This window comes from Trachemys scripta, chromosome 1 (genome assembly GCF_013100865.1).
Source record: "Trachemys scripta elegans isolate TJP31775 chromosome 1, CAS_Tse_1.0, whole genome shotgun sequence".
Lineage (NCBI taxonomy): Eukaryota > Metazoa > Chordata > Testudines > Emydidae > Trachemys > Trachemys scripta.
Genome location: NC_048298.1, coordinates 114,813,002 through 114,885,090, shown reverse-complemented (window position 1 = coordinate 114,885,090; position 72,089 = coordinate 114,813,002). Strand labels below are relative to the sequence as shown.

At 42.3% G+C, this 72,089-nt stretch overlaps 3 protein-coding genes across 3 annotated transcripts in view; 2 read left to right on the top strand and 1 right to left on the bottom strand.

Annotated features, from left to right (window-relative positions):
* The window catches only part of IAPP (islet amyloid polypeptide), a 23,399-nt gene extending 5,285 nt beyond the window's left edge, over nucleotides 1–18,114 (bottom strand). The window contains exons 1-2 of the mRNA XM_034758089.1: nucleotides 18,079–18,114; nucleotides 1–14 (exon numbers count right to left, since the gene is read on the bottom strand). The exon at nucleotides 1–14 is cut by the window's left edge and continues 201 nt beyond it. The gene's annotated coding sequence lies outside the window, so the exon portion shown is untranslated. The remainder of the gene's footprint in view (nucleotides 15–18,078) is intronic.
* Nucleotides 18,115–28,722: 10,608 nt separating this feature from the next.
* Nucleotides 28,723–54,614, top strand: LOC117883193 (solute carrier organic anion transporter family member 1A2-like). Its single transcript, XM_034782285.1, has 14 exons — nucleotides 28,723–28,829; nucleotides 30,124–30,265; nucleotides 37,371–37,503; nucleotides 38,997–39,106; nucleotides 41,390–41,536; nucleotides 42,835–42,933; nucleotides 43,389–43,622; nucleotides 45,961–46,125; nucleotides 46,238–46,433; nucleotides 47,461–47,626; nucleotides 48,544–48,728; nucleotides 49,278–49,342; nucleotides 49,974–50,091; nucleotides 51,064–54,614. Exons 1-14 carry the CDS (start codon nucleotides 28,770–28,772, stop codon nucleotides 51,221–51,223), a joined length of 1,980 nt encoding a protein of 659 aa, XP_034638176.1. The 5' UTR covers nucleotides 28,723–28,769; the 3' UTR covers nucleotides 51,224–54,614.
* Nucleotides 54,615–69,409: 14,795 nt separating this feature from the next.
* LOC117883183 (solute carrier organic anion transporter family member 1C1-like) overlaps nucleotides 69,410–72,089 on the top strand; it is a 39,317-nt gene continuing 36,637 nt past the window's right edge. The window contains exon 1 of the mRNA XM_034782273.1: nucleotides 69,410–69,851. The gene's annotated coding sequence lies outside the window, so the exon portion shown is untranslated. The remainder of the gene's footprint in view (nucleotides 69,852–72,089) is intronic.

The following is a 72,089-nucleotide window of genomic DNA, read 5'->3' as shown; positions in this document are numbered from 1 at the left end:
ATTCATTTCCATCCCTATAGATAGAAAGTGCCCCAGAGATGAGAAGCAGTAGATGGGTCATTATTATAATAACACATCAGTAAATATTAACCTAGTCTATGCAATATGCCCTAATGAAACTACTGTAATACTATATTGCATACAGAACTAAAGCCACAATTTTACAGTTCTAATAAGATGCTGAGGTCATATTTCCTGGGGGCGTTTTCAAGGGCTAAATAAGGTAAGAAAAAATGATAAAGGAAGCAAAATGAAACACCAGATCAAAAGTAAATGAAACACAATAGACAGAAGTACTGGAAATCATGGAAAAGAGAAAAAATGATAGAGATTTGTAATAAATACACAAATATAAAAACCAAAATCAGAGCAAATGACAGGAAAGGATGAAACTTAGATGAGGACTGAGAGGAAAGAGGATGTGATTAAAACTGACCAGTAGGAATAGCTTGAACATCCAGAGAATAAGAGAATGGATAACACTTTCAGTTGAGTATAAGTTTTCCTGTTGCTAGTATGTTCTCTCTAGATATAGAATATTTCATACATGAAAACTAAAATAAATTAATGTTGTTAAGGATGTAAAGTCAGGCATATAAAAGTTAAGAAATTACAGAATAGAGGTTGCCCGTGCAATCTTCTTTCTGCCTCCTTGTGAGTATGCATTATGCTACAGAGTAAAATTTTCAGAAGCACCTAAGTGGGTAGGAGACACAGTCCTGTTTTCAAAAGTGACATGCGGCCAGATTTACAAAGGTATTTAGGTGCATAAAAATGCACATAGGCACCTATTGGGATTTTCAAAAGTGACTAAACAGATAAAGCACCTAACTTCCATTTAAATCAATTGGATTTAGTAGCCTAATCTGTTTAGGTACTTTACAAAATCCTTCTAAGTGCCTATGTACATCTTTTGGCACTCCCCCCCGCCCCTCCCCCAAAAAAAGACACTGTAAATCTGAGCCCTTAAGCTTATGAACGTTTGTTTTGAAATGGGGACTTAGCTCCTAAATCACTGTGGATACATCTACACTGCAATTAAAAACCCACAACTGGCTCATGCTAGCTGACTAGTGTGTGGGCTAGGGCAGTGGTTCTCAAAGCCAGTCTGCTGCTTGTTCAGGGAAAGCCCCTGGCGGGCCGGGCCGGTTTGTTTACCTGCCACGTCTACAGGTTCGGCCGATCGCGGCTCCCACTGGCCGCGGCTCGCTGCTCCAGGCCAATGGGGGCTGCGGGAAGCGGCGTGGGCCGAGGGATGTGCTGGTCGCCCTTCCCGCAGCCCTCGTTGGCCTGGAGCAGCAAACCACGGCCAGTGGGAGCCATGATTGGCCAAACATGCGGATGCAGCAGGTAAATAAACCAGCCCGGCCTGCCAGGGTGCTTACCCTGAATAAGCGGCGGACCGGCTTTGAGAATGACTGGGCTAGGGAACTCTTTAACTGTGATGTAGATATTTGGACTCAGGCTGCAGCCCGGGCTCTGGGACCCTGCAAGGTGGGAGGGTCTAACTGAGGTGTAGACATATCCTCAGGGCCGGCACAATCCATTAGGCGACCTAGGCGGTTGCCTAGGGCACTAACATTTGGGGGGCAGCGACTTTACCCACAGCCTTTAATCACATTTTTCCTACAGGTTCTCTGCCCATTCAGGGTACTGAATGGTTCTCAGTGAATGAAGCAACAATTTAATATTTCTTTTTATGCTTATCATTCGTTATGCGGCTATGTAATATATGTAATGCAAGTCTTCCAAACTATTTTATTTCCTCATGGAATTTTCTATTGTGATCATCACTGTTGCATGTGAATGCCTTACAAATGTTAATGGATTATTAGCCCACTTTTCAGATGGGGAACTGTAGCACAGAGATGTTAAGGCCAAAATTTATGTAAGTGTCCTAACTGAAGTGCCTCAATAATTGGCATCCAACTTGAGATGCTGAGGACCTGAGCCTTCAGAGGTGGCAGGTACCAACAACTTCCACTGGCATTCAATAGACTTGTGAGTGCTCAGCAGTTGTGAAAAATCAGACCCGAGGTAGCTCAAGTTTTTCACAGAGAAAATGAGAATCACACGGTTACTAGCCACATCTGAAAATTCTGGTTTAAGTGTTTTGCCTAACACAGGGAGTCTGTGGCAGAATCGAAGATATTTCTCATTTCCCTCTGTATCCAAGCCCAGTGCCTTACTCACAAGTCCATGCTTGTTTGTTGCAGCCCCCTGCCTCATTTATTACACACTTTCCAGTTTCTCTAGTGGATAAGGCAAGGTAGCTAGAGGCAACAGCAGCATCGGTTATATAACCTTGGCTTATTTGCCATCTATGCTGAGCACTGAGCCAGAGATCCTGTGGAAAAAGTAGCATGTGATCATGTAATTGAAGACTATTATAATGCATATGGACAAGGGGCAGAGTTAAGGTTGCCTAGGCACACTTATTTCTAATTGGCAGCCTTTCCTAACTTCTGAGTGCTTGACTTTGCAACTGTAACATTCTTTTAATGTAATTTTTTTGTCTTTGTATAAAATTTACTAAGTTTTTAAAAAAGAAAACTGAAAATCTAGAAATGTATAACCAAAAAGCCCTTTCACATCAGTTGTCAGCACAGGTTTGAACTGATACTGTCAGATCTATAGCACAGACCAACACTACATGAGCTAAAGGAGTAACTATTAGCAGCAGTAGACTGTTATCCTGTATGAAGAATAGTCACTAGAGTGGGACATACACTTTGCCAGTGGGTTACACAACTACGTTATTTGTGAGACAGCACTAGAATATTGGGAATTAGTGTTCCTGGGTTCTATTTCTGGCTTTGGGGCAGGGGGATTGTGGTCTAGTCCTTAGAATGGTCATAACAGGTGGCATAGCCAAGAAGATAGATTTGGCATTCTGAAAAAGCAGCAGTTGAAGTGGGTGCAGATGGGTCTGCCATACTAAAGAACTGGACCAAAACTTCAAAAATGTGTGCTTTAAGTTAGACATCTAAATCCTGAACTAAATGGTAGCTACTGGGTTCTTAGCACTTTTGAAAAATCAGGACACTTATTTAGGTGCCATAATGTGGACTTAGCACACCGGTTTTCAAAAATGTTTGCCCTATGTTCTGTTCCCAGCCCTTTTGTAAGTGACCTTGTGCAATCTCTGTTACCTTGCAGGGAGGGGAGAAAGAATAATACTTGCCTGCCTATAGCACCGGGATATGAGGCTTTGGACAATGTCAAGGATTGTGAAATAAACAAAAATATAAAAACCAGTGAGTGAAAGAGGTGAAACTGGATCTCATGGTGTCCCAAGCCCAGTGTATATTCTTTTAGGCCAACCAATGTTTTGGCGGGGCAGGCCAGGGCAGCTCAATGAGATTTACAGAGCATTTGCAGTACAGATGCAATGTTCAGAAAATTAAGGAATAGGTGCTTACAGAATGGCTCCCATAGATGTCTGTGATTGTGATAGATGTCTGTGATTCAGGTACTGCTAGGGTTACCATATTTGAACATTGAAAAAAGAGGACACTCCAAGGGGGCCCCCAGCCCTGCCCCAACTCTGCCCCTTCCCCACCCCCATTCCAAGCTCTTCCCCAAAGTCCCCACCCCAACTCCGCCCCCTCCCTGCCCCATTGGACCCCTTCCCCAAATCTCTGCCCCAGCCCCGCCTCCTCCCCTGAGCGTGTCACATTCCCCCTCCTTCCCCCTCCCTCCCAGCTGCGTGAAACAGCTGTTTTGCTGCACAAGTGCTGGGAAAAAGTGGGCACTCTCTCGAGTAATCAACATTCACTCTTTCTCAAAGGATCAATTCTTCTATGGGGAAAAATAATAATGGCAAAATCCCGGAGGTTTTTAGATATTTAAAAATTCCTCCCGGGCGGCGATTTAAGAACCAAAAAGCCGAACATGTCCGGGAAAGTACGGACATATGGTAACCCTAGGTACTGCTGTGATGCATGATCTTGCTCCTTCCAGCAAATTACACTTTTGCTCAGTTACTCTTGGGCCATCATTGCCTTGGGGAAAGTTCTTCTGTGTTCCTAAAGACAAACCCTGTATCTGCTGTTGCACCGACTAAGCATTCTGTACTATACACTGATGCTCTCATCTTACATATTTGCTCTATTAAAAGGGCACCAAAATTTGTGCCCCCATTATTTGTGGGGGTGTATGTATGTGTGACTGTATTTTTTTTTCTGTGCCTCTGTAACACAAACAATGTATGTGCTGGGCCACCTGTTATGTTCTGTTAATAGTAACTGTGGTGGGTTACACAGCTAATGTCAAGTTATAGAGGTGCTAATTTATAAAGGGCACCAACTGCATTTGCATCATAAATGATTTTATGGGTATCGTCTCTCAAACATGCTTTTGCAATCAGAACTTTGGTATGTTGTCCTCACTTAGCATGGATCACTTCAGTGGTGATACAAATTCAGCTGTGCCTCCTGTTGACCCCAAACTGAGGACAAATCCGTTTAATAAGCGGCTGTTGGTAGGGTGACCAGATGTCCCGATTTTATAGGGACAGTCCCAATTTTTGGGTCTTTTTCTTATATAGGCTCCGATTACCTCCCACTCCCGTCCCGATTTTTCACATTTGCTGTCTGGTTACCCTAGTTGTTGGTGATAGTAGCAGCAGGCACAATAATGGGAGTGGGAGCAAAGACAATTTTTCCTCTATGAAGGCCTGTAACTTGATTGGGGGGGGGGGGGGGAAATCAGGTAGTTTGGATGGTTAGGAAAAACTGGGTACAAACTGGTATAGAATCATAGAATATCAGGGTTGGAAGGGACCTCAGGAGGTCATCTAGTCCAACCCCCTACTCAAAGCAGGACCAATCCCCAATTAAATCATCCCAGCCAGGGCTTTGTCAAGCCTGACCTTAAGCCTTTCATCTGGCCATAGTTTATAAAGTCATAATTGGCCATCAGTGCCAAGTAGTTAGAGGTCCAGAACTGTAGTCCAGCTGAGAAGACCTCTGACCCATAAGGTCCAATGTCTTACCCTCCCTGTCTGCCAAGGTGGAGCACTGGTGTTGTTTCATCTACACTGACTCAGCCTGTATCACCAAGGAGTTAGGTGGAGGGTATGAAAATATAAATTCTGCCTCCTTAGGGGGGGACGTAGTATCTTCTCTCGGCCCATCTTTTCTCGGCCCCCATTTGGGGTCAGTGTGCATATGATCAAGGTATGCCACATGGTGCATGCCACTTAAAGAATGGCCTCATTGATTGGTAGAGCCACCCTTGCCAGTACTGATGTGTGCAGAATGTCTAGTAGCTGATGCTGACTGTCCTGCACTTCTTCTAGTAGGATCAAGAGCATTGGCTATCCTCTGTATCAGCTCTTGAAACCGTCAGTCGTCTCGTGGCGAGGAAGGTGTCGATGACATGGCAACATTTGGAGACGACCAAGGGAATCTCTCCAGATCCGCCGGTACCATAAGAATCGGGCTAATCGGTGCATCCTCTAACCCCATGTCCGAACGTCTAACTGGACGAAGGTTGTAGGAGTGAGATGGGGAATCCTCCCAAGTTGAACGGGACCGCTCTCAAGGTGAATACTGAGGCCATGAGCTCCAATATGACCAACCCGGTTGATCCTGCTGCTATTGAGCCTGTGCTCAAAGAGCTGGGTACTACCTCTGTGGGTAAGGCAAAGTGGGGAACTGTCACAGTGCCATCAGAACCCTTCAGTAGTCATGCTTCTGGAACAGAAGTGATGGGCCACGCCAAACGTTTGTATCCTCAGAACTGGAGACTTCCACAAATGGCGGTGACAATGGAGCTGTCAGAATGGGGTCTGTCAGAGTGGTATGAGAAGCAGGTGGCAGAAGTTTCATGGTTCGACCACCATTCCAGAGGACATGCTTCCATGCTGATGATGCTCGTTAAACAAATGTGTTAATTAAATTTGTGACTGAACTCCTTGGGGGACAATTATATGTCTCCTGCTTTTACCCACATTCTGCCATATATTTCTCTACTTCCACAGCAGTCTCGGATGACAACCCATCATATGTTGTTCGATTTAAGAATGGTTTCATTGCATATTTGACAAAATGCAAAGAAGGTACCAGAATGAGATTTCTAAAGAGAGCTACAGTACTGGACCCAAGGTTTAAGAATGTGAAATGCCTCCCAAAAGGGATGAGGTGTGGAGCATGCTGTCAAAAGTCTTACAAGAGCTATGCTCCAATTTGGAAACTACAGAACCCAAACCACCTAAAGAGAAAATCAACCTTCTATTGGTGGCATCTGACTCAGATGATGGAAATGAATGTGCATCAGTCTGCACTGCTTTGGATCATTATTGAATAGAACCCATCATCAGCATGGAAGCATGTCCTCTAGAATGGTGGTCGAAGCATGAAGGGTCGTACAAATATTTAGCGCATCTGGCACATAAATACCTTGCAATGCCAGCTACAACAGAGCCATGTGAACACCTGTTCTCCTTTTCAAGTGACATTGTAAATAAGAAGCAGGCAGTATTATTTTCTGTAAATGTAAACAAACATATTTGTCTTGGCGACTGGCTGAACAAGAAGTAGGACTGAGTGAATCTGTAGGCTGTAAAGTTTTACCCTGTTTTATTTTTGAGTGAAGCTATGTAAAAGAAAAATTAAAAAATTCTACATTTGTAAGTCGCACTTTCATGATAAAGAGCACTACAGTACTCATCTGAGGTGAATAGAAAAATACTACTTCTTTTGTTTATCTTTTTACAGTGCAAATATTTGTAAGGAAAAATAATATAAAATGAGCACTGTACACTATGTATTCTGTGTTGTAATTGAAATCAATATATTTGAAAATGTAGAAAACACCAAAACTATTTAAACAATCAAGATTCTATTATTGTTTAACAGTGAGATTAAAACTGCAATTAATTGCAATTATTTTTTAATCTCACGATTAATCGCAATTAATTTTGTTAATCATTTGACAGCCCTAATGAAAAGCATTTTGGTGTCATAGTGGAGAAGTAACGCAACATGAGCTTCCAGTGCAATACTGTGCCAAAGAGGACCAATGAGATTTTTGGATGTATAAACAGTGAGTAGGAGCGAGGAGGTGATTTTACCTCTGTAGACGGCACTGGTGAGACAGATACTGGAAAACCGTGTTTAGTGCTGGTACCCACATTTTAAAAAGGATGCTGAAAATTTGAAGAGGGCGCAGAGATGAATCACAAATGATTCAAGGGCTGGAAAAAATGCCTTAGTGTGAGAGACTAACAGAGCTCAGTTGCTTAGCTTGTCAAAGAGAAGATCCAGAGCTGACTTAACTACAGTGTATAAGTATCTTCATGGGAAGAAAATACTGGGTACCAAAGGACCATTTAATCTACCAGGGGCAGGCATAACAAGAACAAATAGCTATAAGTTAACGCCAGCCAAATTCAAATTAGAATTAAAGCACACATTTTTAACAGAGAGTGTGATTGGAACAGACTACCAAGGAAAGTGGTGAATTCTCTATCTCTTGAAGTCTTTAGCTCACGACTGGATGACTTTCTGGAAGATATGCTTTAGTCAAACCCAAATTATAGGCAAATGAAATTTAATGTGGATAAATGTAAAGTAATGCACATTGGAAAAAATAACCCCAGCTATACATACAATATGATGGGGGCTAATTTAGCTACAACTAATCAGGAAAGAGATATTGGAGTCATGGTGGATAGTTCTCTGAAGATGTCCATGCAGTGTGCAGAGGCGGTCAAAAAAGCAAACAGGATGTTAGGAATCATTAAAAAGGGGATAGAGAATAAGACGGAGAATATCCTATTGTCCTTATATAAATCCATGGTACGCCCACATTTTGAATACTGTGTACAGATGTGGTCTCCTCATCTCAAAAAAGATATACTGGCACTAGAAAAGGTTCAGAGGACAACTAAAATGATTAGGGGTTTGGAATGGGTCCCATATGAGGAGAGATTAAAGAGGCTAGGACTTTTCAGCTTGGAAAGAGGAGACTAAGGGGGGATATGATAGAGGTATATAAAATCATGAGTGATGTGGAGAAAGTGAATAAAGAAAAGTTATTTACTTGTTACCATAATATAAGAACTAGGGGCCACCAAATGAAATTAATGGGCAGCAAGTTTAAAACAAATAAAAGGAAGTTCTTCTTCACACAGAGCACAGTCAACTTGTGGAACTCCTTGCCTGAGGAGGTTGTGAAGGCTAGGACTATAACAGCGTTTAAAAGAGAACTGGATAGCTTCTTCACTCATGTTGTAGAAGGAAGAATGGTTGGTGCTGCCACAGAAGGAAATTCTAGAAATAAGAAACATGATAATGTACAAGAGGGTGCTGATGCTGATTATTCTTATGAGGATGAGATCAGCAGCATTGGTGCTGTATGGGTTTCTTAATCTAGAAAAGCCAAACAAGGGAAATAAAACCTGCAGTTGCACCTGTTAAAATCAAAATTGACAGTACAATGACTGATGAATTCTAGGTCTGAATGCAACTGCTACCTATAGTTCATAAAATAATGATTCCTTGGCTTATTCTCCAAAAGGCTAGCATCCAGTGTGGTATTTGGGAATGGCTACTTATGAGGCATGGCTCCTTTAAGAAACCAGGAAGTGGGGCTAGGAGGAGAAAGAGGAGGGGCCCCAGTGGCGGTCAAGAGGAAGAGAAACCTAGAGGGGGTGCCAGTAAGACTCCTGGAATAAAGTTTGTTCTTGTTTGCATTTAAACCTGAGTGGTCTTCAAGTTTATTGGGATACCAAATCCAACACTACTCTCTTTTGGATCTGGATTTTTTTGAAATAGTTAAGTGTAGGAAGTGACATAAGTCCTGCCCACATCATTATATGGCCAGTGATACTTGTTACAGTATGTGCCTACTCATGTTGAGGTCCATATTGATTATGATTGTATACCAGAAGGAAAAGCACATCTAGGTGTTGCATTTTCTTGATCAGGAACAGATGATCTTTCCAATCCCTTTTGTAACAAATCTCACAAGAGTGTCTTTGTCTAAGACTGTTATGCCTTCAATGTCACTTAGAAGTGTTCATTAACGATAAACCTCTGGCAGTGAGAAAAGTTCTAGTGAAGATGCGGACAATAATAGTGAAATACAACAAATCAGCAATGCCATGCTAATTACCACCTTTGCTACCACACATTACCCTATTGCTTACTACTATGTTTTCCACCTATAGCACTGCCTATAAGAATTCATCTATAACAAGATATTCAGCTTTCAGCAATGTTGCCATAAGTGTCTCTTGCAAGCAGTTTAAAACTTTGCCAAACATTTGAGAGAATAACACTTAGAACTCAGGGACAGAACTATTGCTTTTACTCCAAAAATATCTGATGCAAGTTATAGACTTCAAGTAAAAATTCTAAAAGCGCCTAAATGCTTAGCAACCTATGACCCATTTTCAAAAATGATTTAGGCACTTAGGGCCAGATTGTTAAAGGTATTTAGGTGGCTAAAGATGCAGATAGGTACTAAGTGGAATATACAAAAGTACCTATACCAATTAGGTGTCTAACTTGGTTGGGTGCTTTTGAAAATCCCACTAGAAACCTACTTGCATTGTTCAGCACCTAAATACCTTTGAAAATCTGACCCTTAGTTGCCTAAATCCCATTTTCATTCAATAAGATTTAAATTCCTAAGTCACTTTTGAAAGCAGGCTCCTAAATCACTTAGAAACTTTTCAAAATTTTAGCCCAAACTGTGAGTCTAGCATCCAGCCTGAATAGCTGGTCAGGGACTAGGGCAGATGTGCAGGATAGCAGAGAGAAGGCTGTGGAGTAGACACCTCTTACCCCAAACTAGATCCTCACTTGCCCACAACATGCTGGTAGGCAGTGAGCTGCTATAGGGCCGAGCTCCATGCACAATTGAGCTGTTTGGAAACATTGTGACAAAACATTTTCTCATAAAAATTTGCTGATTTGTCAAAATCAAATGTTTCTCTGAGATGGTTCAATTTAGACAGAAGTTTCCATCGGAAACCTGCATGGGTTCCTGCCAGGTTGTCAGCCTGGGTCCTTAGCAGCACAACTGGCAGGGAGGTAGGAGCCTGGAAGCCTTGGCTCCCAGCTCCTTAGCAGTCTGGGCCCCCAGGCTGTGGGGCAGCCCACAATGTAGACTGCCCTGGAGCTGGAGCTTCAGTGGAGCTGGGCAGAGAACTGTTATTCTGTTACATGGAACATTTTGAAATTTTGGGGGTTTGTGCTAAATTGTAATGAACCAAATTTTGAAATCCTCTGTGAAATGAGTTTAGTGTTCCCTGCCTAGCTTGAGTGCACCCCTTCTACAGCCCTCCAAATCCTGTTCAGCCTTCACATCAGTTCCACTACCAGCAGCTCTCAGTATCCACTGAGGAGGTGACAGGATGGGCTTCTAAGTGTGCGATATATTAGTATCAAGAGGCTTGGAGTCTTCTTGTAGCTTTTTGTGATGCAGGGGGAGAAAAGGTAATGAGAGAGGAGTGACTACAGCTGTGACAGGTGTAGCAATATCATTGAAATTGGAGGGAAAAAGTCAGTTTGGGTGAAACAAATCATTTAGTTTGACCTGAAACAAAATATTTCATTTTTGAGTTTTTAATCTTTTTAAAAATAAAATTGAAGTAAATTTTGAAACAAAAAAGCATTTTGAACTGAAAAAAAATCAAAACATTTAATTTAAAAAATATCATAACAAAATGTTTCAATTTTTTCAGAATTTTTAATTTTTTGGTTTTTTATTCCTACCAAAACAATTTGGCAAGTTTTGGCAATTTGGGAATATTTCAGTTAACCCAAATTTGCATTTTTCAGCAAGAAAGAGTTTTTTGTCTAAAAAATTTCACCAGCTTTATGCAGAGATACCTGTGTTTTGAGGATGCTACAGTGAAACCAGAAAACCTCTCACGTTCTATCTATGTCTATTTAAACGCAAGTGAAACACAAATAAAAATGGAGCAAACAGGGAGCAATCCAGCATTCAGAACATAACAAAAAAGGCTTGCTTTTTTAAAATAAATCTCCACTGACCCATATCAACTCCTATTTTATACAACTAAGTTTTAGCTAAGTTTTCTTTTAAACTGTTTCACTTTCAACAATCAGGTTCCCCCTCCCTACCAGTTACAGAGAGAGTGACAATCTAGCTTTGTCTTAAAACACTCTTAGTCTTACAGATGATGTTGTCTTGACAGCTCTGCTATTAATAGTGGCATTTTCCCTTTGGTTTAAAAAGGAGAGTTGTGCTGAACTTAGAATCAGTCATGTTGGTAATAGTTTTCCACTAGGAGCAAGTGCAGTGCACTAGCTTACGTAGGTGGATTTACGTTGGCAAATGGCGTGAAACATAAATGAACTTATCTATTGTATGTCGGCATGTGCAGAGTAGGTTACTTATTGTGTTTTAAAGAGAAGTGAAATGGTGCTGCCTTAAAAGTTATTTAAAACTTAAGTTATTGCATGTGAGAGGAGAGAACCTGACCTTTTTGTTCTACCTGATGATGAGAAAGGAGTTCAAAAAGCACTAGTTACATGAATCAGTACAGGAAATTGTCCTTCTAATTTAACAAGTCATTAAAAATTCATTAGAAGATTGGCATATTTAACTGGAAAAATTCAGCAGATCTCTGCTAACAGCTATGGCAGTGCAATTTACAACAAATGCTATTATTTTGCATATGATTAGCAGCCGTACCACCTCAGGCCGCAATCTTGTCAGATCTCACAGTCCAGAACCAATGTGGAATAGTCATAAGAACATAAGAATGGCCATACTGGGTCAGACCAATGGTCCACCTAGCGCAGTATCATGTCTTCTGACAGTGGCCAGTGCCAGATGCTTCAGAGGGAACGAACAGAACAGGTCACTTTTGAATGAGCCATTCCTTGTCCCCATCCAGTCTCCGCTTCTGGCAGTTGGAGTTTAGGGATGCCCGGATCATAGGGTTGCATCCCTGATCACCTTGGCTAATAGCCATTGATGCACCTATCCTCCATGAACTCATCTATTTCTTTTTTGAACACAGTTATACTTTTGGCCTTCACAACATCCCCTGGCAATGAGCTCCACAGGTTGATTATGCATTATGTGAAGATGTACTTCCTTTTGTTTGTTTTAAAATTGCTGCTTATTAGTTTCATTGGGTGACACCTAATCCTTGTGTTACGTGAAGAGGTAAATAACACTTCCTTATTCACTTTCTCCATACTGTTCGTGATTTTATAAACTCTATCATATCCCCCCCTTAGCTGTCTCTTTTTTAAGATGAACAGTCCCAGTTTGTTTATTCTCTTCTCATGTGGACTTGGTTCCATACCCCTAATCATTTTTGTTGCCCTTCTCTGCACCTTTTCCAATTCTAATAGCTCTTTTTTGAGATGGGGTGGCCAGAACTATATGCAGTATTCAAGGTCTGGGCTTCCATGGATTTATATAGTGACATTATAATAGTTTCTGTCTAATTATCTATCCCTTTCCTAATGGTTCCTCTTTTTTGACTGTCGCTCCACATTAGGTGGATATTTTCAGACAGCTATCCATGATGACTCCAAGAGCTCTTTCTTGAGTGGTAATAGCTAATTTTAAACCCATAATTTTGTATGAATAGATGGGATTCATTTTTTGAATGTGCATTACTTTGCACTTACTAACATTGAATTTCATCAGCCATTTTGTTGCCCAGTCACCCAGTTTTATGAGATTCTACTGCAACTCTTCACAGTCAGCTTTGGACTTAACTTTCTTGACTAATTTTGTATTGTCTGCAAACTTTGCCATCTCACTGTTCACTGCCTTTTCCAGATCATTTATGAATATGTTGAATTGCACAGGTCTCAGTACAGATCCCTGGGGGAACCCCGCTATTTACTTCTCTCCATTGTGAAAACCAACCAGTTATTCCTGCCCTTTGTTTCTTATCTATTAATCAGTTACTGATCCAGGAGAATACCTTCCCTCTTATCCCAGGACTGCTTAGTTTGCGTAACAGCCTTTAGTGTGGGACCTTGTCAACTGCATTCTGAAAGTCCAACTACACTATATCCACTGCATCAACCTGGTCCACATGCTTGTTGACTCTCTCTAAGAATTCTAATAGATTGGAGAGGCATGATTTCCCTTTACAAAAGCCATGTTGACTCTTCCCCATCGTATCGTGTTTATCAATGTGTCTGATAATTGTGTTCTTTACTATAGTTTCAAACAATTTGCCTGGTTCTGAAGTTAGGCTTACTGGTCTGAAATTGTCAGGATCATCTCTGGAGCCTTTTTAGAAAATTGGCATTACATTAGCTACCCTCCAGTCATCTGGTGTGGAGGCTGATTTAAGCATAGGTTACATACCACAGTTAGTAGTTGTGCAATTTCAAATCTGAATTTCTTCAGAACTCTTGGATGAATACCATCTGGTCCTGGTGACTTATTACTGTTTAATATATCAATTTGTTCCAAAAACAACCTCCTGTTGACACTTCAATCTGGGACAGTTCCTCAGAATTGTCACCTAAAAGAATGGCTTAGGTGTGGTGATCTCCCCATATGCTCTGTAGTGAAGAATGATGGAAAGAATTAATTTAGCTTCTCCGCTACTGCCTTGTCTTTCTTGAGTGCACCTTTAATACCTTGATCATACAGTGGCCCCACTGACTGTTTGGCAGGCTTCCTTCTTCTGATGTGCATAACATTTTTTTTTTTGCTATTAGTTTTTGTATCGTTAGCTAGTTGTTCTTCAGATTCTTTCTTGGCCTGACTTATTACAGTTTGACACTTGACTTGCCAGAAGTTATGCTCCTTTCTATTTTCCTCAGTAGGATTTGACTTCCAATTTTTAAAAGTTGCCTTTTTACCTGTAACCATCTCTTGTACTCTGCTGGATAGCCATAGTGGCATTTTTTGATGCTCTTGCTGTTTTTTTTTTAAATTTGGGATATACATTTAGTTTGAGTCTCTATTATGGTGTTTTTAAATACTCTCTGTGCAGCATTACACTCATTTCAGTATTTCTGTGTGAATCTTCAGGGAAACCTCAGGGGCTGCAGAAAATTCCCTAACATTTTTCACAAGAACAATGTCCTGGACAAATTTCAGTTTGCCTATCTACATTCTACCTACAATTTCAACTGGATACAGCTCAGCATTATTTCTATCATAGGCCCTAATTCAGGAAAGCATTGGAGAAAGCACTTAACTTTAAGAACATGTTAAACAGCTACCATATTCAAATTCCTTGGTTCAAGCATTTCAGTGGTTTTGACTGGGAAAGCCAAGAACTTTGGGATGTTTTGAGGTGAAAGGTAATGCACAGATGAATTACACTTTATATTAATGGTTCCATTTGTAAATGGTTTACACAGGCTTAATAAAAGATTAATAGATTTTATAATCCGGAGTTATAGATGGTTATAAGCATCTCAGTAGGAGTGGCAGAAGATTATAAGCAATTTATTGGCCTGTTGGGTTCTATAATAATCTATAACAATTGATTCACCAGTTATTAGAACGCCTATATAAATTATTTATAAATGGAGCATTGATATAAAGTGTGACCCACAGAGGCCAGATATTTTTATTATGATAGATTTAAGATACACTATGCTACCTGAATTCAATCTTTTCATTTCCAGTGTTAAAAGAGAAAATGTGTAACTTCAACATTTATCAGCAAAAATGTCTGTTTTTGGAGATCCTATAAACATTGCCCAATATTTTAAAAACTGGAACCTAAAGTTAGGAAACTAAGTCCATATTTAGGCTCTTAAATAGGTGTCATGATTTTCAAAAGCACTAAATCCTGAGTAGCTCCCATTGGGAGATGAGGGTCTTTCAAACCTGGCAGGACTCATCAATACAAGAAGAAATCTGTATTTAAAAATATACTTAGAAATTTTGAGGGTATTACCTTTTAAACATTCTCTGTTAACCAGGAGACTAACAAGATGTATGATGATATCAGTGCACACAAAGCATGTTATCACAAGCCAAAAAATTGGGGCCTGATGGATAACGAAAGTGAAATGCTTTCAGGTTATATAAACCATTGACTGATGAATCATACTTAATGGCATTTTTCAGAGAGAAAGACTCAGGAGAGACTTTGAAGCTTTTGAACTGCCAGTCAACCTTCAGCACATTTGTTACTTTATGAAAAGTTAAAGGATGTTCACCATATAATATGCCTCGTTAGCAGAAAACTGACAAACCGGAACACACAACAAATTTCTTTGAATCTTCAGCAGAATATCTTCCTGCCCAAAACTGCATCTTTGGGTATTCACCATTTTTTTTCTATAAGTCAATTAATTTGGAAAGCTGCTTTGACAGCCGCAACATTTTATGTTTCCTAACATTTAAAAATAGAAGTTTGTGTAACAGAATGTCTTAGTAAATTTACCACATGGCTGGAAGACATCAACCTGTTTTATTTAGAAAACAATGATAATACAATACATAATGGAAATTATTATGCTAAATAGTGTTCTGATAGACTTTGGCTTCTATCTAAATTACCAGGGATAATAATTAAAATAAAATAATAGTTAATAATAGTTTGTACTTATGTCAGAGTAGTTTTCATCTGAAGAACTGAATGTGCTGAATTACTATTATTCCCATTTTACAGAGGGAGAAATTGAGGCAGGGGGAGTTTAAGTGGCTTGCCTACAGTCAGACAGTCAGTCAGTGGCAGACTGGGAAACAAAGCCGCACTAACTCCTGAAGCCATGATCTAACCACTAGGCAATGCAGTCTTTCAGATAAGAATAGACTGTCCCCTAAGCCACCTCACACTCAAAATCTAAACTCAGGGGTTAAAGTAAGAGACTGTGCATGTGTTTAGGGGAGAACACAGCTCCTCATCCTCTGCTAAATGCAGAGGGAAGCTTTGCCTCCTCTGCCTGGCTTGGGAAAGCAGTGTTCTTGAAAGTTCCCCAATGCAGTGAGATCTCCCTCTCTTGTTTCAACCTATTGTGACAACTTCCTGAACCAACACTGCTTTAAATGAAAAAACTTCAGTTAACTTGCCTACTATCTCATTATTTTTCATCCTCTCTCTGTGTTTCCCAGCTCTAACTGGGTCTGGAAGAGAAAGACCCCCAATACCACAAGGACAACAGTTTTCACTATACCTATTTCCAGTCCAATTAGAGGCCATATGTATAGGAAACTACTTGACAGAGATTGTTTTTGTGAGATTCCCAGTCTGGTTTTTGCAGATCATCCCAAAAGGCAAAGACATGCATCCACACTTTGGGTACTTAGCCAAATGAAAGCAGAACTCTGAGTGGCAGATTCTGTGCTGTGCAGCACAGAGGGAAGGATGGCTTTAAGCCACTTGAGTGTCGCTCGGATTCTAGGTCAGCAGGCAGCTGACATGGAGGCTACTGTAATTTACAGCTGCCTTACTCAGCGTGCCTATGGACTTCACTACACCCTAGGGCAGCCCACAACATGGGTGGTGTGTGACTCCTCCATTTGGGGAGGCTGTGCACACCTGGACTGTGGCCCCACCCCGAGGCCCGTCCCCACTCAGCTTCCTCCCCATGAAACTCTGCCCACACTCCACCCCCAGTCCCACTCAGCCCCCTTCTCGAGGCCCACCCTGCTGCCACTTATGCCTCTTCGCCCACTCCTCCAGCGCTCCCCCACCGGCCACTCACTACTTGTGCGCTTATTTGCTCCCTCTCCCATCCCTCCCTCACCGCTTGCGCTTCTTTGCCCCCTTCCCCAGCCCCCCACCGCCAGCTGGCCGGCCGCTCACCCGCCCCTCTTCACCCTCTCGCACAAGACCCTCATGTGGGTGGAGTGGGGATGGGAAGAGGCAAAGCCTTGGGGAAAGAGGACTCATGGGAGCCTCAGGGCCGGGCCACAGCTGGCCAGGGTGCCCACTCTTTCGGTGGCGGCACGCTCCAAAGACAGCGGGCTGGCTGTTTGGGGAGGCTTAGCTTCCCCTGGCCTCTTATACCCGCCTCCGATGGTCCACAATCTCAGTAATGCTCAGCTCTAGTATGGATGCTTCCCCTTTCCCTCCTAGTTCCACTCCAGCACATTCCCTGTGTGTAGAGTGCCTCTGCACTGCTTGTGTGCTCTACACTGCTCTTGTGCTGGAGGAAAGGCCTTTGTGGTCTTTATATGCTAGCAGAAAGGTATATAATATCCCAAGTGGCAGCCAGGATTGGCCCCTGAATCTTCTGAAGTTCATCCATGGCTATATAAAATATTGCCCTGCTTTTAGATTAGTACCAATAGGTTTCCTGGACTGAAATATAAGATGGAGACTTGGGGTCAAATTCTGCATTTCCTACTCATCACTGGAGATTTTTAAGAGCAGGTTAAACAAATACTTATCAGGGATGGTCTAGATAATACTTAGCCCTGCCATGAGTGCAGGGGACTGGAGTAGATGACCTCTCAAGGTCCCTTCCGTTCCTATGATTCTACTCAAACAAAGTCCCATTGACTTCAACAGGAGAGTTATTTGAGCAAGAGTGCATAATTTCTCCTCAAAACTTATTATTTTAATACATCCTGCAAACTATAGATTGGAAATTCTTCACAACAGGGGCCGTCTTTATTCTGTATATTGAAGAGTGTTAAACATATGTTCAGTGCCTAACAAATAACAATAATCATTAATAAAAGCATTTTTTTGGAGTGCACTGTAATTTCTTTGAATCAATACAGTCTAATCTTTATATTTTAAGTATTTCTAAGGCACCCACCCCTTGGGACTCAAAGGGCTTCTAATGCCCTTTGAAATACATTTCTTTATGTATTTGTGATCTGTGAACCTCAAAAGATTTGGAGGTTCAAGTTTAGACAACCACACAAAAGTTCAGATGCTTGTTCAATAGCACTTTGATCTAAAAATTGATGAGGAAATGTCACGACCTCGTTTTCTCTCAAGATTTTTGGCAGTTTCTGGTTTGCCCAAGTCAATGATAGTCAAAATAGGCTGGTGGTATGTCTAGAACCCTGCTCAGGACAAAATGAAGTTCAGAGGCTTGTGAAAATATATTCCTTCCTCATCCAAAGGTCAGAAAGTCTGGAATTCCCTATCCCCAGAATCATGGAGCAAAGTTAAGGACAGCAGCCCTTCTTCACCTGCAAACAATAGCCTCAAGTTGTCTTATCTTCTTACAGTTCAGTGTAGTTTTTCTATCTTCACGATGCCTTAAGAAAAATAGAACAAAAGAATCTAAATGAATCTTCCATGAAGTTAGAACCCCCTTGGGTACATTGAAAATACAGTTGTGCAAGCTGACCAAATTAGGGCAAATTAAAAATGAGTTTGGGAGTATTAAGTTTAAGCAAAGTGTACCGGAAACAAGTCTTGTATAATGAGCAATCTGAATCTCTGGAAACGTAGGCATTTGAATGTCAAATCTCAGTTCAGATAAACCGGAATATACATTAATTTGACGTCTTTCTGAAGATGCATTAGTCTTTAAAATAGAAAATGTGGGTATTTTTGTAAACAGAAAAGAGGGCAATTATTTGTTTTAAGATTCTAAAATGCAGATTGTTTATGACATGCTCAGTGTAAAAGCAGAGCTCTCTAAACTGGGGCCATGGAACCATAACTACTGTAGGCGCATGCCATAAATTACTTAAACTGCTGCCTAGATTGTTTTTCTGTGATAAGGAAATAAGTACTTTAAGGGAAATTGTCAAGTATCTGCTATCTAGTTTTTATAGATGTATTTATTTTGCTCACTACTGCTTGTAATTCCCTTATCATTTAGGGCCTGAGTCTGCTGTCTTACTCACACTAAGCAGCAATTTTTCATGAAAATAATCCTGTGGAAGTCTATGGGATTACTTGTGTGAGGAAGGACTCCTCACTTGAGTAAGGGTTGCCCTTAAAAATTACATAATAAGATGCTCTCCTTCAGATTTTATCCATGTCTATTTAGCAAAGATCAGGGCTTTTCTGCTACTGTTTTGTTTGCTTGTTTTCCAAAGCCTAACATGTTGTGGGGCATAATTTCAAAAGTTCATGTGCATTAAAATGGACAGCTGCATAAGTATGACTGGAATACAAACTTTTGAAAATATGGCCTTTTCTGACCCATTGTACAAAAACTTTGACTATTGCTTAGAATAAATAGACAAGAATTAAAAAAATAAAATACCCTATAATTAGCTAATGGTTAATGGCACAATAGTTGGGTATGTGTGTGTGGAGAGAGAGGCATACAGAAGAAGAGATTAGCACCAAGATACAATGAAAATAGTGTCTGCTAAACATGAAGTGAAGAATAAATAAAAACTGGTTTGAAGGCATGGGATCTAATTTAATTAATTAATTAAAACACCTTTTATTGGATTATTTTCCCCAATCCCTATTGTCTCCAAATTAACTTTATTAGGCTAATTAGGCCTTGCTTCTGCAATCTGATTTGCATGGATGGACTGTTGCAGTCACATGATTGACATCTCTGGAGGCAATGCTCCAAATGCATCGGGTGCCCCATGTCTTTTTAATTGTGTTGTCTTCACTCCACAGCATGCAATATGTGGGCAGGGAGCATATGGGTCATTATCTTTGTTTTTCTATTATTCTGTCATTGCTAATATTTTATTCTCCAAAGCAGTAACTGAGAAATTGGGTTGGCATTTAAAATGCAACCATCTCCAATACATACTATTCTACATCTTATATGGAAATAATGTGTAAGCATAAAGACTTTGCACAAGAAAACTAAGGGTTAATAGTGTTTCTATTTTTAATTAAATAATCTAAAAGAAAACTGACCAAATTTTCTTAGCACAGCCAGCAAATAGGAGGCCACCATGAATGTAAATTTGAAAGCAGAACAGTAGCTCTCATTAAATTACAACTTTTGTGTGAAATTTTCACATATTGGAAAATTTTCTACAGATTTTCATGCAAACTGTTTCCCTCTATCTGTGAAACTGAAAAGCTACTCTCTCTAAAATACACATTTATGAGTTCTTGACCTGAAGGCAGATGGGAGAAAAGAGACAACCTCACCATGTGCTCCAGTGGATTGACCATGCAGCTGGGGGCCAGGAATTCATGAGTTCCTTCGTCACTGATCTTAATAACACTTAGCACTTACATGGCTCTTTACACGTATTAGTAGCACACACTGTGAGGCAGGTAAATATCAATGTCCTCATCTTACATAAGGGTAAACAAACTCGGTTGACTTACCCAAGGTTATATAAGAAGACTGTGTCAGAACTAGAATTAGAATGCATTTCTCCTAATGCTCAATCTAATCCCTGATTTACTAGACCACAGTGCCCCCTGGACAAATCACATACCCTCTCCCTGTTACAGTGACTAAAGCCCCCCCAAACTGGCCAAACTACATTCCACTTTCAGTATGTGCTAGCATAGATGAGTATGTCATGCAGTATGGTAACTGTTATAACACAATTTGTAGGATTGACTCTGCTACAGATCTGCTATGTGACGTTGGGCAAGTCTCTTCATCTCTCCCTGTCTCTATTTTTCATCCGACCCTCTGTCTGTTTTGTCTGCTTACATTACATGCTTACATGTCTGCTTTGGGGGCAGGGATTGTCTCTCACTATAGGTTTGTACAATGCCTCGCTCAGTGGGGCTCTGACTTCTGTTGTGGCCTCTAGACGTTATGGTAATAAAAATAATGATAAAATAATAAGAAGCCTGAATCCACAGAACTATAATTTATTGTATAAATAACTTAAATTGTGGTCCATTCAAATACATTGATTAATCCATTATTTTCAACATGGGCATATCTGAGCTCAGTATAGAGGTCCAGAGTGTGAACCTAAGCAGAAAATTGCTCCTATCAAATCAAGCTGAATTAAAATCCTAAACTGTAAATGTTTGACTAAAACAGAACTTTGGCTACTGCACAGGGCTTAATTTTCAACAAATTAGGATTAAGAGCAAAGTCTCTTTTTTGAAGGGACATTATCAATCACTTCTTCAGACAACTCGGCAAGTTCAGTAAGTAGACGACTTGGCAAGTTCAGTAAGTAGATGACAAATTTTCTGTTATAATGCTCATAAAATTGCTCGTAAATGCTCATAAAATTTGTTTTCCCCAATATAATTTACTTGGTTAGCAGAGTTTGAATTGGTTTTATTAAAACAGGATTGGCAATTTTAAGTGGTTTTTAAGAATTTCTTAGTTATGTCTATTTTGCCAGGAAATTGCCTTCGTACACAAAAGATTTACTTAAAGTCATCACATTGTCCATACAAAATGGTTGTGCCAACTGTTTAAGGTATTGGCATTGGCTCAGTACCTCAAATAGTTGACTGCAAAGATATGTCTCTAAAAAGCTGAGAAGTCTTAAAGGTGTCCTGCAAAGAAATAAAACACAACAAAACCGGGTTTATAAAGATGACCTGAAAGATTTTGTGTTCTGCTTGGGGTTTTAATTGTTGTTGTTTAGTTTTACATTAGAAATTCAAGTCCTGTCTTCCCAGAAGACTATAATGGCTGGAAAATTAGTGAAATGATGTCATTTCAACAGTCAGGAAAGTGAAATTTGAGCATTCAAGACAAGAAGAAATCTTTAGTCAGGTTAACAAAAATCTAATTTATTTATTTATTTGTCACCACCTATTTAACTTCAATGGCCAATTAATATTTTGGATAAAGGACATCTCTGTTAAAATTCAGCACCCTAAGGCTTTCAATTTAGGTGTAAGATCACTCAATAAACCCATCTTCCTCTAAACACAGGAAAAATCATAGTTGGTATTCCTGATACTTGAAGGTAACAATCAGGCAGATGCCCCCTCCCTCCCGCTCCCTACCTTCTTTTTACATCATAAAGAAGGTAAAAAGAGCACAAGACTGATTTTAAAAAAAGGCTTAACTATTTCTTCAAACTAAATGTTTAACATCACCATTACAGCTTTTAGACTGAAAGCAGTAATCTGTTTATCACACTACCAGCCATTTTTAGGGCAAAGTTGTTACGGCAGGGAGATTGAAATGAGAGCTGAACAAATAGAAGGAAAAATTACGGGCAATCAGTCATTAGACTTCAAAAGTGAATTTCAATTCATCCATGTTCACAAAAGTGAATTTCACGTTGTGCATTGATTGTTAAATTTGTAATTCAGACTTTAGGTTAGTTACTTAAGTCACTGAATGCCTTTTGACAATGGACTTTAGGTAAGGAAGCTACAGAGAGATCTCTATAAATCTGTGTTTGCTTGAGCAGCATATAACTAAACATTTGGGACACGAAGCCACAAAAACATTTGAAAGCTAGGACTATTATCCACTGTACCCTCCACCCTGTCTCAGGAATATTGCTGGAAATGATATGGTTGGATGACAATTATGACTTTTAGGTGATCATCCCTCCCACTCAAAAACAGATTAAAAGTAACTTTACACAAATAACTTTTAAAAAATACAGATTAGAATTAACAGTTGTGCTTCAAAGGCAGGTAATAAATACTAATTAAGGGCAAAATTGACATTTTCCAGACTGCCCCATATGTAGGACAATACGTTGTGATGCCCCAAGAGGAGACCAGAAAGTTGATTGCGATTCTGAATCATAATCTGTCTCCTGGTTTCCTTCTGCTCCCACAGGGGCCAATCCCATAGCTAGCACAGCATATGTCCTCATATATGCCAGTGCAGCTGAACTGGTTGGCATGTTGGCAGAACCAAGGATCCACCCATTACCTGCCCCAGACTACCTTTTCTCCACCCAGTATCTGGGGAGGAAGGGCATAGTGGCCTCTGGGAGACTGCTGTAGCCTACATACTGCTACCCATGCTATGGCATGCTGTATGTGCCAAAATCTTCATAGGATAAGGCATACATTTTCTCGTGATCAAACTCAGCAAATAATTGTTCAGCCTAATAATCAGAATTTAATTCTTTGCACTGATGTTATAACCATGTTTGTCCAGGATATTAGAGACACAAGGGGGGTGAGGTAATCGCTTTTATTTGACCAAGTTCTGTTGGTGAAAGAGACAAGCTTTTGAGCTGCACAGTGCTCTTCTTTACCTTACCCACCTTGTCTCTTTGCAATTTAATCCTGGCAGTGGAATAAAATTTGCAAGTAGATAGGTTTGCCTTATGTAAGGGGACTGTTGCCCCCTTACTAACACTCAGTGGGGGTGTTTTGGTTGGCTAGCTCCCAGCACTAAAAGGGGAAGGGTGGATGGCAAATCAGGAGCCTGAGACTGACAGTCCCCAGGAACAATGGGGAGAGGCCAATGCTCCAGATCAGCCTGATTGACAGGGCGGGCAGGCTAATCAGGGAGTCAGGAGGCCAGAGGGGGTCCCATCCTCCGTGTGAACTGGAATGGTCTGAGTCAGACAGAGTGGGGCCGAGCTAAGGAGAGAGCAGGGACCTGAGCTGAGCTGCTGGGAGCAGAGCTGCAGCCCCAAAGCCAGAGCACAGCCCAGAGAGAGCAGCCCTGCCCTGGGAGGAGAGCTGTAGCAACCAGAGCCAGAGGGGCCAGACAAGCAGGCAGGAAGCAGGTCAGAGCTGGGAGCAGAGGCACAGAAGCAGCCTGCAGAGCAGAGCTGTCCTGGGAGCAGAGCTGCAGCAACCAGAGCCAGAGAGCCAGAGGGGGATCATAACCCCAACGGGGCGGGGGCGACGCTGGGAAGAAGGATCCTGCCACCTAGAGCCTGAGAGCGTGTGGCCACCACCAGAGCAAGTGTCCAACCCACAGCGTCCCTGCAGCACAGACAGGGCCTGAGAAGCAGGCCTGGGACCTACAAGGAACAGACTGTGAGCTGCGCTGACGTTCCAGAGACACTGTTTGTAATGTTCCCTGCCACAGAGCAGGGTGATGTGTTTTCCTTTAACCTTTCCCATTTTTCCTTATTCTTTTTTAAAATTAATTGTTAATTAAACAACTTGTATTTGCTTTAAATTGTATGAAATAATCAGTGGGTCAGGGAGGTGCCCAGTGCAAAGAGAGTACCCCGGAATGGGGACACCATAGCCCCTGTCCTGGGTGACCACAGCAGGGTTGGGGGTCGAGCCCCCCAGGAATCCTGGGCCCAGCCTTGTCTGGGATTACGAGGACACTGCCAGACAGGAGAGTGGAAGGGGAGTCCTCAAGGGCAGGGAGGCCTCTGGGTAAAGGAAGTGGGAGCGAGGACTCGGATCCTTTCGCTAGCCTACTTCACCGGGGTAGTGCAGAAGCCAGGAAAGTTCCCCACAATAGCGGGACCATTCCCCCGCTTACACTTACAAAATAAAAAACAAACAGCATTTATTCTACTATAGTAATGGTCTAAAATGCTGGAGCACTTACATTAGTTAGTGCAAATAGTTAAATGAATGTTATAATCCGAAGAAGTGGGCTGTAGTCCACGAAAGCTTATGCTCTAATACATTTGTTAGTCTCTAAGGTGCCACAAGTACTCCTGTTCTTCTTTTTGCGGATACAGACTAACACGGCTGCTACTCTGAAACCTGTTATAATACTGTATAGCTTCATTAAAGGCTGAAAATGAAGCGATGAAAGCTGGACTGTAATATGGGTTAATGCTAGCGAATCAGCCAAGAATTAAGTTAATGAAGAAATATATTTGAAAGGATTAACATTGCTGTGGAAATTACAGTTCCACGAGTTTGATCCCGTAGGATTAAAGAGAGAGACTGTGAAAGAGCAGTTGAGTGCAACTGGTAGATCTACTGGAGGATGTTTCTTTTTTTTAGTTGTGATCAGTAAGGTGAAGTAGGTTGCGAGGAGCACGGAAAGCCAGAATACATCATAAGGCAGAGTAGAAGAGATGAACTGATAAATCCACATCCATTCCTGGTGTAAGTGTAACTCACACACCTCCTGGGTGTGGTGTTTTGTCCCATCTAGTGGCACTGAGACCACTTAGAGCAGGGGTGGGCAAACTTTTTGGCCTGAGGGCCACATTGGGTATAGATATTGTATGGCGGGCCATGAATGCTCATGAAATTGGAGGTAGGGGTGGGAGGGGGTGAGGGCTCCGACTGGGGGTGCGGGCTTTGGGGTGGGGCCAGAAATGAGGGGTTCAGGGGGCGGGGGGGGGATCAGGGCTGGGGCAGGGGGTTGGGGTGTGGGGGAGGGATGTGAGGGGCTCTGTTTGGAGGTGTGGGCTCTGGGGTGGGACTGGGGATGAGCAGTTTGGGGTGAAGAAGGGTGCTCTAGGCTGGGACCAATGGGTTCAGAGGGTGGGAGGGGGATCAGCGATGGGGCAGGCTATTGGGGCACAGGTTGTGTGTGAGGGCTCTGACTGGGGGTGCAGGCTCTGGGGTGTGGCTGGGGATGAGGGGCTTGGGGTACAAGAGGGGGCTGTGGGCTGGGATCAAGGGTGGGAGGGGGGATCAAGACTGTGGCAGGGGATTGGGGCTGGGGAAGGGGCTCAGGAGTGCCCCGTCGGCTGGCACCATCCCTGCAGGGAACTGCGGCCAATGGGAGCTGCAGGGGTGGCACTGCAGACAGGGCAGTGCGCAGAGCCACCTGGCCACATCTCCGTGTACTACGTAGGAGTCGTAGGGGGGTCGTGATGACTGCTTCCTGGGAGCCACGCGGAGTGGGGCAAGCACCCGACCCCGCTCCCCAGCTGGAGCGCCGGAGCGGGGCTAACCCCCAATCCCGCTCCCTGGAGGGAGCTGAGGATCAGATTAAATGGTCTGATGGTCCGGATGTGGCTTGCGGGCCGTAGTTTGCCCACCCCTGATTTAGAGAGAGGTTAATGAGTGTGCTCTACAGTCTTAGCTAACAGCCATATGGCTTTTAGCTCTTGCAGTAGAGGCTCATGCACTAAGCTCCAGAGACCCTAGGTTCAATCCCGCCCACTGACGATCGGGGTCTGTTGGTGTTACAAGTGGGGGCTTGTCTGGGATTTCAACTGGGAAGTCTCTGAGGCTTGGGACACACTTCCTCAGCTAGGGCAAGTTTGTAACCCATAAATCTCTTGGGTGTTGTGTTCTGTTCCATTCCACCTAGTGGCACCGAGACCACTTAGAGAGAGATTAATGAGTGTGCTCTACAGCTATATGGCTCTTAGCTCATGCAGTAGAGGCTCATTTACTAAGCTCCAGAAGCCCCAGGTTCTATCCCGCCCGCTGCCGCCGGCCTTACATAAGTTAGGGCCTGGCTGAGCTCCAGCTCACTCTTATTTTGTACACATTCCCTCCCTTACAGTCAGCTGGTAACTGTATATATAACTTGAGTTAATGAAGCCCTTTCATAGACTCATAGACTTTAAGGCCAGAAGGAATCATTGTGATCGTCTAGTCTGACCTCCTGCACATTGCAGGCCATGGAACCGCACCCACCCACTCCTGTAATAGACCCCTAACCTCTGACTGAGTTATTGAAGTCCATGATTTCAAGACTTCAAGTTACAGAGAATCCACCATTTACACTAGTATAAACCTACAAGTGACCCGTGCCTCTGTCATGGAGTGTGGGGGAACTCAGGGCCCTGCACCCCCGGCTTCCTGCGATTCACCATGACTCTTAGTCAGCCAGTAAAGCAGAAGGTTTATTTAGAAGACAGGGACACAATCCAAGACAGGTCTTGCAGGCACAGACAACAGGATACCCCTCAGTTAGGTCCATCTTGGGGTCCTCGGGCACCCCAGCCCCCCTTGGGAGGTCAGAGCCCTCTCTGCCTCCCAGCCACCTCACCAGCCCGCTTCTGAGACTCTGCTTTCAGCGACCCCTCCCACAGCCTTTGTTCAGTTTCCCAGGCAAAGGTGTCACCTGGCCTCTAACCCCTTCCTGGGTTCTCATGTTACATGCTCAGGTATTCTCCATCGGTCAGTCTCCCATCCCCCAATGCAGACTATCCTAGCCACACTCCCCTGTCAGCATTCACAGACCACAGTAAGAACAGTCCCAGTTCGTCACAGCCTCATGCTGCAGAGGAAGGCGATCTTTGACAACAGTCATTAAAGGTAAATTCCTTCAATTTTGGCATTTTCTCTGCTTCACTCTGGCTTTCTGCTGTAGTTAAATCTCAAACACTCAGGGGCTTTTCCAGGTCAGTGGTGCCCCAGAAAGTATTGCCCTTTCTCCTCTCACATTTTGGAGAAGTCCCAGAAGGCATGAGATTTGAAGACAGCAGCTGGCTTAGCAGAGCTGCTAGATCTACTAAAATACCAGGAAGAATCAGTAAAGGTAGGAGGCTCTTTGAGCAAACGAATCAAGTAGAGTGGAATACTTATCAAAAGTTTTATGGGAATACTGTTTCTGGTTCAGTTCAGTTCCATATTTTAGGCCAGTCCAGGGGTTTTTGTTCTCCCCTTCCCCCCATACAACTTGAAACCAAGAGATTAGGTCCCAGTCTAGCTTCCATTAAACTGAATAGAAAAACTTCCATTGACTTAAGTGGAAGTTGGATTGGGGTCATAGTAGCATTCAGAATAGGACTAGATGACATTGATATGGCTAATAAGAACATGCATAGTTAAATTAGATAGGATAAAAAAATCATGACGGATAGAAACCTTTGTGCTTCAGGGTATACCTTAACCATTCATTGACAGTGGTTGGGAATAAACATCCTGTATGAGCAGGTTAGTATATAATTGTCCATAATAGGTTTTTGCTCCTTCCTCCAAAGCCTCTGGTACTGGCTATTATTGGAGACAGGATATCAGAATGCATGGCCATAGACTACGGCTTTGAGCTGGTAGCCAATCTTCCTTCTCTATTATGCATACATGATCACTTCACAAGTGAGCCCCAGAGACCATCAGCCAAGGGCCTCATCCTGCTAGGGCAGAATGCAGGCATCTGCTTGCTTTTAATCGCCATTGGTGGTTATTATCTCATAAGAAGTGGCCAACACCTTGGAGTTTTGAGCTTCATGTCTTAAAATTTCTAAATTAGAAAAGTTTCAGAGTAACAGCCGTGTTAGTCTGTATCCGCAAAAAGAAGAACAGGAGTGCTTGTGGCACCTTAGAGACTAACAAATTTATTAGAGCATAAGCTTTCGTGGACTACAGCCCACTTCTTCGGATGCATATAGAATGGAACATATATTGAGGAGATATATATACACACATACAGAGAGCATAAACAGGTGGGAGTTGTCTTACCAACTCTGAGAGGCCAATTAATTAAGAGAAAAAAAACTTTTGAAGTGATAATCAAGCTAGCCGAGTACAGACAGTTTGATAATAAGTGTGAGAGTACTTACAAGGGGAGATAGAGTCAATGTTTGTAATGGCTCAGCCATTCCCAGTCCTTATTCAAACCGGAGTTGATTGTGTCTAGTTTGCATATCAATTCTAGCTCACCAGTCTCTCTTTGGAGTCTGTTTTTGAAGTTTTTCTGTTGTAATATAGCCACCCGCAGGTCTGTCACTGAATGACCAGACAGGTTAAAGTGTTCTCCCACTGGTTTTTGAGTATTTTGATTCCTGATGTCAGATTTGTGTCCATTAATTCTTTTGCGTAGAGACTGTCCGGTTTGGCCAATGTACATGGCAGAGGGGCATTGCTGGCACATGATGGCATATATCACATTGGTAGATGTGCAGGTGAACGAGCCCCTGATGGTATGGCTGATGTGATTAGGTCCTATGATGATGTCACTTGAATAGATATGTGGACTTCATTTCCATAATGGTCTAATTTCTTATTTATGTATTTATTTAATTGTGCTCACTATTTTGGATGGAAACGGCTCCAGTTTAGTGACATTATTGAATCTCAAAAGGATTTTGTTGAATTTTTGAGAATATTCCTTTATTATGGTTTCTTTACTTTTTTTTATACGATAGTAGCATCATTAGAAATTTTCACAAGCAAACATCCAGAGCCACCTTAAAAAAGCAACATGAAAGAAACTAAGAAACCAGCTGCAACTGAGAAATTTTGCTGTATTTCCAAGTTTAAGGTGATCTTTTAATTATTTTATTTTTTATACACCCAGTTGTTGTTGTAGCTGCTTGCCCCTAGGTTAAGTTATAAACCAATGGAATTTTAGGTACAAAGGTTGCAAGCACTGATTATTTTTAAAGCTCACAGTTAACCATAAAGTTCAAACATAGTTTATTGTAAAATGTTGTTTAATGTCCATCGCTTTAAGCTCTGTGATGCACTGGAGGGAGCACTTGAAAGCTCCTTGTTAAAACTCCCCTCCAAACTGAAGGAGGGACTGAGGGGATTTCCCTTCTTCTGCGATAGACACCTCATTTCTGGAAACTGCTAAAGGATTCTTGGCAAAGATGACATGTCAGATGTGGAGTCAGAAATACTTGTGATGAACTAATATTTTGCTTTGAATATACTGAATTGTGCCAGTTTTTTTTAAAAAGCTTAGAGGCTTCATTTTGTATTAATATTTCACAGTCACTGTTTGTTACTAGTTTTCCTACGCTTGAAAATGATCATTAAAAGTTTGGAAGTTACTTAAAAATATTATCATTTTTATTTCGTGTTTACTAAGTAATACCCCCAGATGTAAAGGCATCACTCAGCAAATGAGTGCATTTGTATTTAAATCATCTCTTGTCAATTACTAAACTTTACTTGAAAAAAGGACATATCATTATTTACCATTAATATTTTAAATTTACTAACTTTGGGCCAGATTGTGAACCCTGCTCACAGGGGAGAGTAGTTACTCACACAAGTAGTCCTCTCAAAGCCAATGGGACCGCTCCTGTGAGTAACTGATGACCCATATGAGTAAAGCCAAAGGCCTTTCAGGTCACTAACTTGGTTGGGGTTCTTTTTCCTTTGGCACATGTGTTATTCAGTCCCACAGATGGCGATCTTGCAACAGACATTTGCTCAATGGGGAAATTGCTGACACCTACATTTTCTAAAAATGAACCTCTAACATATCCTTGGCTGTAGAACTCCATGTTAAGTAGTGTCTGGTGAAGAATGGGGATCCGAGGGTTCTGAAGGATGAACAGCAATGATAACACAGATGTATGTGAACAGATGGAACATAAAATCCTGCTCTCCTTATTCACACACGTAGTCCCACTGAAGTCAGAACACTATGCACAAGTACAGCAGATAAAGCGTATGGAGTTGAATTTGTATTTAGTTCAAAACTCCAGGACTATGTATTAGCTTTCACTGGAAACACAACGTTGTTGGGGAAAGTAGCTATGAAATATGCCTTAATAGCCATACTTTTGTTAATTTGTGCATGTATTCTTCTCTTCCTCTCCCAGGTATTTCTGCTGGCATCATCATTTGCATATCTAGCTAAAACTATGTCTGGGGCTTACATGAATAGCATGCTCACACAGATAGAAAGAAGATTTAATATTCCAGCCTCTCTGGTGGGCATTATTAATGGAAGCTTTGAAATTGGTAATCATCTATTTTAATATTCTTTGACAAAACAGTATTTTTCCACAGCTTGGGTGAGGGGCTGTTTCGGCTCTTGCCTTTTTTCATAAGTTTGTCTGGTTTCGCAGCCACTGTGTGACCTGTAGATGTGTCTGTGACCAGATCCTATAAACTGTGACTCGTGTATTTAGACCCATTGAAATCAATGGGACCATTTATGTGACGAAGGGAATGCAGATGCAAACTCTGATTTAACTAGCTCCTGGATCTACTTAGGAGCTGCCAAAGAGCACCTGACTGTTATATTTTGCCAATAGAATGTCCAGTTTAACACCAAAGATACTGTTTAACATTTATATGGCACTGTTCATCAGATGATCTCAAAATTCTTTACACGGGTAAGTACTTTTATCCTCGTTTTACAGGTGGGCAGATCTCAAAACTGTAAAAACATACTTTTGTAAATAAAGTTTGGAGATTTGACTCTGAGCAGACAGGGAGCAGATCCGTTGAGAAAGAAGGTGCTATTTCTTTGGTCACTTTTCAGAAAACAACTATATACACTTCAATGCTTAAGAGCAGGATTGTCCCCTGGAATTGTGGCACCCTCCTGACTCCCATTTCTGGCTACCTGCCTCATAGATCATAGGGCTAAGGGCAGTGGCAGATTAATAATTTTGCCGCCCCTAGGCCAGGAAATAATTGCCACCCTGGCCCCGCCCCGACTCTGCCCTTTTCCCGCCCCCATTGCAACCCCTCCCCAAAGTCCCCGCCCCAACTCCGCCCCCTCCCTTCCCTTATTGGATCCCTTCCCCAAATCCCCACCCCCGCCCCGCCTCTTCCCCCAGCACGCGGCATTCCCCTTCCTCCTCCCTCCCTCCCTGCCCCGTGAAACAGCTGTTTCGCGGCGCAAGCCTAGGAGGGGAGAGAAACAGGATGCGGCGGTGCACTTGCAGAGGAGGCGGAGGTGAGCTGGAGCAGGGGGGTGGGGCGCGGAGGGGAGCTTCTGCCCCAGCAAATTTGCCACCCTAGGCCTAGGCCTTGTCGGCCTAGGCAATAATACAGCGCTGGCTAGAGGAGAGTAGCCCCTATTGGGGCCAACACTCCATCTCCCACACCAGCAGGGAGAGGGAACGGACAGGCCCCTGCCTCCACAACAGGTATAGATCTACAGCAGATTATTTTGCCCCAGAGCAAGGAGGAATCCTTCTGAGTGTCACAATTTCCTCCCTTGTCTGTTTCTTGGGTAGTGCAGCTATGGGCCACCCATTACTCAGGGAAGCTTGTGTTCTGCAGCACCTAGATTCAATATGATCTTTTAAAAGCTGGGATTCTAGGTGCGTGGGGACAAAATGAGATCCAAAAAGAGTCTTTAAAAAAAAAAAGGATCATACCTGTGATATTGTACGAAAAGCTCTCAGCTCTGCTATTACTCAGCCCAATGCTGCTATCAGTGAGGTCGGTTAAGGACAAACATAGGGCTCATTTGTGGCTTTGGCACAAGCCTCGAGCAAAGGGCACTAGGTAACTGAGCTGCTACAGGAGCAGCGCAGGAATTAGACTTTGACTCTAAAAAGGTTTACTTTACAGTGTGGGTCCTGATTACCCCTTGCTTCGGGGGGAAGGAATCTGCATTAGCCCCATAATTGGCACAGATTATTTCGCCTGGAATGCTGGCTCATTGATGCTGGCCGATGCAATGGTGGGGGATGGAGCCAAGGATCCTTCCACTTCTCTCCCCTACCTGCCCACTCTGCGGCCTGGTCTACACTATGAGTTTAATTTGAATTTAGCAGCATTAAATCGAATTAACCCTGCACCCGTCCACACAACTAAGCCATTTATTTCGAAATAAAGGGCTCTTAAAATCGATTTCTGTACTCCTCCCCGACGAGCGGAGTAGCACCAAAATCGATATTGTCATTTCGAATTAGGGTTAGTGTGGCCGCAATTCGATGGTATTGGCCTCCGGGAGCTATCCCACAGTGCACTATTGTGACCGCTCTGGACAGCAATCTGAACTCGGATGCACTGGCCAGGTAGACAGGAAATGCCCCGCGAACATTTGAATTTCATTTCCTGTTTGCCCAGCACAGGAGAGCATAGGTGACCACAGAGAGCTCATCAGCACAGATAACCATGCAGGCCAATAATCGAAAAAGAGCACCAGCATGGACCGTATGGGAGGTACTGGATCTGACCGCTATATGGGGAGAGGATTCAGTGCTAGCAGAACTTCATTTGAAAAGACGAAATGCCAAAACTTTTGAAAAAATTTCCAAGGGTATGATGGAGAGAGGCCACAATAGGGACTCAAAGCAGTGCCACGTGAAAGTCAAGGAGCTCAGACAAGACTATCAGAAAACAAAGGAGGCAAACGGTTGCTCTGGGTCAGAGCCACAGACATGCCGCTTCTACGCTGAGCTCCATGCAATTCTAGGGAGGGTTGCCACCACTACCCCACCTCTGACCGTGGATTCCGACGCAAGGGTAATCTCATCAGCCACACCTGAGGATTCTGCGGACGGGGAAGAGGAGGAGGAGGAGGACGAGCTTGCAGAGAGCACACAGCACTCCATTCTCCCCAACAGCCAGGATCTTTTTCTCAGCCTGACTGAAGTATCCTCCCAAGCCAGTACCCAAGACCATGACCCCATGGAAAGGACCTCAGGTGAGTTTACCTTTTAAAATATAAAACATGGTTTAAAAGCAAGCGTTTTTTAATGATTAATTTGCCCTGAGGACTTGGGATGCATTCGCGGCCAGTACAGCTACTGGAAAAGTCTGTTAACGTATCTGGGGATGGAGCAGAAATCCTCCAGGGACGTCTCCATGAAGCTCTCCTGGAGGTACTCCAAAAGCCTTTGCAGAAGGTTTCTGGGCAGTGCAGCCTTATTCTGTCCTCCATGGTAGGACACTTGACCACGCCATGCTAGTAGCAAGTAATCTGGTATCATTGCATGACAAAGCCTGGCAGTGTATGGTCCCTGTGTTTGCTGGCATTCAAGCAACATCCGTTCTTTATCTCGCTGTGTAATCCTCAGGAGAGTGATATTGCTCATGGTAACCTGGTTGAAATACGGGAATTTAATTAAGGGGAGAGAGGTGGCCATTCCTACTGGGCTGTTTGCCTGTGGCCGAAAAGAAATCCTTCCCTGCAGTTAGCCAAGTGCGGGGAGGGAGGGGTGCGGGGGGGGGGGAATTGGTGCTGAGCTTTTCGCCTTTGGCTAGCAGGCATCTTCCCTGATACCAGCCACGCGGTGCGGGGACGGGTACAGCGATCATCCCAGATAATTCATGGCGGGAGGGGAGGGCGGGGGGTTAGTTTGGTTTCTGCAGGGATCTTCCCTGATACCAGCCACGCGGTGGGGGGAGGGATAAAGCGATCATCCCAGAGAATTGGATTGGGGCGGGGGGTTAGTTTGTTTTCTGCTGCTGAAGGTTAACAGGAAAACCGCAGCAGTCAACGGGCTTTGCTTGGTATGTGGGAAAGGAGGGTGCAGAAGCCGAAAGACAATGGCTTACCATGGCCGCATGCAAGCTGAATTCTGTTGCCTGGACCTGCTTCTGTGATCTCTAACACCAAAGCCACAGGCACTCAATATTAAGATGGAAAATGCGACCATGTACTGAAATCACATGTGCTATGTAATGTGAATAGTGTTGTTCACCATGAAAGAGATAAGCATTGTTCTGTAAAATGTATCTTTTTAAAAACTTCTCTCCTTTTTTTCATCCCTCCAGCAGTTGCAAATTTTTCAAGCCTCCCTCCTCCGTCCCGAAGGCTATCTCAGATAAGGCAGCGGAGAAAGAGGACACGAGACGACATGTTCTCGGAAATAATGGAATGCACCTGCAATGAAAGAGCTGATTTGAATGAGTGGAAGGACACGGTATCTAAGTACAGGAAAGATGCCAGTGAACGTGAGGTCATGAGGGACGCTCAAGATGAGAGATGGCAGGCTGCAACGCTGGGGTTGCTGCGTGATCAAACGGACATGCTCCGGCGTCTGGTGGAGCTTCAGGAACGGCAGCAGGATAAGAGACTGCCACTGCAGCCGCTGTATAACTTCCCTCCCCCTCACCATGTTCCATAGCCTCCTCACCCAGACGTGTAAGAACGCGGGGGGGGAGGCTCCGTGCACCCTCCCACTCCACCTCAGCCACCAAAAGGCTGTCATTATATTGAATTTTTTCAGTGGCCTTTTACTTCCCTCCTATCCTCCTCCCAAACCTCACCCAGGTTACCTTGTCGGTTCTTTCCCTATGTTTATAATCAATTAATAAGGAATACATGATTTTTAAATGATAGTGACTTTATTTCCTTTAAAAGCAAGCTGTGATTTAAGGGGGGAGGGTGGTTTGCTTACAGGGAATGAGTCAATCAAGGGGGCGGGTTTTCAACAAACAGAACTTTCACACCGTAGCCTGACCAGTCATGAAACTGGTTTTCAAAGCTTCTCTGATGCGCAGCACTTCCTGGTGTGATCTTCTAATCGCCCTGGTGTCTGGCTGCACATAATCAGCAGCCAGGCGATTTGCCTCAGCCTCCTACCCCACCATAAAGGTCTCCCCCTTACTCTCACAGAGATTGTGGAGCACACAGCAAGCAGCAATAACAATGGGGATATTGGTTTGGCTGAGGTCTGACCGAGTCAGTAACAAGCGCCAGCGACCTTTTAAATGGCCAAATGCACATTCTACCACCATTCTGCACTTGCTCAGCCTGTAGTTGAACAGCTCCTGACTCCTGACCAGGCTGCCTGTGTACGGCTTCATCAGCCATGGCATTAAGAATTCCATGTCCATGTCCTCATCACTCTCGCCGTCGCGCTGCCACAGCCTACCTCCTTGCCGCCTGGTTTTGCAGGTTCTGGTTCAGCATAAACTGCACAATAACGCGCGAGGTGTTTACAATGTTCATGACTGCTGTCTTGAGCTGAGTGGGCTCCATGCTTGCCGTGGAATGGCGTCTGCACTGTTCACCCAGGAAAAAGGCGCGAAACAGTTGTCTGCCGTTGCTTACCTGGAGAGGGGGGAGGATGTACCCAGAACCACCCGCGACAATGTTTTTGGCCCCATCAGGCATTGGGATCTCAACCCAGAATTCCAATGGGCGGAGGAGACTGCAGGAACTATGGGATAGCCATGGGTTAGCTACCCACAGTGCAATGCTCCAGAAATCGACACTAGCCCCGGTACATGGACGCACACCACCGAATTAATGTGCTTAGTGTGGCCGCATACATTCGACTTTATACAATCTGTTTCCAAAATTTGAATTATATAAATTCGGATTAATCCTGTAGTGTAGACATACCCTGCAATGCAGTCCCATAAGGCAGCTGAGAATGGAGCCCTTGGAGGGAGGGACCTGTGAGGGACATACAAACCCACCCAGGACAGTTTCATGCTTTTGGTGAGATCTGACCTTTTAACAAAAGGAAATTGGCAAAATTACTGATACTGGGTCTTAAAAGGTGATGGTTTAAAACTAATTAGCCCCTGGTATTAATACGAACATGTAACTGAAAAGACTTGTGGATATTGTCATCTTGACTGATTTAAAATTTCAGGATTAAAATAATTTTAACATGTCACATGTAATGAACTCAATAGTAATACACCAATGCAGAAAGTTGCACCCATACTTAAGTATAAGTAGGACTTCTGAGTGTTATTCCTGGCTCAATGCAGTTTGACTATCAATTATATATAAAAAGGATATGCCAGCATTTCTTGCACCTTTCTCTGACACAGCTGGTGCTGGCCATTGGCAGAGACTTAATACTAGACTAGATGGACATATGATTTATCCCGATATGGCAGTTCCTGTGTTTCCTATAAAAAGGAGGATGTCTTAACAAGTGTATCAAAAATTATACCTGCCCTGGATCATTTTGGGTCTGGTTCTGCTCTCAGTTATACTGGTATAAATCCGAAGTATAGTAAATCCAGTGAAGTCATAGGAGTTACACAGATATAAGATGGATGTGAGTGAGATCAGAATCAAGCTCTTTGAGTCTATTTATATTTTATAATGACATTCAGTACAGTAACCTCTTTTTTCTCCCCATTCAGTTATTTTTCAACTAATGTAAATTAATCAATTCTTCTCTCGATATGTGTTTGTTTAAGTACTTAGATTTACATTTCTGCATTTTCCCCATCATTGTATTTGGGTGTTAAAATCTGTGCAATAAAATTTGTATACATAGAAAGTGTCCTAAGAGAATAATAACAACATACCAAGACATGTACTATCTTGGAGCTGCAGGGCCTAGTTTCTAGAAAACAGTTTTTACAATATATCGTAAAGCTTTTCCTCACATGAAATGTTCCCTCTCTAAAGAGAAATGATTTAATGGGAAACTTTCTTTGTCCATGTTATTCCTCACAAATCAGGGAAGAAATAAAGGGGATATCAAACTGACTACACTATGTAGCATTCCCATCAGAGCTTAGAGAATAATAGATTTTTGAGTTCGGTTTCCAAACAAAAAAATACAGGTTGGTGGGGCGAAATTTGGTTAGTTTTGAACAGAATTTAAATTTTGTTTTTCCATGCCAAATGGGGAAAAAAAGGTTTGTTTAGAAAATGTAGTTTCAAATCAATATTTTGTTTCATTTTAAAAACAAACAATTTTGACATTTCAAAATGTTTGTTTTCAATTGTTTTTCAGCTGAAATTAATAGCTCAATTAGACCCAAATTTGAAAATAGTGCCAGTGCCCTGAAAAAGGCATTTTTTGGCAAATTTTTATTTGCTGAATACATTTCACCCAGCTCTAATTCACATGGATTTTTGTATTCATCTGTGTTTTCTCCATTAACTTGTAATTTACATTTCTCTGAAACTGCACTGACGGCAGTAATTTAGTATGCAGGTGGTTGTTTTCTTCTTCTGACAGCCTCAGTTGATATTCTCCTCTTTAGTCATAATTTCTACTTTATTTAACATTCTATTATCAGACTATGGCCTAACCCTTTATGCAAAAAACACAGACGTCATAGATGGAAAAGTCTTATTTAATCATCTAGCCAATCCCCTTGCTAGTACAGTAACACCGAAATAGGGTAACTTGGCATGTAAACGTGAAAATGAACTATGCTCTTCTTTCTGCAGGAAACTTGTTGGTGATAGCATTTGTGAGTTACTTTGGTGCAAAACTTCATAGACCAAGAATAATTGCTTTGGGGTGCACAGTTATGTCTTTTGGCTGTCTTTTGATATCACTACCTCATTTTCTCATGGAACGGTGAGTATTTAGCTAATGATGGACCAGATTGTGGTATCCTTACTCACCTTGAGTAATACATTATTCCATAAGTGGTCCCACTGAAATCAGTAGGACCACTTGTGGAGTAAGGTACGCTCAGCATGACTCAGGGTATCAGAATCGGGTCATTTTTTTTTTTTTTTTTTGCAAGAGCTTCAAAAGTTAATAGCTACTTCCTAAACACAGATTAATGGTTGGGAGAGTCACATCTCTACTGGGCAACTGATAGGTGCTTTTATTTTTTCTCGTGGGTGCTCCACCCCTGCTCTGCCCCAAGGCCCCTCCCCCACCCTGCTCCCTCCCGAGGCCCTGCCCCTGCCCTGCCTCTTCCCACCCCCACTCTGCCCCTCTCCTGGGGCGGCTCCAGGCACCAGCGCACCAAGCGCGTGCCTGGGGCGGTAAGCTGCAGGGGGCGGCCTGCCAGTCACCAGGAGGGCGGCAGTCAGGCTGCCTTCGGTGGCACGCCTGCGGGAGGTCCACCGGTCTTGCGGCTGCACTGGCAATTCGGCGACGGGGACCGGTGGACCTCCCGCAGGCGTGCCGCCGAATCCGCGTTACCAGCAGACGTCCCGCAGGTGTGCCACCGAAAACTGCCTGACTGCTGTGCTTGGGGCAGCAAAATACATAGAGTTGGCCCTGCCCTCTCCCGAGTCTCCACCCTCACTCCGCCTCCTCTTCAACCCCGCCCTCAAGGCCCCGTCCTCCCCCAGCCACCAAACAGCTGATCAGCGGCGCCAGCAAACAGCTGTGGCAGGTGGGTGCTGCGCACTGGAGCACCCATGGAGTCAGCGCCTATGGGGCAACCTATGTTCTTCCATTTTGTTTCATCTCCTGATCCGAATGGGCACCTGTCACCATGGATGATTACCTCCCTTCTCTGTAATGTCTCAGCATGTGCAGCTCCAAGTTGCATTGCCCTTTATTACTATCGTATTAGGATACCATAGTAGAATTATGAGTGTACCTTATTATATTTCCTTGGCCCTGAAGTCTCTTTCTCCTATGTTTGTAATGATGCCTACAATGACCACAAGTAATATCACACATGTACATCACTGACTTGTATCCCCCTCTACAAAATCCTTTTTCATGGCTTCATCTCCTATGGCCTTGATTGATTCAACTCTTTCCTACATGGATTTTCCAAGTCACAGCTCTCTGGCTGCAGCACATATAGAATATATAGATTTCTATTATGGGGTTTCTTTCATCTTCATCTGAAAATTCTGATACTGGATTCTGTCAGAGACTGAATACTGGACCGGATAGACCACACGTCTGATCGCATATGACAGTTTCTTTATTCCAGAGATGACTTTTGGTTAATGAATGGAACATTCAATTAACTTTTGATGCAGTTTTGGTTCTTACTATATCTGCTCATTCCTTTTCTAAACAGCTTCAATACAAGAGAACAGCTTTATGAGCTGGATCTGATATATTCTCTCTTAATTTTATTTTGGCTCATTCAGGTATCAGTATGAAACTGCCCTTTCACCATTAGAGAATTCTTCATCAAGCATGTCCATGTGTCTCATAAACCAAAGCCAGTCCTTCACACATATGGAGAAACAATCAGCAGGTGCGTCTCTTTCTATGTCTAGTGCTCCTTTTTTGCTTAATTACTTCTGTAGGATTTGAGTAGGTTGGATGTGTTTCATTAATGCTTTTTCTAGAGCTCAAAGTTAGGTATAAAAGCTCAGGCAGTTTCCTCACCTTAGTCTTTTTCTTTAGGGCAGTGTAATAGTCTGTGGCCCTAGAGACATTCATGGCTCCACATGCAGGTCTTACAATGTTCACAGGCAAGGGTGGGCCTCCTTTCATGCCTGACTGTGGGACAAGCTAACAGAACACAGATTTTGGAAACACTCTCCAGGCTACCTCGCACGCACAAGGCAGTATTTCGAGTGCTGGGAAAATGGGTAAGAGATATAAGAATCCCACCTTGTTGTATCAAGCAGTGGAGAAAAGGAGGAGTAGGAGCAGAGAGGAGAAATAGCATCTACTCCCTTTCAATAGATATGTGTGATGGGGAAGAAACTAGATGGTATAAACTAGGGTCTGTAGCTTATTTTATTGCTTGAAATGTGCAAGTACCTTGCCAGTGCCATATTATTGTAAATTAATTATATTGTTATCAAATAGCATGCAGAGACCAATGAAATACTCATGGTATAGCATCCTGCCACTAAGTTGTTATATTTTTGCCATGGTGTTGCATCAATCTATGATAAGGTTGTATCATGGTGATGCAATATTATTTTGCAAACTTTTCAATATGAAGACAGGAAGTCATTATTAGGTGGTTCTTTGTGGCTCAATTTAATAAAGCACATGGCCTTCAAGCTCTTCACGGTTGTGCATCACTGTTCTGGAACTTAAAGAAAAATTAAAATACTGCATGCTGCTTAATACTACATGCTATTTAACAATCACACTTTGTGTTACATATCACCTTTCATCTGAGGATTTAGAGAATTGTTTGCCTCATTTTATGAAGGTAGAATATGATACACAGAGAAGTTAAACAGTTTGCCTAGGTTACACAGCAAATCAGTATGCAAGTAAGGAATAAAACCCAGAAGTCCTGATTCCCAGTCATTTGCTTTGGGCAAATGATTTTGGTTTCACTATGAACATTGGTAGATTTGCATAGCTCTGTATGAACTTTCAGCCTGAGTTTTCAGTTTAAGTGATAGCACAAAATATCGGTTTTATACAACTGTAAACTGAATCTCCTGACAATGTTGTTGAATTTTGGGCTAGCTCAGTCCTGTAGTTTCATGGTAGCTCTAATGGTGGCATCAGTTTTGGGAACCTTAAGTCAGGCCTTGAAAGGCAAAAAAGCTTTTAGGAGGGCTGGTAGAAAAATTTCAAGTGAAACATTTTCATATTGGAAAATGAGATTTTTTTAAAATCAATTTTCTGCAGGAAAAGATAATCTTCAGCAAATTTTCCATCAGGAATATTGAAACAAAATGCTTCATTTCAGGGAGTTGAACCCAAAACAGTGAGCACAGCAAGCTACAGGGAGCGACCATGGTGTATCATGGGAGACGTTGTGTAGCCAGGTAGCAGTACCCATAGGAAAGAATCAGGAAAGAGGGAACCAGAACCAGTTTTGTTTTGTTTTGGAACTGTCAAAATGTTTCATTTTGATCAAAAATGTCAAAATATAATGCACCATTTCCAAACTGAAATTTTCTACAACTTTTTTTATTTTAAGAAAAGTTTTGATATTTTGTACTCATTTGGGATGAAAACAAATGGTGAAATATCATTATGTTCCATGGGACAGAAATGCTGTTTTTCAATCATCTCTCACTTTTGGTTCACAAAGGTGTTTGTCTGTCATTTTAAGGGTACACATCTATTCCATGAATTATCTAGAGGTCAAATTCTGCCAGGCTTTTATGCAGGTAAACAGCACTTTTGGAGGAGGAAGACATGGTGCAAGGACCTTCACCTAAAGGCCAGGCAGAATTTCAGAACCTTGTGCTCACAAGAATGCAGGCACCATTGTCTGCTACTGACCTCAAAGTTACAGTAGCCCAGTAGGGTGGAGAGGAGGCAAAGACCTGGCCTAGGCAGTGGCCAACACTGCTGACTGTGTTAAGGGAGTAAGTTGCACACCATAAAGTGATGTAGCAGCAGGCATAATGCCTCTGAGGCAAACTCTTTCCCAGTTTTCTGACTGGGTTACTATGTATGACTCCTCATTGCCCCATTCTCTGGGCTGGGCTATAAGGCCCTACCAAACCCTAAGTGGTTAGATGGCTTTTCATATTCATTTCTCTTTGTAGAAAATATTTCATTTCCAGGCAACATTAAAACCACTAATACAGGTTTCTTGTTTTATTCACAGAGTGCGAACAAACGTCTGGGTCCTTGATGTGGGTGTTTGTGTTGGTAGGAAACATAATACGAGGCATTGGTGAAACTCCCATCATGCCGTTAGTCATTTCATATGTGGAGGATTTTTCCAAAGCAGAAAATTCACCTTTTTACATAGGTATATCTTCTAGTGCTCAGTCTTGTTGTGTCATGTGCTGGCTTAAAAAAAAAAAAAAAAAAAAAACCCACCCACCCTTTTTGGTTCTTCAAGGTAAATAGTGCAACATTTTTTTTTTATTTACCTATAGTTAGAAGTGGGTGCACACTCCAGAAAATGTCATTCAACTATTTGTTCAAATGTTTAAATGAATTTAAATGGTCACTGATTGTATTTGCACCCATGTAGGCTGAGATTCTGCATTGAGAATCAACTGTGCAGACCTTTGAACATAGGTGGAGTCCCACTTAAATCAATGGAGCTCTGCCTGGGTTCAGGGATTTACCCTTGTGCCCTTAGCATTCGCTTTCTGTAAATATTCTAGTGAAAAAGTTATTTGGTTGGTATATTTGACTAAACAAAAAACAGGGCTTGATCCAAAGCCCATTAAAATCAATGGAAAGACTCAGGCCCATGAAGCAAATATTGGTGAACAGGGACAGCAAGTGAATTTCAGATTTATAAGCAAACAGACCTGATATTTAGAGTCAACCAGAGAACAAAATATGCTAAGGCGCCTATAGAATCATAGAAGTGTAGGACTGTCAGGGATCTCAATAGGTCATCTAGGTCCAGTCCCCTGCATGTCAGGCAGGACTAAGCAATAACTAGACCTCTCCTGACAGGTGTTTGTCTAACTTGTTCTTAATAACCTCCAATGACGGAGACTCCACAGCTTCCCTAGGAAATTTGTTCCAGTGCTTAACTACCCTGACAGTTAGGAAGTTTTTCCTAATGTCAAATCTAAACCTCCCTTGGTGCAATTTAAATGTATTGCTTCTCATCCTTTCCTCAGAGGTTAATGAGAACAATTTCTCACTTTCCTCCTTGTAACAATCTTTTACATATTTAAAAACTGTTGTCACGTTCCCCCTCAGTCATCTTTTCTCCAGACTAAATAAACCCAGTTTTTTCAATCTTTCCGTGTATGCCATGTTTTCTAGACCTTTCATCATTATTGTTGCTCTTCTCTGGACTTTCTCCAATTTGTCCACATCTTTCCTGAAATGTGGCGCCCAGAACTGGACCCAATACTACAGCTGAGGCCTTAGCGTGGAGTAGAGTAGAAGCAAGTCAGCGACAGAGCTGGGAAGAGAACACAGGAGTTCTGATTCAAAGTCCACTGCATTAACCACTAGACAACACTCGCTTCCTATGTGCCCAATCAGTTGAACTGGGCTAAAAACAGAACTATTTTCCATGAAAATAACTCTCTATAGTTTCTAATTTTGTGTATTTTTCCCCTTTCCCAATTTTAGGGTGCCTACAGATAGCAACTGTGATAGGTCCTTTTCTTGGTTTCATGTTGGGATCATATTGTGCACAGCTGTATGTGGATCTGGGATTCACAGATATAGGTAATGAACTAATATATATAAATAAAATCTGTATGTATTAATCAACAGGGATGATTTGTGTATATCTGAGCATCAACTGCCGTGGTGGTTTTATGCCAGTTTGCTAGTAATAGTTTTCTGATGGGAAATCATATGTTGTTCAGTTCAACAAAATCACCTGAATTCAAACATGAGTGAAAGAATCTGTCAAACATATAATTTGCTAAATTATTCTGTCATCTGAGATAGTATAACCGAAAAAACCCCATATTCAATATAAAGCACCCAGATTTGGCAGATAAATTATTTGCATAAGAAAGAGATATTGGTGACCTCCACAAGCCTCATTCAAAGAGATACTTTGAATCTTTCAAACAATTTTATTCTATCTTAAATACGAGAAGTAACCAGCACAACCAGTGACAACAGGGAAAGAGAACTCAGAGCTAATCAGATGTGTGTCCATTTATTTTTAGAGGAGGTGACTATAACACTTACTGATGCCCGTTGGGTTGGAGCATGGTGGCTGGGCATTCTGATTTGTGCATCAGTAAATCTGCTCGCTGGAATACCTTTTTGTTTTCTGCCCAAGTCCCTTCCAAAGGAAGGACAAGCAAGTGAGACTGAGTTATTAAGTATGAGAAATGCATCACTGCTACAAGAGAGAAGTGAAACTCAAGCCAAACGGAAAATGCGTGAAATCACTAAAGGTAAGTTAAGCTATCTCCTGAATGTACCATTGTTGTTATATGGTAGAACACATTAAAACCAGCACCATGCTAGGTAAGTCTTTCTTTTCTCTATATGACTGGACTCCATGTTTTATAACTAAAGAAGGTACCAAGCTGCACCATTCATACCGTGATTTTAAACTCCCCAAAGTATAAGGGTGTTGGATCTGGGATTTTGGATTGGCCCCTTATAGAGATAAACGCACACTGTGAAATTGAGATCCAGATTCACCTCCCCACTTCTCCTAAATTTCAGATGTATTTGGATCTGGAGTTTTGCTTCCAGCTAACCACTAGTTATAACTAGAGCTGGGCAAGACTACTGTACACTGACAAAGTTTAGACAATGAAACTGAAAAAAATCATAGGAAGTTGCAAATCTTAGAGGGTGAAATCCTCCCCCGTCCCCACTTCCCCAGGCAGAGAACCAGCGCAAGGCTTGTGCGCCACTTAAGTCCCAATTAAATTCTCAAAACAGGACCTACAAGGCACTTAAGCGGTGCATAGGCCTCTGAAAACAGGTGGATTTCATCCAGAAAGATTTACTATTTTTTTTTTTACTGTTGCATGGATATAGGTAACAAGCTTTATATTTGCAAATTTCCAGGTTTTCTGTATATGCTATACCTTGTTTTTTCTTTTAATTTCTGTGTGTCTTCCAGCTCTTCATATTGGCCCTTTAGGAACATAAATAAATAAAATTCAATATAGGAGAAGATTGTCAGAAGCCGCTAGTGGTAGTGGATGTCCCAATAGAGACATTTTAACAGGCCCTAATTTTTAGAAAGGGCTGAGCACATGCCCTTTGAAAATCTTATCCCTTGAAGGTGTCTCAAGATGGGTGCCACTTCACATTCATTGTACCCAAAATCATTAGTTACTTTTCAAAACCTATATTGAATCTTCACTTTGTTAAATACAAGGTCATTTCTTTTCATTCATGTAGTCCAAAAAATCAACAGCCAGTTTTCCTTCCATGAAGTAATCTTTTGACAAAGAAAGGTGCCCATTCCATAGCTCAGAATTTCTATTCCTGTAGTGTTATTTGAGAGCACTTTTCTTTCTATTATCATTCATAGGAGCAGCACTTTTTATTATATTTATGTGGAAGTCCCCTGACCCTGAAAATCCCTAATTTAAAAGTGTCTTGGTTTCAAGTGAAAAATCCACTTTGTGTAGTTCAACTTAATACTCCCATCCCTTCCCCAGAATGTTTTGATCCTAGACCATGTGGCATCTATAAACAAAGCAGCCTGCTCATAGCATTTCAGCCATTAGAGCCATTTGATTTTTTTTATTATAAACTAAACAATATTGTGAGACTGATATATTAACCCTCATTTATTGAGATACTAGTCCTCCCTCTCTCAAAGGATACATTTCAATGAAAAGCGGTGCCCATTTTCGATAAATTGTGGTCATTGTGTTATAAAAGTTTCAGTTTGTTTTGCAAAGTTTCTTGACAGTAGATCAGCACACTAGCTAGTGGAATTATTTTTTTTTATGGTTTGGGTTGTGATTCTGCAGGCTTTACATAACCCAGTCCCACTAACGTCAATGGGAGATTTGACTGAATGAAAACTCAGGATCAAGTCCTTAGAAGTGTGGTGGAGGAGCTAGTGGTTAGATCCTAGGTAACCATTATGAGACCAGCAGTGCAGCGCTTCAGGAATGCAAAATCTGAAAGAATGATGAGATCTAGTTAGCATGGTGCAGTGGGAAGAAGCATTAATATCCATGTGTATTTAATATATGTGGGGCATGCTTAAAGAAGTCATAATTAAAAATGAAATGCATATGAATTCCACTGTGAAAGAAAAATGCACGGAACCAAGAATGTCTCCATGAAAGGAATGAGGAAAATAAAAGATCCTGTATTGGAAATGGAGGAGAGGGGAAGACTCAAACAAGAAGAGAGTCAATGAAGGTTTTTGTTTAAAAGATGAGGGCAGGAAACCAAACCCGGAACGAGTTAATGTTACCCACATGGTTTATTAGCAACCAGAAGGGCTTACACATCATGGGAAAAAAAAGAAAAGAAAAAAAAAGATAAGCACTCAGTTGTGCTTTACAGGCGGTTCCTTGCATTGGGATTGGGGTGTGTTGGGGTAGGAGAGGGACATCCTGGGCTAACAAAAGACCCTCCAGGGGACCATTCCAGATGGTATTAGTTACAATAGGTCTGTGGCCTCTGACCAAACCCAGGATTGAACTGGATCCAATTTAGGGCCACCTTTGCTTCTCTCCTTCCTCAGCCACAATGACCAATATCATCTTGTAAAGCTTCAAAATAACGTGTTACATTCTTTCATTCCAGATTTCATCCCATTCCTCAGGAGTCTGTTTCACAACCCAGTTTATATGTTGTTTATATGCATAACTGTGATGCAGTTCAGTGCTTACATTGGTATGATAACCTTCATGCCAAAATATTTGGAACAACAGTATGGGAAATCTGCATCACAGGCCATCTTTTTAATAGGTACACTCCCATTATATCTCGTTTTTGCCTACCAGCTGGTGACTCTGCTGAGGGCTTTATATGATAAATATTTGCACAACAAGAAAAGCTTTATTTGCTTGTGTCTTCATAGCTGTTTACAATTTACCAGTTATATGCATTGGATATTTTCTTGGAGGCTTTCTAATGAAGAAATTTAAGATAAGTACCATTCAAGCTGCCAACATAGCCTTTTGGATCTCTTTAATTGAATACCTAATCTACTTTGCTGCTTATTTCACGGTCTGTGAAAATTCTCCAGTTGCTGGTCTAACAGTCTCCTATGAAGGGTATGTTCTTTAAATCTCAATACTGAAATGATCCATCATCCCCTTGTAATAAAACAAATTTTCTAGTTAGAAATGGGCCAAGGAGTCCACAGTTTGGTTTTGCAAAAACAAAACCAGGAACACTTTAGATTCAGGTTCTAATTTATCCAAATCATCAATGTCCAAGAAGGCAAAGGCAGTGAGTTTCCTTTTCCCTCCTCTGCTCATCCTCTCACCCTTTATCTAAAACCATAGTGTTGAGAAGTTAGATAACACGGTGGGTTAAGTCCACTGAGTACTCTCCTTGGAAGATGACCTACCCTAGGTCTCAAACAAAAGTGAGAGTGTAGTGGAAGAGGTGAAAGTGCTGTAGTGCTGTGAACTGTGTTCATGTGTTCTGAACATTTAAAATAGCCCGCTTGCCTCCAGTTTTCTAAAGCTTCCATGCAACAATACATAAACAAAAATGCACATACAATTGCATGTCTCACTTGCACGTGTGACTAATACAATTGTATATTCAAGTCAGATATTTGCTGATGTAAGTGGCCAGTTATGTGTCTGGCTGACCATTCACATATGCAATTGCAATAACATGGAGGGTCTTACAGGAGCTTGTTATTTAAATATTATTTTCATGTAGATAACATGTAATGTTTTATCTGCAGTTTCTTGATTTGAAGGTTACCACTAATCTGTAGGTGTGTGCCTGTGTGTATAAAAACCTATACTTACATACACACACACACACATGAATGGACGATATAAGCACCACAGGCTATGAAAGTCATGTTGTACAGCAGTCATAGTATATCTCTGTGGACTGTACAATGTCTCGAGCCAAAAACATTACACAGAAGAAAGACTAAACCCAATGAATGTTTTATGTAAGAAATGCAGGGATGAGTCCTGGAAAAGCTCCTGACCTACTGAGAGGGTTTATGTAGTCAATGATAAGAAGCTTCTACTGGGGGTTGTTTTAGGTGGTGGTAGTGATGGTTGTTTTTTAACTCTTGAATTGTTTGTTCACCTTTTAAATATATTTCAGAATAGAACAGGTCTCATACATGGAAACAACCTTACTTGCTGACTGCAACAGTGATTGTGATTGCTCAGTTAAAGTGTGGGACCCTGTCTGTGGGGCGAATGGAATAACGTATGTTTCACCTTGTCTTGCTGGTTGTACAGCTTCAGATGGAACAAGAAAATATACAGTAAGGCATACCAGCTCAAATGATGAAATCTAGATAGCCCAGTGCAGTGGATCTATACATATACATTTGACTAGGATTTTATAGAGTGATAATTAGAGATGAGCAAAGAGGTTTGAATACACCAAGGACTGACCTGACCCTTTGCCCCAAATTCAAACTGAATCTGAGAATTTGAAGCTTGAAGAAGTTCAATTAAGTTTAAAGAAAACAGAAGATTGAACAAGCCTCTTCCCTTTTATGGAATAGACAGAAGTGGAAATACCAAAATACATTTGAGAAGTTATGCCTGTGGTATTTTCCACTTGCCTAAAACCTGGAAGTGCCAGTGTTTAAAGTGGTCTAAAAAAGTTGGGGATCTATCATAATCTGGAAGCAGCAGCTTTGGTAAGATAGTGCTTAAAGTGCCCCGCTCAGCAACCAAGTGCAATTTTAAATGGGGGGGGAGGGTGGGGTTCTTGCACACACCCCCTCCCCTACACCTTTTTAAACACTGGGAAGCACTAGAAATCTCACAACAATGATAGAATTCTAAAGCCGGGCTATAATGATCTCTAATAGGATGGCTAAAATACAAACAAAAACCCTGTGGAGAGGTTGTCATCTTAATACGGTAAGAATTTTCCATAAGGATTTAGTTATAAATTCTTGTATGCTAGGTGGAACGTGACTGAGAATGAAAACTGCATAAAACAAAATAAAAAACAGACCAAAGAAGAGTTTAGAAAGTCTGAGAACCAATAAAAACATTTTAAATAACTCCGAGATCACACAGAGGGACAGATTTTGATGCCTTACTCATGTTCATTATTCTCTTGCTCTGTGAATTGACTTCATTGGCACCTCACATGGTGTAAGATACTACTCAGTGTAAGGGTATTGTAGTCTGGGCCTAAATGATTAAAACCATCTTTTGACAGGTATTTGAAAATTGTACCTGTGTTGCAGCTTCTGGATTTTCATCTGAAAATGTCTCTGCGGTTCTGGGCCAGTGTGACAAAGAAGCAAACTGTGACATGATGCTTCATTACTTTTTAATATTATGCATAGTCTGCAGCTTAATTTATTCCTTAGGAGCCATGCCTGGATATATGGTTTTAATAAGGTACAGTAGAACGCCCTTATGGTAAGCACATTACTAGAAATTTTATACTAAGGTCATGCGTCCCTATGAGTTGGTGGAGGTTCTCTGTCTTCTTATGCTGATTGTTAGGGCTTCTATTTCAGGATAAGCCTTCTCAACTTTGGAAGGTGATTTTGCTTTTGCTTTTGCCCAGATTAATGGGAGCTCATTGAGCCAATTTACTGAGACACCTTAGCAAGGTGCATAATAACTATGAATTTACTGATTACATCTGCTCAGCATGCATATAAACACAGCCCTGATTTAACTCCCAGAGTCTGGTCCCATCTTGCAATGGGCTCATTGCAAAACAGTAGATGGTAATGCGAGGGCAGCCATTCAAAAGTCTTGGTCAAGGATCTCGAAAAGACCTCCTCTTTCATGAGAGCCACTTAATCAAGATAATGGACCCCTGTAATTAATGGCCAAGGTAGTTGGATTGATGCAGAATTAGATTGACAAACCAATGGGAACTTTGTTTCACATTTATATTGCCAACGTTGTTTAATATACAATGCAATTCTCGCTTAGGTCTCTAAAGCCTGAAGAAAAGTCATTTGGTATGGGTATCCATACACTTGCTTCAAGAGTATTTGGTAAGAAATGTTTTAAACCATGCTGTGAGTGCAAACAAGGACAAATGCAGAGGTTATATTCACAATATGCATCACCACTTATCTGAAAAAAACATCTCTGAACTGCTGGTACAGGGGGCATGGCCAGGCAAACACGAGCTTTGCTTTAGAGCCAGAGGAATCTGGGTGCAAATTAGAGCAACTTTCAGTCTGGGCTAATTTATGACAGGGACTTGACCAGCCTCCATCTTAAAGCCACCTTGTGCCATTTTCCTCCTGCCAAATGTTCACTGAGTATAGTTCAGCGGGAAGAGAAAATCTCTCCCAAGATATCTTAAATATTTCTGTTTGATGAGTGTGGGCAAATGTTGACTTTGAATGGCAACTACAGTATGTATGTTTTTAAACTGCAGTGTGTATAAAGTGCTAAACAGGCATCAAGGAAGAAACTACTTAGGTGGGAATAAGAGAAGGAGGCTAAGGAAAGAGAGAAGCTTGTATGAACTATAGAGAAGGGGGTTGATGCAGGAAAAGAAAGGAACTGTGATGATCCTATATTTATTCCATTAATCAGCAGAAAAGTGTGCTTCTTACAAAAACATTGAAAAATGTCTTACTTATCCTCACAGTCACACCTTTCTCTCCCTTCTAGCTGGAATTCCATCTCCCATTTATTTTGGAGCTTTGATAGACTCAACATGTTTGAAATGGGGAACTCTGAGTTGTGGTGGTGAAGGAGCATGTAGGATGTATGATATTGTCACATACAGGTACAGTTTCTTTTGCACACCTATCTATATCTAGTCCTCTATACTGTGTTCATCACTATAGTATCTGTTCTATTGATCTTCCTCTAGTTGACAAACCACAAAATTGGATTATAGATTTGGCCATAAACACATTCTTCATTATCAAACTATTTCCCTGTTAAAGTTACCTTTGCCAAGTATTCTGTTTCCATAACAGCTTCTGAACAAAAGTTTCTTGTTATTGCATCATGCCTGAATATAACCCCTTTCATCACAAAGAATCCTAAAATGCTTTATTATGGTACAAGTATTATTATTAATTATTATTATTGTGTTTATTTATTTAATTATTTGTATTACCATAGTGCCAATGGGCCCTAGTGATGGACTAGGACTCCATTGTGTTAGGCGCTGTACAAACATCTAACAAAAAGACAGGCCCTACCCCACGGGGCTTCTACCTCTGAAATGCAGCTGCTGCTGTTGGGAAAAGTGGAAGCTGTCTAACAGCTGACAACAGCATTGCATAACATCTTTGACTAGGAAGTGAAGGACATGGTCTCCAAATGGAATCGCAGGAGTAGTTGAGGTAGAGAGAACGTAGTTTTCCAAGTTGGAATTTGTCTAGGATACTATGGCTATAGCCCTCTGTAGTCCTAGAAGAAATGCTGTGAGAGCTTTAAAGACCACACGTATTCAGCTCCTCATTTATGTCTCATTGAAAAAATGGCCCTTCAGCAGACCACTATCCACTAGACCTCTGTTAGAATATTGGTTAAATATAGGCTCAGAAGTAAGAATGCCACCTCCTAAATAACCTAAGCGTTACCTCATCCATGTACTGATCCAGTGTACATTGAGATACAAAAGAATCACAGCTCAAGCCATTAGCATACTTTCAGAGCAGCGAGATTTTACAGTAACAAGAACAAAAAGCTATGCTCTAATGCTGCAAGCAGATGTGTTTTTAATAAATCACATCTTTTATTCCAGATGGTTCTACCTGGGACTGCCAGCGATATTACGTGGAGTGTCCTACATCCCATGTGTGTTAATTCTCCTTATTTTAAAGAAACAACTTAAATCTTCTGACGGGAAGACCTTAAAGAGGTCACCAATGGCAATGGAAGCCATAGAAGAGCAAAATGACTGAACAGAGAAGCATTCAAGCTCAGACTTTTGCAGGGCACATCATGAGACAGCCTCATAGTGTAAACTTGAACATATCTTTACTAATGATTGATGACTGAAACTAGTGAACACTTGGACTGAGATTAATATAATTACACATAGCTAGTTCTCAGTTCCCTTCTTTAAAATATCATATAGAACACAGTAGACAGGAAAAAAGTGTGTGAATGGTATAAAAGCACTGAAACTCTCAATATTATAATAACATAGGAAATGTCAGAGGCTTGTGATCTGAGGATAGTACCGGGAATCAGCTGAGGTGAAATCCTGGCTCCATTGAAGTCAGTGGGACTTTTGCCACGGAGTTCAATAGGGCCAGGATTTCATCCTTGAATTCTACATCCAGTTCTGTCACAACCTCACTTTGTGATCTTAGGCAAGTCATTTAACTCCCCATGCCTCAGTTTCCCAAGATGCAGGTAATACTGATTTATCCTGTTGTGAGGTGTCACAGCCATGGTCAAATTCCCCTTGCTGGACACTCACAGCTTGCTGTTTTTGGATGCCAGCACTGGACCTGTGTACTTCTGGCTTGCTGAGTCCAAGCAGAATCCAGGCAATGCCTCTGGCTTTGGGTCTCTAGGTAGACACTCAGAGTACAGATCCTACATTTAGCACTTATTTCTGAGAACTGGGACTTTTCAGCCAACTAGTCTTGAGACTAGTGTCAGCTCCCTGAGTAGCTTAAGCACACCTTTCCCAGAGCTCCAACCTTGCAGGCAGTTTATAGTTTACCTCTTCAGGGACACAGTGCAAATAGACAGAGATTACAGAAGCATTTCTAACACACTGACTTTTTTCTGTAGACAGCACAAAAGATACATAGATTTAGGAAAATAAGACACTCTTCCACATGAATCCCTGTCTTATTTCCTCACCACTCTTGAGATTTCTTTGGGATGTGAGTCGGTGTCCTTCAGGGTCCAAGGGGGTCTCCTCTGCTGGGCCATAATCCTCCAGTTCATGACTTTCCCTTCAAATCATAGAGTCTCTCTGACCTCTGCAGTCCGTTTTCTTCAGCTTTGGCTGGTCCCACAGTCAACAGGTCCCCTCTCCCTCCTAAAGCCTGTCCCTTTGTTTCTCTCTTTGAGTCTCTCTGTATTTTTAAAAGGCTGTACCAACACCTCAGTCTCTTTGTTCTCCCTCTAGGGAAATTCTACTGCTCCTCTCCCCGGTCCCTGTAGACAAGTCATGTTCAATTGGGTCTCTTAGACTTCAGCCATCACACTGTTTTAAGGTGCTCTCATTTGAATGTGAAGTATGCGTGTTATTGACTCTCCATTGTCCCTGGTCTGGAAGGGATGTGACACCAACCCTGATAGCATATGGCTGACTTAACATCCACTAAAGTATTCAATGATATAGCTGCTGCTGCTTCATCCCCTTATCCCATCAACCAGGGTTGAGTTATCATGCAAGTATCAGCCATCTACATCTGTCTGAAGTGGCACTAAGGTCCAGCTGTTTACCATCTTCTTTGATGAAATCCACCCAACACTTGCTCAGCTTTCCTTGGGGTCTCTTTCCTACCTCCCTTTCCTCCCCTGCTGTCTTCACTAGGTCCCCTCCATTCATCCTCTGCATGTGTCCAAACCAGTAAAGTTGCTGTCTTTTATGATATTGGGCTTCATTGCCTGCGCAGGTCACTGCTTTTTGTCTGACTCTTTGCTCTGACTGCTACTCCCCCTGACCCTTTGGAGGTCAGTTCAGATGCTGGGTGCCAGAAATCCTATTGGCCAGTGACTGCCAGACTTAAGGCGGGTAAACTTCTGGTTTAGACATGAAACACACTCCCACCAATAGCAGTAGTCCCTCGTGGAGAAGCATACTGGCCAGCCTCACTCCTCATTATAACCAGTATCTATTACAGCCCTTTGATAACTTGCCACAAAAAGAAGAAAACCGCTTGCACCAACCTAGTCATCTTGTGTCAGAGACTGTAGTGAGTTGGCTGAGGGCCTTTCTCCATTTAGACTAAGTACTTTCTCATTCTCTTCTCACCTTGTTGCCTTAGACCTGGTGGACCGTTAACATGAGGTACTAGTGTTGCCTGTTACCCAATAGCAGGTTTCAAAACATGGATGGGTTTTCCTTCTCCTAGGTAGTCTGCCCACCCAGCTAAGGGACCTCACCTACCCTGAGCTCTCTGGTTATTTTAAAGGCACCAGATATTTGCTTTTCACACCCTCACTTTTAGTAAAAACATATGATGGGAAATCAGTGGCTACTGTAGATACCAGCTTTTTTTAGGCATTTTATAGATTCTGGGAGGTCATTGCCAACCCCACTCTGGCCAGAACAGCCCCTTTGGGAAGCACATTCAGTAATATAGCAATTTTATAAAAATCAACCAAAATTCATAAATCGGACATAGACACATCACCCCAAATCATCACATGAGGATTAGTTAAAGTTGTTTGTACAGAGCCTTGAAGATGAAAAGTTCTCAGCATTTGTGTGTGATGTGACAAATGGGCACACCTAAGGAGGAAATAAAAAACGACACTTGTGAGGCTTGGTCTACCCTATATTGGCATAGCTGTGTCAGTCAGGGGTGTGTGAAAAATCAGACCCCTGATCAACACAGCTAATGCTAACAAAAACCCCAGCATTGATGCAGCCATTGTGACAGAAGTGTGCTTTTGTTGGCATAGAGAACATTGTTGGGGAGGTGGTGTTCCTACACCTGCAGAAAAACTCCTTCTGTTAGCATAGGCTGTGTCTACGCCAGGGGGCTATGCCTGCATAATATGCCAACACAGGCACTGTAGTGTAGAGGTAGCCTGAATTATACGTAATAAAAGGGCAAAATAGCCTTCCTTTGCCAATTGTATTGATGGCTGTGAAATAGCAAATTTCCCCATGTTTTTCCAATTTGTATCTGCCATGGTAAATGATAGAAGTCACTAATTTTTATTAATTATTTTATATCTCCCATATGGAAGATGCTCTAGTGACGATCTGAACTGGAGCTGCCACTAACCAGCTGTCAGAGATTCGAACTCTAGTGAGCAAGCTCCCCAGCAATGTCTTAAAATATGGAGGGGCAGGGAGGAAGGAGAGAGAGACTTAAAGATGTCTTGCATCTCCATTTGGCATCTCCTTTGGACAAAGTGATTTGTAAATTGCATCTTTTTTCCCCCCTCCCATATCTAAGGCTTGACTTGCCATATGTGTTATCACTGGAGCTTAAAATGGAGAGAACTTGCATGGACAGCATGACATCCTATTAAAAAATTATCCATTTTTAATGAATGTAAGCCAAAATATTAAAAGTGAGGAAAAAGCTCAGCTTAGTCATGTGTTTGCGTGTGTGCGCATGTTCGTGAGAGCCTTTGAAAGTGTATGTAAAGGGCACCGCCAGTTTATATGTACTTTTTGAATATAAAATATATTTACAATCTCTGGCACAAAAACAGTTTCTGTGTATTCTTTTAATTGTTTCATTTCACGTTGAAATACCTTATTTTGGCAGGTATTTTTCAAGCTAGTGTTTTGAAGCAACAGCCTGAGAAGTATACATGTGTATAGGCTCTAAGCCTGGGCTGCCACCATCTGATGGCTTTCCCAGAAAGACAAGAGTAGCTACTGCTGCTCCTGAACCCTTTATGAACCCAGAAAGGACAAGGAGCCTCTTCCTTTGATGCTGCGGAGTGGAAGGGCCAGGTAGGGTGACCAGATGTCCCAATTTTATAGGGACAGTCCTGATTTTTCGGTCTTTTTCTTATATAAGCTCCTATTACCCCCCACTCCCGTCCCGATTTTTCACATTTGCTGTCTGGTCACCCTAGGGCCAGGAGTCCTTTTCCAGCCTAGGATGGGCAGAGAAGAAGAGGACACTTGGATCCCTAATAAATCCTGTGTAGGTGTTATTGTGGTTCTCAGCTGGCCCCTAAATGCTACTGTGGGAAGAGCGTTGTCTGCAAAATGCTATTATGGAAGAAATGCAATTAAATCATGATTTATTATTATTATTGATTTAGATCTATAAAAATGCTAAAAAAGGATGCCTAGCCACACACGTCAGGCACCTTTGACATTATTTAGGAATCCACCCTTCAGGTAGCACTACAATTTAAGAAGTAATGAATGGCAATAGATATAGTGAAATTGCAATATAGTAGCTTCACTCACGTTCCTGTTTCTAACACAGACTGGAGCAGCTGCTGTCCTCTCACATTCTATAGCAGGGGTGGCCAAACTTACTGACCTTCTGAGCTGCATATGACAATCTTCAAAAGTTCGAGAGCCTGCCAGGCTCAGGGTTTCAGTACCGCAGGAGGTACCTGCCAGGGCTCGGGCTTCAGCCCTGGTCCTGCTGAAGCCCCGAGCCCCATCAGGTGCCTTCTGTGGGGCTGAAACCCCAAGACTCCCCTACCTGCTGGGCAGAAGCCAGAGGTGATGCATGGGCACCTGGGGTTACATATGCCCTCAGATTTTTGCCAGGGTTTGCTGGTCCCACTCAGTTACATGGTGCCTCTGGGCCCCCTTCCTGCACCACAGCAGCTGGAGCTGTGGCCATGAGGAGAGGCAGTGGCAAACAGCTGGTAGCAGCAGGGAGAGCCTCTGCTTTTGCTGCTCCCTCTTCCCACACAGCTAAAGCAGTGGCCCCTCCCTGCAGCTCCCAGCTGTTTGCTGCGGCCTCTCCACACTGTGCTAACAGCTGAGAGCTGCAGGGAGGGGGCTGCTGAGAGTAAGGGGGAGGGCAAACCTTTAAATTGTGCCCCCCCCCACCAGCAGGCACCAGCTGTCTCTGGCAAATGCCCTGAGCTCCCCCACCCCCACCAGTCTGGTAGGCGGAGAATGGAGGGGCATGGGTGACTCCAGGAGCCACACTTTAACTGGGAAAGAGCCGGATGTGGCTCACAAGCCATGATTTGGCCACCCCTGCTCTATAGGAAGAGTGAATGGGAGAGAGTGCATTTTGCTTCTGGAACAGTGTGTGACCCTGATGATCAAGCCTCCTGTACCCTATGGCAAGCTGGATCTAATGTCAGCAGCCAGGTCTTTTGCACCACACCAGAGTGCTACCATATATATATGCCAGCGTCTTTGAAATTTTTAAAATGGAGGGTTTGAATGAACTCTTTGTGAAACTGAATAATGCTTTCAGTAAGTAATGCATTCAGTAGCCGCTGTGCTACTACTTTTGACATTAAATTCAATTTATTTTAAGTCTCCACATTTCCAGGGACTAAGTCAACCTCTGCATTACTCCAGTTTTACACTGGTACAACTCCATTAACTCAATGATGAATCAAGCCCTCAGTGTTCAGTATGCCATATATTTTTATATTGATAATGTAGACCTGCATCATAGAAGATTTTCATCAGGAAGCTGGAGGTTTCAGTAACTGGATAGAGGAGATCATTCTGGCTTTTAGGCACATGAGGTGGTGTAAGAAACTACTTGGCATTGTCGCACATTAGAAGGATGTTTTTGCTAAAAAGAAAGTAACGGACTTATTAGATAAGGGAAATGCGGTGGACCTAATATACCTGGATTTCAGTAAAGCGTTTGATACTGTACCCCATGAGGAATTATTGGTTAAACTGGAAAAGATGGGGATCGATATGAAAATCCAGAGGTGGATAAGGAATTGGTTAATGGGGAGAATGCAGCGGGTCGTATTAAAGGGTGAACTGTCAGGTTGGAGGGAGGTTACTAGTGGAGTGCCTCAAGGTTCGGTTTTGGGACCCATTTTATTTAATCTATTTATAACTGACCTCGGAACCGATTGCAAGAGTGGGCTGATAAAGTTTGCGGATGATACGAAGGTGGGAGGAGTTGCAAATTCGGAGGAGGATAGGGATATTCTGCAGGGAGACTTGAATGAGCTTGTGAATTGGAGTATCAGAAATAAGATGAAATTTAATAGTGAAAAGTGTAAGGTGATGCACTTGGGGATGACTAATAACAATTTTAGTTACAAGATGGGGACGCATTGGTTAGAAGTAACGGAAGAGGAGAAGGACCTAGGGGTCCTTGTGGACCGCAGGATGACTATGAGTCGACAATGTGACGTGGCGGTGAAAAAAGCCAATGCGGTCTTGGGATGTATTAGGCGTGGTATATCTAGTAGGGATAAGGAGGTCCTGCTTCCGTTGTATAAGGCGCTGGTGAGACCTCATTTGGAGTACTGTGTGCAGTTCTGGTCTCCCATGTTTAAAAAAGATGAACTAAAACTGGAACGGGTGCAGAGAAGGGCGACTAGGATGATCAGAGGAATGGAAAACCTGTCGTATGAAAAGAGATTAGAGGAGCTTGGGTTGTTTAGTCTGACAAAACGAAGGCTGAGGGGGGATATGATTGCTATCTTTAAATATATCCGAGGGATAAATACAAGGGAGGGAGAGGAATTATTCCAGCTTAGTACTAATGTGGACACGAGAACGAATGGATATAAACTGGCCGTGGGGAAGTTGAGGCTTGAAATTAGACGAAGGTTTCTGACCATCAGAGGGGTGAAATATTGGAACGGCCTTCCAAGGGAAACGGTGGGGGCGACGGACCTGTCTGGTTTTAAGATTAAGTTGGATAAGTTTATGGAGGGAATGGTTTAATGGTAAAACATAGTAGCCAAGGAAAACCAAGCAATGGTACGTAAATAGCATAATGGCCAACAAGGGTCAGGCTAGAGACTCTTGCCTACATGCTCGGGGTATTACTGATCGCCATATTTGGGGTCGGGAAGGAATTTTCCTCCAGGGTAGATTGGCTGAGCCTCTGGAGGTTTTTCGCCTTCCTCCGCAGCATGGGGCAGGGATCACTAGCAGGAGGGTCTCTGCCGATTGAAGTCACTAAAACACAGGATTGGGGACTTCAACGGCAGAGTCCAGGGAAGGGTCTTGTGGCCTGCAGCATGCAGGGGGTCAGACCCTTCTGACCTTAGAGTCTATGAGTCTATGAGTCTATGAGATCATCAGCGCAAATAGTTTGAAATGTTAACAATTAAATGATTAGGTTTCAGAGTCAACACACCATTGAGCTGAATAGGAACAATTTATATCAGTCTTAGAGTTCTTTATTTAGGCTGTCTGAAAAGTAACAATCTTGCTTTGGTTCAAATTTGATTTACATTTCTAGGCTGCAAGGTCTAGACATTTTATTTTTAATGAAAGTTGGGGGGCATGATTCTGTCACAAGAGGTGGATTCTGCAGCCACAGATTAGTGGAATGGCTGGGGTCCAGCGGTTGATGCTAGTGAGAAGCATGTACCAACATGTGTAAACAAATCTAAAGATGCATAAGAACAAGCACAGAGAGTTACAGCTCCAGACCTTATTCTATAGGGGCCAGAAGTGGAACGAATTTTTCCTACCAGGCTGTGGAGCTACTCCAATGCCACTACTTCTGCCTTGAAGTTGCTGTAACCCCTGCTGCTGCTGCTGCACTCCTTTGGACAAAATAGGTGGTAATCAGTCCCACATTTCCCCCTCTCATGTCCTGTGGCCATCCCCAGCTGCAAGGGGCACGGAGGGGGCCTCTGGAACTGGGCTATGCAACAGTCAGGGACTCTGCATCCCTTGTGGGGGTTTCCCACATATTCACATTGTACAGACCCACTTTCTACACCCACAGAAGAAAGGGAAGGATCTTCCCCAAAGTGTATACATTAGGTCATCTAAATTATGTTTTACTTTTGGGGTGCTTATGTGTGTTTGAAACATCTGGCAAAATTTGCATTGACTTTAATGGAGCCATAATTTCATCCCTGGAGGTTAATGTTTCCTGCTCCAGTTATGTGGTACTTCACTGTTGGGTTTTTCACAGCTAATTCTTTTGAAAAAAATAGGCCATGCCCCTTCTCGCTCTCTGCACCAGCCAGCAGAGCTGGACTGGAGCATTGTAGGGAGTGGGAGGAGGGGTATATAATGCATCCAGTAATAGCAAGCACAGTTTTGTGTATTTACCCCAGACCTCCGAGGCATTGTGCTTGCCTGAAGCAGGGTGCCTGCTTCAGTTTCTTCATTGTTCTTGTTACCTCAAGTTATTTGCTTAAAGTCACCATCCTGTGCTGTGGTAATTATATTCTTCCAAAGCTAGAGTTAAAATCTCTCAAACATTTCTCTCCAGTCAGTTTGGTGCCAAGGTAACCTGGGAAACTTGAATAGATACAGGGCTCTGAAGTCCCACAGTTGTGTGCAACAACAAAGCTTAGTTTGTTACCAGTTTCAAGGGAACACTGCCAAGGATTTCTGGACTATTTAACTCACTGTATTTTGAAATTGTACTAATCAGGTAGGAAAATCCTCAAAGTTTTAAAGATTAATTCTTTTAGTTGATATGTTCACTCTGTTTTTAATCTACAAAATATGCTTCTCAGTTCATATGATTCAGAATGCGGACATTAGTAAAGGGACACCATAAACAGATATTTTGAAATCAATACCTGTCTATTTAATCTATTTATCTATTGAGAGGCAGGCATGAGAGAGAGAGAATGGTGTACAGGTACCACAGGTCTTATCAGCATTACTTTGAGATGGGCATATTACTTGCAAGTGCCAAAACCGTATGTGCATTATACAGGTGATCACAAATGACTGCTAATAAAACCTTAATAACATGTCACACCATCATATGTCTGTATGTCCCATGTCTGTTACAGAAAGCTTTTGTTTTTAGTATTGTTTTTGGAGATTAAAAAATGTATTGAAACTATTTCTTGTATTTCTCCAACTATAAAGCCAGGTGACTCAGATTTTCATTTGAGTTTATAGGTGTTCGCTGGCTAATGACCTTGAGATATATCCAGCCTTCCAATAATAAAGAGGTTAATTCTGCTGTTTATTCTAATGTATTTCTAGTCTCTGGCTCCATTAATAATGCCAGCTCATAAAGTGCACCCAAACACCTTGGCTGGGATTTTCATAAGAGCCTAGGGGAGTGAGGTAGTGAACGTGTATTGAAAATCAGTGGATTTTGGGTTCTTAAGTCCCAGCCTTAAGGAACAATCTAAATGATTCTGCATTATGGTGGAAAAGCCAGGTTTAGATACAGGGTAATATTTTCAAAAGCAAGGTAGTCCCACTTTCAAAAAATGCCCTAGGCATTTAGGAGCCTAAGTCCTGTCAGCTTTCAATATAACTTGGTTTCATATGTGCCTACGTCACTTTTGAACTTGGAATCTCAGCTCCTATGTCAATTAGGAGTGTTTGAAAATTTTAGCAATGAACTTGTTTCAATTTGCCAGGCTGGTAGTAGGCTAAGCATGACAAAGTTATCTGCCAAATATGCTATAGTCCTTGACAATTTACAGCTCCCCATGCCAGATCACATGTGTAAAGGGCTTTTATTAGTGCCTAGGGGAGCCAAGGCCCAGATCCTCAAATGTATTTAGGTGCCTAAATAGGCAAAAGTGCCTATTCTCCAAGTTGGAGGTCATGTATCACATAATTATTGCCTCCAAAGATGGGTGTTTGGGAAATACAAAGGGAAAATGCCAGTGATGCAGGGCAGAAAGGTATGTATTGTGGGTGGGGAGTTATTTAATTCTTCAAGGTTGAGCAGTGTGACAGGAAAGTCCTCATTTGGAGAACAGTGGGCCAAAAGGCCATTATGGGTGCGAGGAAGGGGAAGAGATTGAACTCAAAGACGGTGTTTTATGTAAAATGTCTTGATCCCAATTGTGTGTGTTTTTAACAACTGGCCTGTTTAACAGTGTTACCATTTAACTGGCTCCAAACAGACTTTGAAGCTAGACATCTCACCAAGATGAATGGCGAAGCAAAGCAGTACAGTTCATACTGTACCTTTCTGTTACTATTGTTTTGGGGCAGTTTTCTGGAAGGCTGGACAAACAGGCAACAGTAACTGCTAGCTGCAACATGAAGGTTCTTTTGGATGGAAAAACAACCTGTAGAAACTTTACTCAATAAATTAAATAAAAATCTTGGGCTTCCACAGAAAACTCCAGAAATTGCTAAGAGTGCCCGATAGAGCATGATCTGTGCTTTATTATTTTATTTGACATAGTTTGCCATGTCACATTGTATCATTGTTCTCAAAACCCCTCTTAAATAATCTGGCTAGCAGGGAATTCAGCATCTTGCTGCTGCTACCTTATATTATAAAACCCGTACCCCCACTGATAACAGGTGTATCCAGGCAAATAAGTGCTTAAGAACTGTATTAAACCTAAGTATTTTATTTATTTATTTGCTATTTATTATAGGGACTACTAAGGGCCAGTTGCAGGCAGTGGCAAATCCCACGCTGAGTTCAATAGGATCATTAGCCCCAAATTTCTTTCCTTTTTTTTGGTAATTATTTTTATTGGTTGCCATGTAAAAGGTTGGCCTCATAAAACCTTTCTCCAGAAACTAGAAAAAATGGAAGGTTGTTACACTGGAGAAAAGTCTCAGGTTAATTAGACCAGTGGTTCTCAACCTTTTTTTCATTTGCAGACCCCTAAAACTTCTGAATGAATGTGCAGACCCTTTGGAAATCTATTGTCTGTATAGATAGTTGAATTCTGTTCAGTCGGTTTTCAGTCTAAGTCTTTCACGACCCCTTAGACATAGTCTGCAGACCTCCAGGGGTCCCTGGACCACAGGTTGAGAACCACTGAATTTGACTACCTTTTCTTGCCATGTTTGCTAGTCAGAAATGGCTTGAGCAGTGAAGGTTGGACGTGAGTATGAGCTTTCCCTACATTCAGAGATATTTGGGTCCATCAGGCTTGTCCATACTAATCAGTGCAGATATTTGTATTTAGAGAAGGCTTTACTTTTTCCCAGCGCATCTTCTCTTCTTATTTGGTGATATCCTACTACTGAATTTGTGACATCAGACATTTGGATGGCAAGACTGTGATGCCATTACCAAAGGATTATAAATTTACTAAAGGATTAGATAAATGGAGAGTCTGGTACATGAGAGAGAACTCTTAGGTTTAAACATGGTTGGCTGAAATAATACCAACAGGAGCTCTGAAAATGGCTAGTACATTACAGTTTGTACTCTTTGTGTGTATGTGTGTTGTAAGTTTTCTGCAGTATTACAGGTTGAAGGATCTAAGGGAACTAATTCATAACCACATAGAAAGCTCCTCCCTCCCCCAGCATATTTCAGGTGGAGCTGATGTCTTTGAACTATAACCAGTGTATTCATTCAGTTCTTTTTCATATTTCTGTCTTTTACTCTGTCTTCTCTTCACTCTCTTCTTAAATGTTGTAATACCTGAAGTATGAGAAACTCCTTCATCATTCATTTTTCTTTGAAAGCAGATTCAGACTAAATACTTCTGCAAAACACTGAAAAAATCTGCATTTGTTTTATTCTGCATGGCTTTGAAAGCAGATTCTCTCTCTCACTGGTTTTGCATTTAATACCTTTTGCCCCCTACTTCCCCAGCTCCTGCACAAAAGGAGAAAACCACAAGAAAAGCTGTAGTTGAGGCTCTCTGACAAAGCAATGCTTTTCAAGAGCTACTTTGTACCCTTTGAATGTATTTTCATAAAGCAGGGGAACATAAGGACTTTGAGTTCCTCATTCTTTACTATCCTTCTCACCCAGAGTGAAATCATAAGTGTTTAATCATTGCTTAAGAAATAGTTTAAGAAATGCAACCTGTTAATCTTGTCTTTTTAAGGGCTAAATTCTCTGCTAGTTAAAACTAAGTTCAACTCCCCTGAGGCTCTCATCAGTAACCTAATATTACCAGGGCCCATTTTACATGAGTACAGGGGATCTGCACCAGTTTACATTAGCAGACAGCTTGTTCCCGTGGTTTTAGGATATAGCCCCCATCGAGGTGAGATGAGGAACCAGCAGCCACTCCCGCTCTGGCATTCTACCTGAAGCCAGCATAATGCCTCCAAAAGTGCTGGGGGGGAGTATACCCAAGGGGCCCCACTTACACCCTTTTACCTAGTGCACATTCACATCCCCAGCAACTTCATTAGGCCAATGTCCACCCTAGAGTTCCTCAGGCTTGTGCTTGGCCCCTATACAGAGATGCAAGGGGCAGGTGGGAAGGAAAAGTTCCCTTGCCCCCACCCTTCCCTTTGCTTCTGCCTCACCCACCATTGTATACCCATGCAGGAATAGATGCAGTCTAAACCCTTCATTTATTATTTTAATTTTCAGTGTTTCTGGACCACAGGCTCTTTCCAAGAAATATAACTGAATAATTTATCATGAAGTAAAAAATAAATATTCTATAGAACCAGAACTTTTGCTTAAAGTGGTATCAACTAAGGCACACGCAAGACATGACGAATGGGTCATCTGGCTAATACACTCAGTACCTTATCATTGTTCAGCTCAGCCACAGACTCCTTTAGTTGTGCGGAAATGCTCCTTCAGAAAAATAGCATCGTGGCGATTTTAAGTCAGTTAAAAACATATTTATTTGATAGGATGTTCTCAGGTTATTCACATGCAGTCCAATTTCTAAGCAAGCATCCGTGTATAGAGGTAACTACTGAAACGTGGAGGATTTGTTTACCTCATTCATATTGTGAAATCTGGCTGAGCACACGAGAATGAAGAGAGTTGTTCCTTCTTGCCCTGGACCTTGGGCAGTCGTTTTCACCAGTGGGTATAAAGTTCTACCATTCAGGTTCAGTGACACTTTACCTGCATGCTGAGCAGAAAATCAGGCTCAAAGAAAGTATCACTTCAGATATAGCTACAGCCGAGTTACTTTACATCAGATTTTAGGCAGTTCATTGTGTATTTTTTTAGAAACTTACTGCAGTAAAATGGGCTGTAATTTTTGTTATATTCTTACCTCAGTGTATGTTACTACTGTTTAATATGACTTTTATGTACATATAGGCTACATCTGCACTAGGAGCTAGGGGTGTGATTCACCTGCTTGTGTACCTTACTTGCGCTAGCTCTCATCCAGCTAGCCTGAGCATGAATAGCAGTGTAGCCAGGGCAGCACAAGTAGCAGTGGCATGGCTGAGGTGTGTTAGAATAATAGAATTACAGGGTTAGAAGGGCCGGCAAGGGTCATCTACTTAAACCCCTTGCCAAGATGCAGGATTTGTTGTGTCTAAATCATCCAAGACAGATGGCTCCCCAGCCTCCTTTTGAAAACTTCCAGTGAAGGAGCTTCCACAACCAGGGCCGGCTCCAGGCACCAGCTTGCCAAGCAGGTGCTTGGGGCGGCAGGTCCAGCGATTCGGTGGCAATTCGGCAGATGGTCCCTTCTGCCGAATTGCCGCCGCAGATCGCGATTGCGGCTTTTTTTTTTTTTTTTTTTTGGCTGCTTGGGGCGGCCAAAACCCTGGAGCTGGCCCTGTCCACAACCTCCCTAGGCAGTCTATTCCATTGTCCTACTGTTCTTACAGTCAGGAAGTTTTTCCCGAGATTTAATGTAAATCTGCCATGTTGTAGTTTGAACCTATTGCCTCTTGTCCTGCCCTCTGTGGCAGGAAAAAAATAACTTTTCTCCATCTTTTTTTTTTTTTTTTTTGAGCACATACTCACCAGCAGGAGTGCCGCCAGCTTTTTGGCCGCCCTAGGCAGCGGAAGGTCCCACCCCGAAATGCCGCCCCCCCCACAGAGGCAGTGGAAGGTCCCGCCATCGAAATACAGCCACAGTCGCCACCCCCCAAATTGTAGCGCCCTAGGCAACTGCCTAGGTCGCCTAATGGATTGCGCCGGCCCTGCTCACCAGTTTCAGGTGGGTTTGTACTTGGCAGGGCTCAGCTGTGACTCTGCTAGTGCTACCCTTGCTGCCGTAGCTCACTCTAGCATGATGAGAGCTAGCATGGCTGTGTATGCACGAACAGGGAAATCACACTCCTAGCTCATAGTGTAGCCATAGAGGGAGATATTCTATGATACAAATAGGAATGAGGCACCCAACTCCCAAAGCATTTTAAGGGCAGCTAGGCATCTAACAAACTCCCCTTTCTGTCTTTGAAAGTGTCCCCATAATGTTTTGCTTGTTTGTGTGGGTATAACCTTTGCTTGTTTGTGTGAGCAGCAGGTCCACTTCTAAGAAATAATTCTGTTGGTGAAATTAAGGCCCTGATTCAAGATACTTCAGTGTGTGTGTAGCTTTAAGCATGTGCTTAAGTATCATGCTGAATTAAGATCTAAGACAACAAACCCACTTTTCTTGTGATAGCCACATTATTGGGTCCATTAAAATTAAATGGCCTTTTAGATATAAGTGTTGTGTGGGAATAATCCTCAGGGTGAATAATTTTTTGCTGCAGAAAGGCACCCCACCTGCTTTTCAAGGGATCTATGAATAGTTGTCAGACTTTAATTTTTATTTCAAGAGACCATTCTCCATATAAGATGGGTGTCCGAGGGGGACTGGGCCTACCCATCTGCTGGAGTGTTTTTCTATCTTTGTTTCCTATTATTTATCTCTACAATCCAGAGATCTAGAATAGCTGAACTATTAATATAATGTCACATGAAGGGACAGAACATCCCATTCCCTGCCACACACACATTTACTGAGATGTAAGATCTCTGCCAGAAAAAAATACAACCCAGTAGTTGAGCATAAATAAGTTAAACACAATTCACTATCCTAAAAGCTATTTGTGTCTTTCATTGCTCGTGGAAGTCAATGAGATCTTACCATTGGATTCAATGGGCATAGGATTAAGCTCTTATTCTCTTCCGCTTATTTCGTCAATTGTCCCTCCAGAATAGTGCTGAGTTGCAGCTGGCGTAGGAAAGCCGGCATTGTGGCTGCTTTTTTGCTCTACCTGCCCTCTAGATAAATAGAGGAGTTTGGTGTACAGGGTGTGAACCAGTTTCAAGAGCACTTAAGTCACTAAAGGGGTGAAACTATTAAATGAAACTTCAAAGCGCCATTGAATTCTTTTGATTGTGGATTTTGTCCATTTTTATACATATGATTATAAAGTTCTGATTGGACATCTAAGTCTAATTTTCTGGGTTTTACTCATCATAGGGATAGATCCTACAATTGGATCCATACCAGCAAAACCCTGCACTGGTCCTCTGGCATGGACCTGATTGCAGGATGTGGGCCAAGGCTAACAAGGGGCTCATGACCATTTTTCCAAGTACTCCATAATATCCACATAGTTAAAACACTGTCTTAAGGGCAAGTATTGGTCACATTACACATAACCCGAAATTAAGTAGCCGGAGGAGAGACTGATTTATTTTAAGTTATTTTGTGGGGAGAGCCCTAACATTTTAGAGAAGCTTTTGTTTTGTTTTTTTGCTTTGCTTTTTATAACTGAAGCATTAAGAACCATGAAAAGCTGGTTTTCTTTAATTAAACAAGCTTATGCACTGAAGGGACAATAGGTCATTTTTTTGACAGCTGCGTCAGATTTCATATCCCTTAATCTGAATTCTTTTAAGAATGAGAAAGTTTCAGTGCTCACATTCCTAATGCAGGCTAAAAAAAATGGGCTAATTAAACTATGGGCCTATTATTAAAAGACTAACAGTGACATGGTGATTAAAAGGAGTCTGAGTACAATTTACAAGTTTTGTATATCTTCTTATACAGTAGCAAAAATGAACTGCAATTTGATTTGCTCGCACAAACCAAATATCAGATCTCCTAACCCAGTGTAAGTTAAATCACAGCGTAGAAATGACCAATTCACTCAATTCATAGACTCCAAGGCTAGAAGGGAGCATTGTGATCATCTAGTCTGTATAATACACGCCAAAGTACCGCCAGCTTGTTTAGCCTAACCAAAAGAAGGCTGAGGGGAGATATGATTGCTGTCTATAAATATATCAGAGGGATAAATACCAGGGAGGGAGAGGAATTATTTAAGTTCAGTACCAATGTGGACACAAGAACAAATGGATATAAACTGGCCATCAGGAAGTTTAGACTTGAAATTGGATGAAGGTTTCTAACCATCAGAGGAGTGAAGTTTTGGAACAGCCTTCCAAGGGGAGCAGTGGGGGCAAAAGACATATCTGGCTTCAAGACTAAGCTTGGTAAGTTTATGGAGGGGATGGTATGATGGGATAGCCTAATTTTGGCCATTAATTGGTCTTTGACTATTAGTGGTAAATATGCCCAATGGCCTGTGATGGGATGTTAGATGGCAGTTACTACAGAGAATTCTTTCCTGGGTGTCTGGCTGGTGAGTCTTGCCCACATGCTCAGGGTTTAGCTGATTGCCATATTTGGGGTCGGTAAGGAATTTCCTCCAGGGAAGATTGGGAGAGGCCCTGGGGATTTCTCACCTTCCTCTGCACCATGGGGCATAGGTCAGTTGCTGGAGGATTCTCTGCACCTTGAAGTCTTTAAACCAGGGGTCGGCAATCTTTCAGAAGTGGTGTGCCAAGTCTTCATTTATTCACTCTGATTTAAGGTGTCGCGTGCCAGTAATACATTTTAACGTTTTTAGAAGGTCTCTTTCTATAAGTCTATAATATATAACTAAACTATTGTTGTATGTAAAGTAAATAAGGTTTTTTTTAAATGTTTAAGATTTAATTTAAAATTAAATTAAAATGCAGAGCCCCCCGGACTGGTAGCCAGGACCCGGGCAGTGAGTGCCAATGAAAATCATCTCGTGAGCCACCTTCGGCACACGTGACATAGGTTGCCTACCCCTGTTTTAAACCATGATTTGAGGACTTCAGTGGCTCAGACATAGGTTAGGGGTTTGTTGTGGGAGTGGGTGGGTGAGATTCTGTGGCCTGTGTTGTGCAGGAGGTCAGACTAGACGATCATATTGTTCCCTTCTGACCTTAAAGTCTATGACTCTATGACTCTAATTCCTAGAGCAGATCTTTTAGGGGAAAAAAAACAATGATACCCTATCAAGCAAAGCAAATAATCAAATATAATAAGTAAAAGCATGATAATATAATATGTAGTCTATTACCAACCAAAACGCAGTTACAGCTGTGAACATGACTGAATAGATTATTTGCACTTACCTACGAAGATTCTGATAAGAGGTGGTATTGAGTTGCTTAAAATGTCTTTTAGGTTACAATTTCGTTTCAATTTCAGGATTAAAAAGTAAACTATTTAATACGTTACTGAGTCAAATGAACCACTAGCAGACCTCTCAGCTGGTGATGTCCTATGAGTGTGAAGAAGGCTGATTATGCTTAGCATTCGAAGTGTCTGAGGAGACGTCTGCACTAGAACTGGGAATGTGCTTCCCTGCGCAGGTAGACAGATGTGCTAGCTCGAGCGAAGGTAGCACGCTCAAAATAGCAGAGTAACTGGTGTAGCACAGGCAGCAGCTCGGGCTAGCTGTCTGAAAATGTGCCCTCCCGGATCCCTTGGGTACATATTCGGTGGCTAACCCAAGTTGCCACCTGTGCTACCCACAGCTATGCTGATATTGTTAGTGTACTAGGCCAGCACAAGCGCAGCTAGCACATGTCTGTCTACCCCTGCTAAAAAGCACGCTGTCCCAGCTACCGTGTTTTAGTAGGGGTATAGAAGTTATGGGATAGGAAAACTCCTTTTATTCTACGTTTCCAGCATATTTAAAAATCATGGTTGCTAAATTGGAAATAAAATCAATGTTTGTGGTTCAATTTTCTCTAGCTTCTGACAAAAGTAAGCACCAGGCTGTTGCATGCCTTGTTAAAATGTTGTTTCCCTGATAGTCTTTTAGTAAGAGCTAGAATGGCTTCCAGCTCAGTATCTGTATTTGCATAGCACACGCTTCCACTCAACAGAAGCATGCTGATAGCTGGTTCAAAGAATGTATGAGCTCTGCTGGATTTGAGAGCTGACGTTCTAAACAGGGCAGGTGTGTGGGGTTTTGTGTATGTGAGAGAGCCATATTAGCTACACATAATGGGATACATCCTTGTGTCTGGCTGAGCTGGAGTTAGCACAGTGCCTATGAGAGGACAAAGGGGGACCACCTTTGTGTTTCCTGCATCCCCAATTTGGTCCCTGGAGTAAGTTAGAGCAGCCTCAGAGCTGCTCTAACACTCACTTGGGACTGTTATGCTAGCCAATAACTTCCTGAGTTACAGCCATGCCCTCTTTTCTAGGCACACTCCCTTTTCTTCAGCTCCCAATTAGGGCAAATTTACTGCCCCTTTGTGCCAAGGGTGTGGCACAAAGGGGCTGTACCAGGTACCAGGATCTCTAGATGTTAAGGGTTAGTTCAGTCCCTAGAAATATTTCAGTCCTTGGCTTCTCTACTGAGACTCTCAGCAAGGGCATCAATTAATGCAAGTTGTGATGTTTATAAAGTGATGTGGACACTCGTTTAGAAACTGAGCCTTTACCCTCAAATTCCTTTCACACAGGCCACCAAACAGCTATCAGATTTTCAGTGTGAAAGGTTTTTAGTCCAGCTTTAGCATTTACTCTGTAAAAAAAATAATGAGGAAAACATGTTGGTTTTTTTCTGTGAGAGGCTGGTACCAGTAGCGCTCTAGAAGGCAGAATGCCAAATCAGTGACTCTGCAAGAAATCTGCCTTTTTTTTGGAAAGCTGTTGCCTCAGAGGCTTTGGAAAAGTTTTGAAATCACAGTAAAAAAGAACACCGAGGTTTAGGAATGTTGTGGAGTATCCTCTACCTTTTAAAGAAGGCAGCCCTCCTGCCGTGACGTTACACTGGCATCCTGCAGAAAGCTCTCGAGCACTGAGAAGAAAGGGTCTGACACAGAAGTGACACAAGTAAGTTCTCTTTCTCACTCTCTTTCTTTCTCAGCTTCTCCCCCCCCTTTTTTTTAAATGATTAAATGCTACCTATGGGGGTGGGGGGGGACGGGACTACTTAACACTAAGTAACACTGGGTTTGTTTGTTGGTTTTGCTTAAACATGGAAGAGACTATTTAAATCCACAAAATACAAAGGCACAATATAACTAAAGCCAAAATATACTTTTTTTAAAAAAGGACAATGATTGTGGACAGCTGGTGTTTTCACTGATTTATTTTAAAAACTTGTTTACACAAGTGATTCAATAGTTTCTCAGGATTTGTATTATTACACACTGCTCACTAAAAATATTACTGGCTCACAAGGAAGAGCAGGAAAATGCCTACATAGAGTTTAATGTTTGTTATCATTTAAAGGTGAATCCTTAGTTTAGCAGTATAGCACTAAACATTTAGAGAAGAAAATCCGGTCATGCAATTTAAATGATATTTATCTAAAGGAGTCAGATATTGTACACAGTTAATCGTCAGAAAAAGATAAGAGGGCACAAAGTTCATTTGCTTTAGAGAACTCCATTTTTCAGCTCAAGTCTCATTAAGACTAGAGTAGGCTTGAACACACAATACATTAATGATCTAAACTGTGAATGTTTATTGGATTTGATATCTAATTGTTAATGATTAGCACCTCTTCAATTGCCATTAAAACCAACATTTTCCAAAGCTAGTACTGCTGAAATTGGAGGTTTTGGGTGGCTCAGATGTGAATTTTGGCCTTTCTGGGCACTCCTGGAGTTTTCAGAAAAGTCACCCCTGGGCTGGGAGACCAGAACAATGCAACGGAAGAGGGACATGGTTAAGCGGTTGGTCAGTCATCCTGACTTTTCAGAAGCCCCAAAATGATTACCAGGATCTCAAACACGTGCTGCTGTTCTACTCATGGCAAGGGCATGACTAAGTTAGCAGGAGCAAGTTAATGCACCGATATCCTTCTCCCTCTGCCAGAGCAGGCCTGTGAACATCCTTATGACTGGAACAGCCTCCAAGGGCTCTATTGAAAGAGCAGGCAAGAAGGAACATGGTGGAAATTGGCTAGGCCTCATGAAAGGGCCCAGTGGTGACTGGCCTGGATAACCCTCAGCAATGGCTGTTAGAGTGAAATATAAAGAACCTAGAAAAATTAAGGCTACATACACAACACTAAGAAGTGACACCTTAGTTGAAAAAACACAAACCATCATGTCAATAATTTCAATACACAAAGAACAAATAGCATTAGACTCTTATGGTGGCATGGTGGCATCGCAGGACATCCTGGTGAGCCATGCTCTGAGGCGGTCAGGGAGGGGTTCAATAGGGTAGCTGCTAGGCTGTGATAACCTTCTGTGTGAGGGCACAGAAGAGCTGGGCAGGGAACAGCCAATGGGTCTGATTGTGAGTGTGTGACTCTGTGCAGGAGAGAGTCAGTGACACAGACTAGAGGAGAAACCAAACAGGAGCACACATATGCAAAAGACATTAGGCAATCCGCAACTGAAGAGAGTTCAGGGAGCAGGGAAGGGCAGTGATTGAAAGATGGAACAAACAGGGGCGGCTCCAGGAACCAGCACAGCAAGTGGGTGCCTGGGGCGGCAGGCCACGGGGGGCGGCCTGCTGGTCGCTGTGAGGGCGGCAGTCAGGCAGCCTTCGGCGGCATGCCTGTGGGAGGTTCGTCGGTCCCGCGGTTTCAGCGGCAATTCTGTGGCAGGTACGCCAAAGGCGCGGGACCGGCAGATCACCCGCAGAAATGCCGCTGAATCTGCGTGCCCAGCGGACCGCCTGCAGGTATGCCGCCAAAGGCTGCCTGACTGACGTGCTTGGGGCGGCAAAAAACAGAGCTGCCCCTGGGAACAAACTACAAGCTGTGCCCTACTAGCCTGGGATGGGTGCAATGGGCACTTAGAGGAACAGTGCCATGGTAGTATGGAGTGGTGGACTGGGTGGAGCAAAAGGTTTTGGTAGGAATGCAGCAGCAAAGTGCTAGTTAATCTGGGGTCCTAAAAGAGCAGATCTAGGGCAAGGCTCTTCCCTATCAGACACAACTTTAGTGGTTTCCAAATCAACCTATCACTGAGCTTCTCCCAATTTTCATTTGACCTGTATGGCAAAACATGCCATTAATACTTCATGCCCTCAACATGCCTGTCATATGCATTGACAGCAATGGTCTTGGTTTAGGATAAGACTTCAGCATTTATACAAGGGAAGCAGAAA

What these genes read in the sequence shown, in the direction of transcription:
- LOC117883193 (XM_034782285.1), top strand. Translation starts at nt 28,770, where the DNA reads ATGAAAGAAACTAAGAAACCAGCTGCAACTGAGAAATTTTGCTGTATT. An exon ending in CCTCATTTTCTCATGGAACG is followed by an intron (nt 37,504 to 38,996) that starts GTGAGTATTTAG and finishes TGGCTCATTCAG; the next exon opens with GTATCAGTATGAAACTGCCC. An exon ending in TATGGAGAAACAATCAGCAG is followed by an intron (nt 39,107 to 41,389) that starts GTGCGTCTCTTT and finishes TTTTATTCACAG; the next exon opens with AGTGCGAACAAACGTCTGGG.